This window comes from Glycine max, chromosome 18 (genome assembly GCF_000004515.6).
Source record: "Glycine max cultivar Williams 82 chromosome 18, Glycine_max_v4.0, whole genome shotgun sequence".
Lineage (NCBI taxonomy): Eukaryota > Viridiplantae > Streptophyta > Magnoliopsida > Fabales > Fabaceae > Glycine > Glycine max.
The window spans coordinates 56,887,108-56,957,157 of NC_038254.2; the positions used below are offsets into that span (position 1 = coordinate 56,887,108).

The window sequence follows — 70,050 nt, forward strand, 5'->3', positions numbered from 1 at the left end:
TTTATTTTTAACAAGATAATAATAATTATTTTTATAATAAAAAAGTTTAAGAATGATTAAATTTATTTTTTTTATGTCAAAATTTTAAATTTTGTTATTTTTACTTCAATCTAAATTATTTGTAATGTGTAAAAAGAATACTCACACAGATAATAATATTTATAAATATTTCATTATAATTTTTCATCCATAAATTAAGTTAAATTTTAAAAAATAATTTAACAAAATAATAGGTTGTAAAATATTTTTTCATAAATTTTAAATTACACTATACATTGGTGTGATTGTTATTCTCGAATGCTATAAAGACTACTAGTTATATATATATATATATATATATATATATATATATATATATATATATATATATATATATATGGGCCTGGCCTCTATGAATGTAGACCCAAAACTATGGCGCAACGTGGCGCGAATCGAAATTATGGCGCGAAGAGCTTCTTCTTCTTTATTATTATTATTATAATTATAATAGTTGAAAGATTCTGACACTACACACATTTCTGCATCCATGGCTTCTTCACTGGGTCGAAGAAGAACCCACGCTCCCAAATCTTCCTCCACCCTAAACGACGACGTTTCCTGCGAGGAATGCGGCGGAGGCCACTCTCCTTCGAAGCTTCTTCTCTGCGACAAATGCGACCGTGGCTACCACCTCTTCTGCCTCCGTCCCATTCTTCCCTCTGTCCCCAAAGGCTCTTGGTTCTGCCCCTCTTGCTCCAATCACAAACCTAAGTGTATGTTTTCTTTGCATGCTTCACTTTCATTTTCATTCAGATCCCAAATCGTTCAAAGTAATGTGTTCAATATTCATGAGCTAGCTTTTAGGGTTTAATTAGGGTTCTCTATACAATTTATTAATTAAGCTCTGGTGCTTTTGCAAATTGCAGGTTTCCCTCTTGTGCAGACCAAAATCATTGACTTCTTTCGAATCCAACGCTCGCCCGAGGCATTGGCGAACCAAGGTAAGGCGAAACCATTTTCAAGATTATTATTGTTGTTATTATTATTTGGATTAAAGGTTGGAACTTGAATCTGGTGTGTGGTTTTTAGACACGCGGAAGAAGCGAAAGAGGGGTGGGGGCTTGGTGGTTTCGAAGAAGAAGAGGAAGCTGTTGGCGTTCGTGCCGAGCGAGGATCCGAAGAGGAGATTGGAGCAAATGGCGTCGCTGGCGACGGCGTTGATCGCAACTGAAACGGAGTTCAGCAATGAGCTTACTTACATGCCTGCAATGGCGCCAAGGTCCGCTAATCGCCCTGCTCTTGAGCGCGGTGGAATGCAGGTACCTAATTATTTACTCTAATTATTCTGTGCTTAAATGAAATGATATGTGATGCTATTGGTACCAACAAGTCGTTGGTCCAAGCGGTCCTGGGTTCGGTGTCCTTAAGTTCAAGCTTTTTTAATGGAAAAAACGTGGTTGAGATAGGAAACTCCACTAAAGGTGGCTAGCCAGGTTTTCGGGCAAAAATCAGTTATCAACAAAACTGGTGAATACTTTGCACCAACATCACGGTGATAGAAAAAATGTGATGCTATTAGTTGAGAAGGTTTTTGATTTACACGTTGATTGATTGGTTTAGTGAAGCATTCTGTGCAGAGATCAGTGTATTATCATATAACCTTTTAAACTTTAGATTTTTGCATATGTTGAGAAGCTAGAGTTGGTCAAGTAAAGAATTTGTGTTTAGAGTTTGTGTGCTTGCTTACATGTGGTAAAATTTTGTTTCTCCCCTTTGTCAATCCAAGGGGTAATATGCTAGTATATATTTTTACTTCTCACTGCCTACTTTTTTTAATTATCGAAGAAATGAGCATTTTATGTTTCCGGTTGTTACAAAACGCATCTTTTATTCACTATTGCATAAAAGGGATCATGAACATTTGTTTATGTAGAAAAAGCAGGAGCAAAAGATGAATTTAAATAAGAAAAAAAGATGTTACTTTGAGCTATTGGTGTTTTGCTCCCAAACCTATCCTTATTGATATAGGATTGTGTTCCTTGGTGCAGTTGCTATAACAGAAGTAGAGTACTAATTGGTGATGTCTAAGGAGCACAGACAATTCAAAGTTTGCAAACTGTGCAATATAAATGGAGTGACTCCAATCTAATGTGAAATTATCATTGTTTCTTAGTAAATAAAGTAATTAGCTTTATTTTAAATTGCAATCCCCTCAAGATACGTTGGGGTTTTTTTCTGCACTTGTCCATTTGGTTTTGCAATGTACGATGTTTTGTCTAGTTATCTGTACGCACATGTTTGTAAGAATAATGTATTTCATAATAGTCAAGCTTTTTCTAAAATGGGGCAAAATTAAAATAAGAATAAGTATGTGCATTTAGAACCAGTGGTAGTTTCCTGATCCTTCTCCATTTTTCTGCATTTGATTTGGCCACTCACTCATGTTTGTTTATCTTTTGACTCAGGTCTTGTCAAAAGAAGACACCGAGACCTTAAACCTGTGCAAAAGTATGATGGAAAGAGGAGAATGGCCGCCTCTCATGGTTGTTTTTGATCCTCTAGAAGGGTATGTATATGCAGCATAAACTGGCATTGTCCTTGTCTCCTTAATATTTGGCTGAGAAACGCAGCGAATACATAGTAGTAGTACTCAATAGCTCAACAATTGACACATAATATGTTATGTGCCACCAAATATATAAGCATTCAACAGCAATCCCAATTTTCATGTCACAATGGAAAAACACTTGACTTTTAAATTTCTTTGTGCAGCTTCACTGTAGAAGCAGATAGATCCATCAAAGATTTAACCATAATAACAGAATATGTTGGAGATGTAGACTTTTTAAAGAATAGGGAAAATGATGATGGAGATAGTATAATGACACTTCTCTCAGCTTCTGATCCTTCACGGACGCTTGTCATCTGTCCAGACAAACGAAGCAACATAGCTCGTTTCATTAACGGCATCAATAATCACACACCGTAAGTTTCTTATTCTCAGATTTTATTCTCTGCTATCTTGAGTCTTTTTTTGAAAGAAGCAAGTCTGAAATTAAGAATAGGCTAATTATAATATAGAAAGAGTGTACCCATTTGACAGGATTCCTGTCACTTAAAGATTATTATTCTCAGTTGATGTAATGTGATTGTTTGATGGAAACAACTATTAATGAAGGCTCTTGCCTCTAGTGTAGGGAAGGGAAAAAGAAGCAGAACTTGAAATGCGTGAGGTTTGATGTTGGAGGTGAATGTCGGGTTCTTTTAATTGCCAATAGAGATATTACAAAGGGGGAAAGGTTGTACTACGACTACAACGGAGATGAACATGAATATCCAACTGAACATTTTGTCTGATTGCGTTCAAATATAAATTATAAGCAAATCACCGTAACAGGGAGGGATTGTAAGCTCGTGATTTTTTCATTTCTTAGTTGATTTGGTCACCCCTTAATATGGTTGCCTTGTCACTACCCCACATGTATCATGTTGGATACTCAATATATTTCACAGTAGACTTGTGGTTTATATTATATTGTTCAATTATATTTGGAATTGTTTATTGATTAGATTAATTTTATTATATATGCAATGGCCAATGCATATTTTTAGCAAACGTTGATATATTTTCCATAATAATAAAAAAATAGTACTAAATAGATGAGGAAAAAGATAAGAAAAGAAAAATTAAAAGATGCATTCGGTATTGTTACTGAATAAATTACCATGGTACTTTTCTTGTTATCGTTAGTGTTTCAAGTAAAGGATGTAAGTTGGATAATGTAGATTATTTGTATATGTAATAGACACCAATTTTGTAACTAAATTATATTAGTAAGGGTGTCGAAGAATTAGCCTTTTATGTTGTTTTTTTATGACATTAATGGACTTGATGGATCAATGAGATGATTTATGTTGAATTGGAATAGGATTGAATAGGTCAGAAACCTTTCATAATTTATTCTAAGAACTGCAAATCAATCCCGTAACTAACTCTGAAATGAACTTAAAACTTAACAAGATTTTCGTATTAGGGATACACAGCTAACAGGAGATTTACATAATAAAACCATTCTTAAAAATTCATTTAATTTTACAACAACCGGCCAATCAAATATTACACAAGCTATTTTTTAACGTTGGCTTGATTACACCCGGTTAAACTTTAACCTATTCATTTTATTTTTTCTGAAAGAATGGCTAAATACACTTTTTACCTTATGATACAAAGTAGACTTCAATGATCTTTAGACAACAATGGCTCCAATTTGGAATCTCTCTCCTCGGGGAGTGGAGGCCTGCCATTACCAGACTCCAAGTCGGTAATTGAAAGCTTCTCCACTCTCTCTTTTGATAATCGTGCAAACAAACTTGGTTTGTTCTCTACTGAAGAGAATGGTGCTTGTGGACTGTTAGATGCTCCTTTCAAGCTTTGAACATGTTGCAAGCAAACTTGAACAGCATCATGTACTCTCACAAAGTACCATTCTTTGCCTATCAACTCCACCAGACCCGATCTAGACAAGGTAAGCAGAACTTCTGGACTTGGATTGGATATTGCAATCTGCAAGAAGAATAAGCTCAAGTTGGTTGGTGGGGACATTGTAAACCTGTAGCGATTATTTCAAGGATTCTAACGGTAGTTGAAACTTCACAATCTTATTCTACCTGAATGTCCCGTAATTTGTACTCCTGATACAAGTCTTTCAAAGCCTGAACAGCACTAGAATCTATGTATGTCACAGCTGCAGTCATCAGAAGTCAGAATTATTATCATTACCCCTTTCATAGTTTAGTTATGAACAATTGTAGTGGAAAACAGCATTCACAAACTTCAGTACAATGTGGTTCATGTAATTCAGCATCTGAGGTAACTTAAAAGTAATGAAAATGATAAACACCTGCTGAAAATGTCTCACACAGCATCCACACGATCCAGTTATGACACAGTTAACCACCATTAGAAATTAGGCATTTTGATAGTCTCATGAATCAATTGAGTCATATTGACCATTAGTGCCACTAGTACACATCGATAATTATACATTCACATTCATTTACTCTTTAAATAAAATTTCAACATGTTAAGAAATATGTTAGCTTAAATAGTTAAACACATGAACAATACAGCATATGCCTCTTTGTGCACAGGGCAAGCAAGACTTACGTGCCATCTCTAGAATCACGAAATAAATTCTTTCAACCTCAGGTCCACGTCTTTTAGAACGATCAACATCAACTTCATATTCACGCAACCTGATAAGAGAACTCTAAATGAATTAAGGCACGCTCTTGATTGGGAAAATGTCAATTACAACTCACTTCTCATTACCTGTCCTTGATGTAACTTGTGTTTGCAAAATAAATTGGAGCATCAACACGAACGATTACAATTCCATTGTATGTATATGCTTCAGGATACTGTTTAACATTCCTATAAACAGTTGTCCCTGGCAAACGACCCAAAACAGCTGCAGTGCAGATCAGACCAAACAATGATGTCAGCATACTAACATATTTACACAATATATACAGAGACATTCCAGTCTAGAAAAATAGAAAAGGACTAATCTTGTATTAGATGCAAGATTGAATTATTGCTTTTTATTAGTTATATTGATCTTGAAAGGTATACAATTTATATCTTAAAAAAACTATAGGCATGCACAGATGCTTATTTAAAAATCAGATGTCAAATAACTTTGGGAATTCTGTACTTTGAAATACACTCTTTATGGCATTTGATTAAAATATTAACCGCTGAATTAACGTAACAAGTAATTCAGACACACTACCAAATGTAGATGCCTTAACTCGGGATTAATCCATTGAAACCTAAAACATGGTCCTATCATATTTTCTAATTTATTTTTCTGTATTGAGCTGTTAGCATTCCTTCATTTGTTGTAGATTATTGCAGTCTTCCTATACTAATGCTGATTATTTTAGTGTGGTTTCTTTCAGGTAGACTGATAGTCTGGTAGACTTTAATAATCCTTAAGCACAAGTATTGAATCATAATGGTTGCTTTCTTACTTTTAGGGGACATGACTTGACCATGACTATTCAATATTAACGAAAGTTAGCATCTACAATATGATCCAACTCTATATACATGATGTAAGTGTGGAACAAACAAAAGCATACATAATTTCTGAACCCAGACAAATCAACTTACCAATATGTGGATTTGCTGACTCATGAATGACAAACGCAAGTGAAACCCCAACCTACAATTTCAAAAACCTTATAAAGTGAGAAAAGTGATTATCTTAGCATATGGAAAATGCCACAACTTTTGCATGTTGAATACAAGAAAATCATTTTTTAATTTATATTAGTTTATAGTTGAATGAAATCAATGAATCCAATATCTTAAGAAATGATTTTATACCCATTTCTTCTTCTCTAAATGAAAACAAAGACAATGAAGCACTAAAGTTTTAGCCAACAAACATGGTTCCACAATGAATATGCATAGCCAGATAAAGATTTCAGCCTCACTAAGTTGATGCATCAAATTATGAACAGATTCTAAAAGTGAAAAAGAAAGTTTTTGCAATTATAATGCACCCATTACTTACTAACAGAAAAAAAAAAATCACCTTGTACTCACCCCAACAAGGACCCCAATCTCAATACCAAGGAACAATGTTGTAGTGCTAGTAATGGTCCAAAGAAGAAAATCTTTCTTATCTACACGCCACAAAAAAATGGCCTCATCATAATCTACCTGAAAAATCAAGCAAAAGAATTAAGAATGAATGCTCAGTTAACAAATAAGATAACCATCCAAAAGGATATAGCAGCTAAACAGAAATTTTCTACAATGATAGAGACAAGCTCTATTTTAACATTACATATTTCCATTTCAACGGCATAAAACTAGTAATGCTATCTCTTCCTCTCTTTTCTATATTGAACAAAAAATCACTTCCAACGACCCATGGATGCAGAACAAGAAATTAATCCTTCAGCATAAAAGAGGAATTCTTACCAGACCTATCACAGCAGAGATCACAATGGCAGCAAGGGTACACTGGATTGTTGTAGCCAAAAAATTCATAATCAGCATTCCAGAAAAGAAAATGCATCTCTTACATTTGAGTGATAGAGAGAAATAAAGAAAAAAAAATCAAAAGTTAAAAATGACAGAAAGAAAAGATAAAAAGGGCCTTTTTTTATAAGCAAAGTGTTTTTTCAATTAAAAGATATGCTTAAAATTTTTATAGTAATTATGTTATGTATGTTTAAAACCAAAATGCTAAAAAAACTCTGTTTTAGAGCTTTCCTCATGAGCAAAAAAAAAGTAGATTTTGAAGAAAAATACTAAAAATAAGCTGTATCCTTGCATCAACTTTTTTAAAACTTAAGCAAATGAACCCAAATTTTAAATCATTTTTGTAAGTCTTAATGCCATATCCATTTCATTCTTGATGTTATGAATTGAATACCAGCAGAAGTCATTTGTAAATTGTATAATGTTTCAGATGGAAGTAGAACTTCCATTGAATACAAGGAAAAGCATTTTCAAACATGGCCTATGACCTATAAAGACTTGAAAACAAACCTGAGGTATGTACTCAAATAATGGTGTTAGAAACAAAAGTGCACAGGTCATTATAATTCCTGAAACAATCCCAGATACACCAGATTTTGCACCACTTTCATGATTTACAGCTGACCTTGAAAAGGATCCTGCATACATTCAAAAGAAATATCTATTAATATAAAAAAAAATTCAAGTAAAATCATAATCTTGAAATTAATTGAGGCTTTGGAACCAAAACCTAAGTAACCAACTACAAATAATGACTCCTTATTTTTCAGAGTCCAATTGAATACTTACCTGTTGTGGGGTATGCTGAAAAAAATGAACCAAGAACATTGGAAACACCAAGACCGAACAACTGTAAAGAAATATCAGGAAAAATAGTTGTCAAATAATATGTTGGAGCATTTGGGAGGGGAGTCCAGACATGTCCAATAATATGTTGGAGCAGTAAATATATTTTGGAAGAAATATACCTCTTGATTTGAATCCAACTCGTACCCATTCTTTGCTGCTAATGCCTTCGCAATTCCCACTGATTCCTGTAGGTTGAAAATTAATTTAATTGGAAAAATAATTCCCAAATCCCAATATACTATTTTCTTTAAATTCAAAGAGGAGAAAAGGAGATCTTACCAATATAGCCACACCAGTTATGAGAAGAGCAGTTGGAATTAAGGACTGTGCATACTCAAAAGATTTTGGAACAGAAAATTTTGGTAGGCCTTGAGGTATATCTCCCACCTAATTAAAAACCAGTATTATTTGTTAATTCTATCAGCTTCATGTTAGTAAATTACTGACCTTAGTCATACATAGTTCTCATTTACAAAAGAGCATTCATATATTACAATAACAAGGGAAGTAAACCAAAAACACTAACATGAGTGCAAGACATTCAAATGAGAGAAGACATTCTCCAATAATATAAACAAAAAACAAATTAACATGATTATTATGTATCATGATTACATTCATAACCAAGAGTGTTTAATTAAGCCAACATTATCAACTACTTTTTTGGTTCATGTTTCTCCTAGAACACAAATGTCAGAAATTCAGAATATCCTTTTTACCAGTTTTCTCAAAGTTTTATGCATGACAATTTTAGGGGTATAAGAACAAAAATGTTTTAATAATAGTACATAATAGTTAAATCTAGTTAATGATGGTATCCACATGGAACTTCATTCCTTGTTTATTACTTTAGTAGCTTTACCCAGATTCATATTACTATTACCATGCTATATATATTTGATACTCACCAAAGAAATTGATGATGGATGAAATATTTTTGCAAAAGTTGTTCCCAGAACTACTGCTGTAAGAGGACCTGCAGCTCTCAAGAATCGCAAGTACTTCCTCGATTTTCCCTGGTTGTATAACATCAATACAATGAGTAGGATGTTGATACCTAAGATAGGTATTTTGCCAAACATCAGAGATAGATTCATACCAGGTGTTTCATGACAAGCAGTATTGCAAGCATAATGGATCCCATCACAAAAGGAGGCCATGAAAACTATAAAAAGGAAAACTCTGTTAAAGATGGGATTTGACAAGTGAAAACACCATAATGACTTTGAAAAAAAAAACAACAATAGAGACAATTGAACAAATATGGTAATTCTGAAGTATTAATAAATAACAGGTTCATTGCAGCTGAAGTTCAAAATGGAATCTTGATTCCAAATAACATATTATGGACATAAAAGGGCAGTCTAATTTGATGAATTGAAATTAAACATATAATAATGACACACATTACTTTAAACAATGGGTTCTTCATAACTGGGTCCTTATAATAAGGACACCTATTAGAAAATTATTTTAAACAATGAGGTCCCAATAAAAAAAATTAAACTATAAGAACCTATTTGAAAACTCTAGAAAATTAAAGGGACATACAAATTAATTTAATATAGTTTATATTGTTTAGATATTACTGGCAATTGTTTTAGCATCCATGTTTTTTTGTGTTTAATGATTAATGGTAGCAAAGTCTCAATCCTAATCCTCATGGGATGAGTTACATACATGATACATGAGATCTTTTTGAATGTTCATAATGCATTCATTCAGATTCAATGTTCAATTTTGGATTTTTCATAAAATTGCTATCTTCTCAGTTGTATGCTGCAGCCAAATTCTTGGTGTGACCTTGATGCTAAAGGAACCTCAAATGTTAAGCTAAAGTTATTTTTCCTCTTCTCAAATTTGTTTTCAATTATTTAATTTTTTTACCTTCCCAGACCTAATTTACTTGGAAAGAATTGAACATCCAGTCCTTAAAAACCATCATCCTTCCTTGTGCAGGCTGGCCCAAGAACCCATCAAACCCAGAATTTCAATTCAGCAGGTACCATTCAGTTCACCATACCCAAGCAGATGCTAAGTTTTCCCTAAAACTACATGTTTTCATTTATAATCTATCCATTTTACACCTACAAAACCTAACTATCATCAGTCTCGATCCTAATTTCTTAGGTTTCCTACATGATTTAGTTATCAGTAGCATCTATAATTATATGTAGTTATGTAGTAAAGGTTAAAAATTAAAGAGATGAAAAAGGATCAATTCTGTGACAGTAATATGACACGTGACTTAAATTTTACCATAAAAATTGCTAGATAACAATACCACCAAGGTAAAAAAATTCCATTGAATAATCCAAATTTCAAATGAAATGCATACCTTATCTGCTCCAGCTATTATACTCTTAACTACTGGAATGATCTTGCTACTCCCATCTATATCATACCCCAAGAAGTATTTCGCTTGAGATAAACCAATGACAATAGCTGAAGCAGTTGTAAAGCCAGAAATCACTGAATGGCTAATGAAACGAATCAGCCATCCAAGCCTGAAAGAACCAAAAGACAAGTGTACATAGGTTATCGTTAAAATCCCTTTCATAAAAAATTCAGGCTTGAAACTGAGTGCTGAGCCTGCAGAATCATATAACTACTACAGGAGTCCAATGATCCAATCTCTCCTCTTGCTATAAAGCAGTCATTTTGCAACTTAAGCCATTACAATTATCATGGCATTACTGCAACCATGTCTATTGGTATATCAAAATAATCATGTAATATAGATGCATGAATACAGAAGAGAAAGTAGAATTATAAATTTAGTTAGAGTATTAGATATGAAAGAGAAAGAACAAAGAAAGAAAACTTCATGCATGGATTCCTTATTGATAAAAATGAGGAATGACGAAAATACCTCAAGAGTCCCATTATACACTCCATTATCCCAACCATAAGGGACAGTAATATTGCCAGCTCTGTGTATAATTCAGTGGATGAATCAGCTATGCTACCCAGCACATTAGAGACCAAGAGAGAAACCAATGCCACTGGACCTACTGCAAGCTGGCGAGAAGACCCAAATATGGCATATACAAATAGGGGCACAAAACCAGAGTCTTCCTTGCAAAGAGAAATAACATCAATAAGCAGGCATTATACAAAATTTCAGGACGTAAAACATTGATGATGCATATAAATAACATGAAAATGTAGAAAAACACAATTTGAAACTAACAGACATCTGGCGAGAACAAAAGGGTAGAATTCCATCAATACTCATCATGGCAAGAGCAGCACTGTTGCTTAGAACAATGAGAGATAAGACTCTCAATAAGAAAGAAAAAACTGCTAGAATTTTCCAGCTGTTACTCAAAAAAATGTTACACCAAACCTTGCTCTTAAAATTTTTTAGCACTACACTATGGAAATTTGCTTTTATCAGAAAAATCAAAAGCTAATTCAAATCATATCAGGAAAAAAGGACAGAACTATAACACTATATTCTGAAGACAATTAAACACGGAACTGAGCTTAACTACATAAACACAATCCAGAAAATTCTTGAAGAGCACGGTATTTCAGCAATCTTACAGAGTCCATATATCGGTTGAAGTCCAGCCAATTTCGCATACGACATCGACTGCATCAACAATTAACAGAAAACAAGCATCGATTATATCAAAACTAAACACAATAACTAGCAATTCAAGACCTCAGAATTCGAAAATTCATTCAACAGAAAACGAGCATCATCATCGATTACCTGAGGAACGAGCATGACGCCGACGGTGATTCCGGCCATGAGATCGACCTGGAAATACTCGCGCCAGTTGTAGATGCGAATCCAGCGGAGGCAAGGGAGGAAGAATTCAATCCACTCCAGCCACGTCATTCGCCGGAGCTTCGCCGTCCAGCGCGAGAAGGCGGCGTTCGGCTGCGGCGACGACGTCGTGGCGGTCGGGTGCTGCAGGGGAATGATCCTGACGGGACGCGCGGCGGTCGCCGTCGACGGCATGGCGCGGAGGTCGGAGAAGCTAGGGGATGCGTAGGTTATCTCCATGCGCACCGCCGGCGCATTATATATATATGGTGAGAGTTCAGAGTATGCGCTAGCAGTGGCGCATCGTTTAAAAATCAAATGCGATGCAATGCTGTCTAGAATTCACGAAGCTAAGGAAAATAGCAAATGGGACCCACAAAGAAATCTACATTTAATAATTTCAAGGAATAAGGAATGCATGTTAGCCTAAGTAGAGACGTGCGGAAAACTTAAACTTGATTAAGATTGCATAAAATTAGTTCTGACGTAAAGTGGTTACTGTTTTTTTGAAAAAAAATATTCTATAAATAAATTAATAATAAAATTCAATACAAAAACTCACCTAAACACAAATTTTATGTAAATTATTATTGGACGCATGCTTGAATGAATTGACATAATTTTTTCTAATTTAACTATAATTGTGTTAACTACTAAAGAAAAAGAGTTTTACTAATATATATTTTTTAAGAAAAATAATTATGTTTCATGTAAAAAAATTTACAAAATCATTTAATCATAACACTTATATAAATTTATTGATTTTTTAAATAATTATCATAAAATAATTCAAACAATAATTTATTATTAGACCTAATATAAAATGCATAATCATTCAACTTTTTGTTTTACAAAAGTTTTACTAACATATATACTTTTACTTGCATGAGTACAAACAATGTTACAATTTAAAAAAAAAAAAAACTGATGGTAGATCAAGTTACACACGTCACTGTGCTGGGCGCAAGGCTGGGTCCGATTGATTTATTTAGAATTAATAATAAAAAACAATGAGTGTTCCAATTATTTAATATGCATGTAGTTAGTTTATTCTCGTCATCGCGGATGGATGTAATATCAATGTAACCGGAAAAAACATATGATGTAATGTGTACTATATAAATTAAGCATTTGTGGCGGAAATTGCTAATAAAAGTTGTTTGAAAAAACGTTTGAATTATTGACATGAACCTAGACTTTTCTTGGGGCAGATTCAATTTCCAGACTGAAGACCAGTATGTATTTTCTAGAGATTTTATATTATAGGAGTATCTTATCTTATGTATAAGATATTTCTAAATGTTTTATCATAATTAAATGTAATTAATTCAATTTTTTTGAAAAGTAATTAATTTGATTAGTAATACTTCGGCCCTGTAAAAAAAAAAACTTTTGTCTTAATTATAGAAAAATATGATACAACTTTTGAATATACTAATTGTTAAATTTTTTATACTTTTAATTTATTACGAAGCCTTTTGATGAGATATTAATTAATTTCTCATAAAAGTATATGCCTTTATTGGACAATTGACCATATGAGTAATGTCATTCAATATAAGTATCACATAAATGGTTTAATTTTATGAGTATTTTTAAAATAAAATTTAATTTATAATATTATTAATTAAAATTAAAGTTTAAAGATTTATTATTAATAGTATAAAAATGTTACTATACATTATCATTTATTTAAATATCACATTTTGTATTATTTTAAGATACTTTTGGAATGTCTTTAAATACAAATTGTCATATATTTAATATAAAAAATTGTTAAATTTTTATAATAATTATATTAAAAGTCATACTAAGAATATTTTTTAATTAATAACAGTATACTTTTTTTATTAGTTCACCTATATAGCGATGGGAAGTTTAAGTAATTTGTAGAAAGCAGTATTAAGTTCTAACCTTGTTATCCTCGTCATAAAAAAATACTAACAATGTATTAAGCTCGTTAAATAATGTTCTCAAGAGTATAAAGGATTGGGTGAATTGAAACGGTAAACACTTGTGGAAAAATTTCATTTTTGTAGCCCACAAAGACTAAATTATTATAGCAGTATTAAACAGATTTGCATTTTTTGTTTTATTATTTTATAAAATCATAAAGATAATTATATTTCAGCCAGACTATTATAAGTCACATAAAAAATAAGACTATTATAAGTGATTGAATTTTACCTCTAATATTTAATACTCTTCCATATTCATGACTTAAATTCAAATATATTTTTTTATTTTGCTTTAGTTAAAGCACCATATATTAAAGCAAATTGAAAAGTCTATTTGAGTTATTGATATATATATATATATATATATATATATATATATATATATATATATATATATATATATATATATATATATATATATATATATATATATAGATAAATAAAATAACAGGTAATGTTTACATTACACTATTAAAAAATGGTGAAATGTTGCATCACTCAAATTAATGAGATGTTGCATTAATATCCATAGTCTCTAAAAGTACACATGAACATTTGACTTCGTCAAGGTCAATTCGGATGGTAGTTTTGCAAGTAATCCAAGAGCATCTGGCTTTGGTAGCATTGTTTGTGATTCTTCAGGTCAATAGCTGCTTGGTTATTCGGGAAAATGTCTGTTATGTAATCCTTACATTTTAATAAGAAATCTACTCCATTGTACATAATTATATTATATATACTTGCACATGTTAGAAATTAACCAACACCAACACACAACACCTTACATCATGAATTAAGGCCGAAAGAGTGCACTGTACAAAAAGGGGGAATGGAAAAGAAAGTAGTAAGATTCTATTTACCCTAAATGGAACCTGAAAGGGTCTTGCCTGATAAACCTATCGTGATATACATTTGGGATATTATCAGGGCTGCCAGAAATTTGGGATTGATAGCCAACTTCTCAGTGACTTGCCCTTAAGTTCAGATTCCGAACAACCAGAAATGGTTCGCATATACAACTAACGGGAGATGAAAGGGAAAAGGAAATGAACAACAAAGGCATTGCTTTTCCTGATTGCTGCTAAGAGTGTGCTTGAGCATGCTCAGGTTTGTGACTATACTCATAATCAAGATGAACAAAAGCACGCTCAATCTCAGGCAAAAGCTCAAGCTTCTCTTGCAATGATTCCCCAATATCATGAGCCTCTTGCAAGGGCATATCCGATGGCAGGACAATATCAACCTCAACAAAGTAGTGAGATCCAAATGTGTATGCCCGAACCGTATCAATGTGCCTTACAGCCTTATGGTGGTTCCAGCATAGGTATGTAAGTTTCTGAAGATACTCTGGTGCTGCTGATCTTCCAACCAGGGAGTTAACATTTTCCAACACTGTCATTGACCATGTGCGAATGGTGTACAAAGCCAGCTGCAGTAGATGAATTACACATAAGTAAAACAAGTAAAATTTATACAAGTGACCAGGTATAAAATGATGGCCACTTGCAAGTTAGATATGCATATACATAAAGTAAAAGTAAACTGTTTCCAGTAAAAACTTGTGCTCAAAAGAACCAACAGTGGTTCACTAAAATCTTATTAGTCCAGCATAGGGCATAAAGATGTGTATTAAACCATCACAATATGCACAACATTCGCCGAGAGGTTTCAGATATTTTGATAAGCTAATTAGATGATAATAATAATAATCAGATGACACTGCCCTTCTGCAATGAAAGACTTCATCTGAGGAATGTGAGTTCTTGATATTTTAAATAATAGGAGCATATAGGATATAGCATAGGCAGAGACACGCAAACGGCTACAGTTGTTGATCAATCAGATTACTGGATGTGGTTCTTTACCTTCTATCCCCAGGAATGAATCATTATAGCCTTATTATAGGTATCTCTCCCAATCTGACATATATCTCCTTTCCTAGGGATATAAACAGCAAATCAAAACCTTTAACAAAAGGAAAGTATTCACTTACAATGATAGCACCAACAGGGTCCATCCAATCATCAACATAATTTGCCAAAAGTGCAGCAATAAGGCCAATGATATTAGTGATCACATCAAAAAAGTGATCCTGGGCATAGGCTTTAATTATCTCATTGGTAAAAGAACGACAGTAAATCATCAGCAGGAATTTCACCAAAGTCACTGAAAGCATAATGCCCACAACCCAGCGCTCTTGTTCCTTGGTCAAGTTGAATGCATTTTCCTGGAAATGTCATTACGAGACACATTAGAAATACCTAGAAAAAAAAGAGATCCTAAATGCAACTAAATGAAAATTTAATGTTTTAGCAGTTTGGGTGTCAGATTTGCCTAAAAAAATAGAGCAAGAATCAACTTACAGAAGATATTAATGTGCGGGTAGACTCCAAGATTATCTGCAGTCCAAGTGTCGCCATAACAGAGGCAAAAACAAGAATTCCCTGTACCAAATTTTGAATTCAAAATCTCAGCACCAAGGCACAGTCATAATAACTCGTTAAGCCATTAACAATTTAATAATGAACTTTCACTTTATAGTTTATACTTTATCTATAGAACACATGTATACAAAAAAATGTATGCTAGGTAGTTTTCTTGATATTTAATTTGATTATTAAGATTTAAGTAACTCCTAAGAGTCACTGAAATCCTATCAATAGGCAAGAACAGAAGACGATGATTCAGATAGTTTCAAACAGAATATTAATTAGAAGAACTGACCAATGGTTGCATCCGTTTCTTTCCTATAGGGTACTGATATGGGTTTGGTGTTTGCATGGAAAATGCAGTGAACCAGAGGATGAATCCAGAAAGGAGGTCAAGAAGTGAGTCTAACGTGGATGCAATGATGGCCAGGGAACCACTCCTGATTGATGCATAAACTTTGGCAACAAAAAGAACCATGTTTGCTGCATTTGACACTCTGATGGCAAATGTCTCACTTCTTGCTAACTTGTCTCGCTCTTCCTGCCCACATCAGTGGATATTCAGCAAAAGCATTTGACTACATATCAATCTTAAATCTAGAGACCATAAAAGAGAAAAAGAAACCTTTGACATTCCAGGAATAAAACCACGCTCTGCTAAAGCATCCATTTCAGTAAAGCCCTCAAGCACTTCAACCTGCTGCTGATAGTACTCTGCAATATTATCTTCTTGACCTGAAGAAATATATAACAGAAAAAGAACAAAAAAAATTAAGACAAGATCCATGAAATCCCATTTCAATTTAGTAGAAAGGATGCCATACTCAAAGCATACAGTTCAGAAACATAGCTAACCTCCATGGTGAAAAAAAAAGATAGAGATTAACAGATGAAGAAAATTATATGATATTTAAAGTCATAGTTATGCTTTGAACTTCCATGATCACCAATATAGGACAAATGAACTTCATTTCAGGGACCACAAAAATTTTACAAAAAGCTTCCTAAACCAGAAAACATCATACAAATGAAGTCACAGCACAACAGGAGGCTAATACAGCAATATGAAAACTTGGAAACAATAAACTTCAGCAAGAGCAGGCTCCAAAAAACTCATTTGTAGAAATAAGGCAGAAATCCAAACGCACTCAGTTCAAATGTAAAACCTAAGCATCAATTCTATGAAACCTCTTCCTCTAAAAACACAGAACCCAAAAACGGGGAAAAAAAATGTTAATTCAGTGTGGAAAAAAAGTTTTGCCTCTGGTCTCTAGAGCTTGCAAATGCGAAACCCTATAGTCCATCTTCCAACAGCTGCCCTCAAAAAGCAAGCAATACCCAATACACCAAAAAACCCACCTCAACTATATATATATATATATATATTACCGCATCATCAGTCCAAATCTCAAAAAAGAGAGCCACAAGATACACCTAGCTTACTTCCAAATTCTAACAAACATTACTAAACCTGGCAGAAAAGGAAAAAAAAAACATAAAATACTACTACGCACACTGAATGAAATTGAGTAATAGCATCTTTAGAGCAAAGGGGACACAATACACATACGAAGAATATAAAAAAAATGGAACAAAACATCACAGCAAAGCAGAAACCACAATTAACCACAACCACTAATGTAAAAGCAAAATGCAGGTTCCTATTCCATGATGAAAAAAAAATAGTGAAAATCTATGTCAATAGATTCCAAAAATTACCTAGAACCCCGTAACAGTCGTGGAGTCCGCGAGGGGGTTTCACTTGCTTCTCCGCGTGCTCCGAAGATAGCTGAAACCCGTCGAAGTTCAACCGCCACGACCGATCACCATTGCTCGAATCTGACAGAAGCGAGAGCTGCTCCTCGCAGCGAAGCTCCACCGGCTCCACCATTTCCCGGTCGCCGGGTCAAAACGGCGTCGTCTTTTGTTAGCCCGAGAAAAGCAAAGAAGGCAAAGTAGAGACCAACGAGATTCGTTCTGGTAGGTACTTGTTATAACGTCAGCCATAGCAGATCTGAGAGCGCGTGGTACACGCGGATTGTGTTTTGGCAGAGGATGGCGCGTGTTGCAGTTTCATTGGGTAGTTTCGGAGCGTGATGGGTCGCCACTGGGTTCAGAATATTTACGATTTACACGTGTACGGATGAGATTGCGTGACTGGAACACTGTTTTGATGTGGCCGCTTTACAGGAGCCGCATGAATCTGAACCGCTGGGCCCGGGTTGCGTAGTGCCCATTTCAGGTGTGTTTGTAAAAAAAACAAAAAAAAACTAAACAATAAAATAAAGTGGAATTTCTACTTTTATATTCAATTTTAATTTAAAAATTTATTTTATTTTTATTTTTATTTTTCTTTCCTTTCTTTCTCCTACACGGATTCTTAGGGTACATTTGTAATGAGTGAAACTAAAAGAAAAAAAAAATCAACAGAAAAACATACATGTAACAATATCTTTTTCTTTTGTTTGGTTGAAAGAAAATTTTTAAAAATAATTGATTTTAAAAACAAAAATTAAAATTTTCTTTTCCACTCTTCCTTTAATTTAAATTTCAAAATTTTCTTTTCTTTTAATCAAATACAGAATTAGGCGTTGGTATATGTTTGGGAAATGCTAGGGTGTGGTCACGTCCATGGAATTGGAAGTGTTTGGCTAGTTGTTGTTTGGCTCATTTGACACTTCGTTTGGGTGAGAATATGCAAAATATACGTACCGATATGGGTATGTGATATGTGATGGATAATAATGGAGAGGAGTTATTATGTATATTATGTGGTGAGTGGATTCTAGGGCACATTGTGACTCATGATGGAATTGCTGAGCTGATATACATGACATCTCCATCCCATCATAAATGTTTTTGATACTATTGGAATCGGATTATTCAAAGTTCAAATCTATTCTATATTTGTGAAATAAATTAACAAAGCATTTTCTATCACTATCATTTTTTTCAATATTTTATAATTGAATATGTTATAAAATTCCTCATTAATGAATGTAAAATGTTGGTATGTTGACTCAAGTAACAATTTTATATTGTAAGTGAAATTCTTATCAAATGTAAAATTTATTTGAGTCAATAATAATTATATATCGTGGATAAAATTAATTTTTAATCAAATAAATTGAAAGATACTCATTATCTTATCTTTGACTCATGATAAAAAAAATCATTAATATCTATGCATAATACTTAGAGGATTATGGATCATCTTGTTTGGAAGAGAACAAGCAATTAAGAAAATGTTTGTTAATATGACAAATTGATTATTAGATAAACCCTTGATAAGATATTTGGACGAGAATAATCATGATCGCCTTTATTATATATTAACTTAAAAAAAACCTAATAATAAGTTAAAGAAACAAAATAAATAACCACCAAAAAGATCTACTTACTCAAAGAAATTTCAAGACTTATTTAAATAATAGGTGACACATGACAAAACAAGCAAACACTAAAACACAAAAATATGGTAATACAATAAGAGGTACATCGTCTCCTCACATGTCAAAAAGGTATAACTGACACAAAATCGACCAGTGTCACTCTTAACATGTGACAAAGAATAAAAGTAAAAATTGTTATAAAACACCCATCTAAATAGAATGAGGGACACCCTTACTCACACAAAGATAATATTTTTTTATATTAATAAATAAATAAATAAAATTGTGTATGTAATAACAACAATAACAATAAAGAATGTAGTTTTTGTTAAATTAATTAAAAACATTATTTTTAAAAAAAATTTAGGGATACATATTTGCAATCCATATGAATCATATGAATTGTGAATCCGTTATGATTCATACGGATTATGAATCTTTATGTTTATTAGTAGACTTTTGGAATTTTAAAAAATTTATTGGGTACACGAACCAGTTGTTAATGTATATTTGCTCCATGTTTGATGAGATGATTTGGGACAATTGATTTATGCATTTTTTTTTTTACTTATCTACCCCCAAAATTGCTAATATTCCTATTTTATCATGTCTCTCTCCCAAGTAAAAACCCTAACCGTCTCTCCCCAAATATCCGTAACCACAGCGTCCCACCTCTACCCGACACCACCACCACACCCAAACATCATCCAACACTATGGTTTTTGTTTGGGAACAACAAAGTAAGATGGGAATATTTGTAATTTTTGGAGTGCACTGAGCAAAAAATGGAGTGAATAAAGCAATTATCGTGATTTAGGCACTCAGGGAGTTGGGATCCTAGGCTAAGGCTTTTTTTTTCTCGTTCCTGGGCTAAGAATAGACATTACTTTCTTTTTGTCACAATTATTTGACCACTCAATTGAAGACTTTGTTTATAGTGTCCTTTACTTTTTGGAATGTTACTTCCTGCACTCCTATCATTTTTCCTTGTTAGCAACATGAGATAATAGTGAGTGTGTAAAATGTTTTAGTCTTACTATTGTTTGCATAAAGATGATTTTGACTAGGCATAAGAATGGGACCTAACTAGCGGGGCCCGTCCCAGATCTACCTTAGTTTGGTCGGGAAAATACTCAAGTTAACTAGGGTCGGAGTTGAGTTTGGGTTTGGGTGGATATTATTATGTACAATATAAAAATATGGTTACTATTTAAAATTATATTTTTCGTTTTATGAAAAATTATATTTTTTATAGAATTTTATAAGCATGTTAAGAGTGGAACGAGAAGTAAATCTACATTTTTATTGGATTTCAGGAACGAGGATGGGATAAGTAAATAAGTCTCAATCGGCCTCGTTTTCATGCCTAATTTTGACACTATTTTATGATAAAAAGATTGACGAATAGGTGTGTTTATAAAAACGAAGTGAGTTGTAACAAAAGAAAATAAAGAGTATTGTTTAAAAAATAAAAATCAGCGGTCCCTACATTTTATTCTTGCATTCAGAGGAACATGATGGGAAATAAATTGTAAAGTACGTAGTTCAATGTCGTAACTTGAAAAGCTGTTGCTTCATCATATTCCTCCAAATCTCTTTACCTTGACTACTGATCAATTAGTTTCAATCGTTAAGCACTTAAACTCTTCAAAACACAGATTCGATCTCTAAATTATTAGTTTGATTAATACAGAAGAAAAGGTGTTTTAAACAACAAAAGCTTAATTATATTTTTTATCTTTAACTTTTCAATTTTTAACAAATTTTATTCCTAACAAATTAATTTAACATATTTTATTTCTAACTTTTAAAAAATTTGTGGATTTTATCTGTCATTTTACACATAACATAATTATATTTTTTATTTCCAATTTTTTGTTTTTTAACAAATTTTACACCCAATTTTTTTTGTTTTTTTTTTTTACAGATTTGACCCTTTTATTTTTATGATTATTAATGGATAAATGTTTAAGGGTAAATTTTGCAGATTTCTTAAAAACTGAGAGTAAAATATGTTAAATTAAAAATTGAGAGATAAAATTCATCAAAAAATTAAAAGTTAGGTATAAAAAAATGCAATGAAGTCAATAATAGAAGAAAGAAAGAAAGAAAAACTATGTACTGATAATAAAATATTCAATATCAAGTGAACACCAGTTTCCATCATGTTACATATTTGTTATGAGAAGAAATAAAATGCTAACCACTTGGATTGGTTACTTTTAACTTCTGTATGTATATTCTGTTGGTGGCAACAGATTCAGAAGAAGCAGTAGAATTGGAAATCTATTTGCAACAAATTAAGAAAGAATTTAGCCCGCGTTTAGATGCAGAGAAATAAAAGAAAAATTAAGGGAAATGTTTAAAAAATTAGTATGGATTTTACACTTTTCACATATTACTTTAATTTTTTTTTAAAAATCATTCCTTTTCATTCTATACAACCAAACCACCCTTAGAGAAATGAAAAACGTGTGAACTTTTGAAAAGAGAAATGATAAGTTAAAAGTTAGATAACGTGTGAAGTAGTCATTTTAATGTTTTTAACAATTTAATATCTCAATATAGGCATATAGTCTTAATCCTTACATGTTGAAAATGCTAATATTTTTTTTTTCATATTCTCCTTCATCTTTACACAATGTAATTTTTTTTGAAATAATCTTCATAATTACTTATAGTAGAAATTAATATATATATATATATATATATATATATATGTAAATTAATTTAAAATACACTAATAATGTAATTTGTTAATACACTCTAAATAAAAATAAGTGTGTATTTGTTAGTAAATACTTATGAAAATTCTTAACATAAACACGCTTATTTTTTTACTATAGTATGTTAGGTTGGTTTAAGAAAAAAGATTAATTCTTCACGATTTGACGAATCAATATTTGAATTCTTATTAGAAAATATATGCACAAACAAGTAAAAGTAGGTGGCATAGAAAATAAAAAAACAATCCAAATGAATTAATGAAAATATAAATTATCAAAACAAACTAATGAGTAAATATTTTCTTAAAAATATGATAGAAGATACATTAAAAATTATAAAATGAATCATTTGACATCAACAAAGTTAGTTTAATTGATAAGAATAGTTTAATGAGTTTGAATCTTGTTGTTAATGAAAAACCTTGTTCTTTGCTTTGAAGGAGGAGGGAATAAATAATAAGACATTTATTACCTTACATAATAATAATAAATGAAACATTTAAATGCATTTAAAAATGAATTAATAAAATGTAATATAAATATTAAGATGTATTGATTATTAGGGCAAATCATTAATGATAAGAAGCTTGTACATATAGGAACTTGAAGTGTTGGACCATCTATTAACTATTCCCATAAAGATATTCTTGGCAGCTTTGAATGAAGAAGATGGTAAAAACCCGTCGTAAAAGGAAAAAAAAAGAAGGAAAATTGTAGAGTTGCTAAAGTAAAAAGTTTGTAACGGTGCACAACGTTGTTCCTTTCACGACACAGATTCCTCCAAATAAAAATAAATCCTTTGTCTTCCCTCACTAAGCTACTTTGTATTCTGCCACCATGTTTGTCTTCAAACCCACCTCTTCTCTTCTCTTTCTCCTCCTCAGTATTTCATACTCTGCTTCTTCAGTTACCTCACTCACCGTACCGCCGCGAGGGGGGGCCCCACTCGACCTCACCACTACTCCGCAACAACAAACCGATGGCGATGATGATTCCCTCACCTACCTCTGGCCCCTCCCCGCAGAGTTCACTTCCGGCGGCGACACTCTCTCCGTTGACCCCGCGCTCACCCTCTCCGTCGCCGGAAACGGCGGTGGCTCCGCCATTCTCAGAGAGGCCTTCGGCCGATACAGAGGGATCGTGTTCAAGAACACCGCTGGTGTCGGGTTTAGTTTCATCAGAAAGCTGAGGGAACGATTGGTGTCTTCTGTTTCGGCATTCGACGTTGACACTTTGAAGATCACAGTCCATTCAGACAACGAGGAGGTGAGGGTTTGGGCTCTCAATTTTTTCTTGGGATTGTAATTTTGGGTTTGAGCTTGCTTATATACCTTGTTTTAGTCTTGTCATTAGTCAATGTGGGATCTCCAACCGAGTGAGATTTTTTTTTTGTTTTCTCTTTGCAGCTTCAATTTGGAGTGGATGAAAGCTATACCTTGCTGGTTCCCAAAGCCAAGGAATCTTCCCAAGTCACGATTGAGGTGAGGTGCATTGTTGATTTACGATTTCTGGGTTTTGGTTTTAGTTTTTTCTTAATTACTAATGAATTTGGATATTCAATGTTACTTTTCTTTTTTGTGATTTGGAAATTGGAATTGAAGTTGCTTGTTACAATACGACCTCTTGAGTCTTGATCATTAATGGGCTATGCAAGTTACGATTGACTTGAGTTTTGATCATTCACGGGATGCGCAAATTACAATTGACAAGCACTTTTCTGAGTGCCAAAAGCTGAATTGAAGCTGGTTTCGGCTTTATTTATTTATTTCCTTTTTGAGGAATCTTCCTACTTCGCCGTACTAGAAACAATTCAATCATGTACTTTCCTTTTCTTTCTAAGATTATAGTACTACGCATATCTTAACTTGTATTTTACATATTGCCCTTGTAATTTACTCAAACAATTGTTGCAGAAAAGGAAAACAAAAATATTATTATTATTTTTAAAAAATTAGAGAATGAGGTAAAGTAGTGCTTGGCTGGTTAGTTTTGGACTTAGAACAAATAAAGTAAATTACGCGATTCATTTCTTAGTCATTCTGCATGGTTGTAAGTCATCCTATTCTGTGATTTTGTTTTTTATTGTAGGCAAATACAGTTTATGGTGCATTGCGCGGATTAGAGGTATGTATATATTTGCAACTCAGTCAGCTCAAACTGTTTTTTTTTTCTTCTTTTTATTTTTTTACTTTATTTGGTGGTTTGAAGTGGAGGAGCAGTGATGGGCAGATGGTGAGGAGGTAAAGACTACAGATTGATGAATGCGAAGCTTTTAGTTATTGTGTAGTGCTTAAACTTGTGATGCTTGATGGCTTTATTTCATATCTGATAGTTGGAATTGTAGATACCCGATATCTCTGGATGAGTTGTGACATATACTCTTTAAGATAATTTCTAACATGTATCTCCATTCTCCATTTTTCATATTTTAGGTTTGTTTTTCTCCATATGATTGCTAAATCTATTATTTGTCGTGTCCTTGCATTTGGGATAGGATTTCAGCAATTTACTAGAATGTATTTCCTTCTTATACCTTTACATTATTGATCTTGATACTGTGAAAGTATAAGCCCTCCCCTAACATGTATATGTAGTCATAGTGCACACATATAGTAAATTGCTCAAAGTGTTAGTTTATCTGCTTCTTTACCTTGAAAAATGAAAACTGAACTGTTGTTGTCTTTGCATGATGCCCCAGACATTCAGCCAGTTGTGTTCTTTCGATTATACAACTAAAACAGTAAAAATATACAAGGCACCTTGGTCCATCCAAGATAAACCTAGATTTGCATATCGTGGGCTTATGCTGGGTGAGGCACAATGTTTTCAAAGAGAAAATATTTTATTCTGCTAGCGGTTTTATACTATGATCAGAGGATGTTGAAACATGATTTTTTTTATTTGTCTATTTTTGCAGATACATCAAGGCACTATTTACCTATTGATGTAATTAAGCAGATTATTGAATCTATGTCCTATGCTAAACTTGTAAGATATATAAGTTATAAGTTTCTTTCATTTTTCTTCCATGCTTTTTTTTTTCATGTAATGCTGAATATGAAAAATTTATGCTTCATAGAATGTTCTACATTGGCACATCATAGATGAGCAGTCATTTCCTCTTGAGATACCCACATATCCAAACTTGTGGAAAGGTTCATATACAAAATGGGAACGTTACACAGTAGAAGATGCATATGAAATTGTCAAGTAAGACTCACTTATCCAAATTAATTTGTGTACTTCTTGTTTTAACAATCTTCCTTACGAAAGAAATTTTACCAAAGGACAACAAGTTGAAATAAATTATCCGTTAAGTCTTTGATAAAATCATCTTTGCCTCGAACTGTCCAGTTATAAATAATTTTGTGACCACAATTATTCCATTTAAACATGTCACTTATTTTTCTATGATGAGCAATTTTTAATTGGAAATAGTTAGTCGTAAAATTTCATTTGAAATTGTGTAGAGGGGACAAGAAAAGCTACCAGTGGGGGTGCAGAATTATGTGATTAAAATCTTAAAATATTGATACATGGAATGCCTTTTCCTTTTATTGAATTGTTAGTTTCAAATTTCTTTGAGTTGGATTTCTTAATCTATCATTGACAAATATTGTGTTTTCTTTTCTTGCTTCATGGTATGTTGATATAAAGCTTCGCCAAAATGAGAGGTGAGGTATCTTCAAATTCCTTTTCCAAAGTTTCTGCTACATAATATCCTCAGCATTTTGTGTTGATCATGATTTCAGATTTTTGGGTTTTCTTTTCCTATTTTCCTTTTTCATCTTCTTGGTATCATGCAAAATACGTTTATAAAAATAAAAGTGAATCTGCATGCCTTTATGAGGCTAATGATTGTATATTTATTGAGTATTTGCATGATTTATTGCAGGCATAAATGTGATGGCAGAAGTGGATGTCCCTGGTCATGCAGAATCATGGTAAAGCACATGCCTTGGCCATTTTTTTGTATTAAGTATGGCCTGATAGTGTGATAATAATTGGCTTCATTATTGTGATGCATGGAGACCCAGGAAATTTATTTTACTTTAAAAAAATTATCATAGATGTTTCATTTTAGAAAGGGTTGGCCATAGAAAGGTTCATTCTAGCTTGCAACCTGTAACTTCATTGAGTTGAGTGCTTCCGTTAAAGGAAGTTTGATGTTAAACATGGGTATGTGCTAACCTCATTCCTCCAATGATTGGTACTTGCTAGAATTGACATTGAATAAAAAAATTGTTTATTTTAGCAAGCAGTTGATTTTTTTTCCTTCCATATTTGCTTGGTCTGATTATTACCTGGATTTTTGTTCAATTAGTTTTTTTTATCAATTTGAACTTTAATCAATTAATTTTGTTAATCTGGACTTTGATTGCTACTCCAACAATTTAATATTTCTATTTTCTACTGACAAGTAGCATTCATAGCAAATTTTTAAGCTTTTTTTTTTTGTTAGGGGTGCTGGATATCCTGATCTTTGGCCATCACCTTACTGTAGGGAGCCACTTGATGTTTCAAAGAACTTTACTTTTGATGTCATTTCTGGTATTTTGGCAGGTTAAGTTCTTATAAAACCTTAAGCCCCACATTTGTTCTGTTCTTTTCAGATTTATGCATTACATTTATTAACTTTCTCCTCTATTGAATATCAATATGACTTCAATTCTTGAATTCTTGCTATACAATATATTGGGAAGATTATATCATAAACAAGTTGAATATGTCAGTAATGTTAGTTATATAACATGTTTAGAGTCTATTAGAGACACCATTTAATATTCAGTTGCAAATCACTTATCTTTTTTCTCATTTATTTAACAGTCTTTGATAATTTTCATCTTCTATTTTAACATGGCAGTGGTGGTATTTCCTTGTTTATTAAATTGTTACCTTACCCGAATATGCACATGTAAAAATGCATGCATTATTTCAAACAACTGCCAGGTATCGTTGTTTAATTTGAGAATGAAGGACATTAAAATTGTTATTTCTTAAATTGATAATTTTTAAGGGTTGAAATAATGGATTTCTGATACTGAATTACCAATCATGGCTAAAAAGTAGTTTGCCTTGTTTTATGATACATGAAATGCAATAACAATAATACATTATTTGCAATATTATATAATTTATGATATTTTCTGGATACAATATTAGTCATCTATATTTAATAATAATAATATTCTTTTGTTTTTACTTTTATAGATAGCGCTTGACTGTGGAGTAAATAACTAATAATAGTTATTATTTTACTGATATCACACCTATATGTTTTCTCAAAATTTAGCTCTATTTACTTTGTTGTCTATCTTTTACTAGTAAAAGAAATTGTTTGCTATGACCTGCTTAAGTATCTGGACAATAGATTAGGAATCCAGATGTTTGCTAACCATATTGAAACACCAAAGAAAATCAAGTATTTCAATTCAAGTTTTTAACTATTTTGGCCGTGGTTATGATTGCATATGTCTACTGTACCTCCAGGAATGTAATCAATAACCTTTTCCATTTCTCTGTTTTACCTAACACCCCCTTTATTAATTTCAAAATTTTAATCTAGTCTTGTTGAAGTGGTAGATTATATGAGGTAAATATACTTCCTTATGCTTTCTTCATTTTTCTTTTATTGTTTGTTTCTGCATTAATAAAACATTCATCCATCCACTCATATGCATTTTTATTCTTGTTTCTTCAGCCACTTAATCTTGTCCTTGATATATCTTGTTATATTATTAATATTATGTGGATTGTTAAACCAGCTTATCCCAACATCTTCTGATTGTGTATTTGCTCCTCTCTCTCAACACACATAAATTGAGATCTTTCTCCTTTTATAAATTTTGTAGATATGAGAAAGCTTTTCCCATTTGAGCTATTTCACTTGGGTGGTGATGAAGTTAATACAGGTCAGTCTAAGTGGTTTCTTTCTTGCAACTTGCCAAAGAACCACTTGAGCTAAAAGCTGAATTCATTTAAATGAGGGGAAATGGTTTTTATCATTGTTATGTCTTTCTTTAAGTTAATTTCTGAAGTGATAAATGCTATATGAGAATGGAAAGTGATAATTGCCACATATTCCCACATTTATGTTTTTGGGGCAATTTTGTGGTATCCTTTATATTTTTGAGCTTTGTTTGTGTTCCTCATAATATCTGAACTTAAATTACTTTATTCAATTGATAACGAACTATCAATTCAGAGAGATGTAAATGTATGGTGTATCTGCTCTTGCAACCATCGTAATATCTGAACTTAAATTACTTTATTCAATTGATAACTTTAGTAAAGATCAACCTACAATAGCAGTTTTTAACTTAATATCGAAGATAGCAATGCAGGACCATTAGAATATAGCGTTCAAACAAGGAAGAAAGTTGGTGGTAGGCAAATCCAACAGTATCAATGATTTATCTGTTGCTCTCTGATAATTGCCACATATTCCAACAGCAACACGCCTACCACCAACTTTCTTCCTTGTTTGAACTCTATATTCTAATGGTCCTGCATTGCAATCTTCGATATTAACTTAAAAACTGCTATTGTAGGTTGATGCTTTTGTGCAAACTTGTGATTGTTATGAGTTGATCTTTACTAAAGTTATCAATTGAATAAAGTGATTTAAGTTCAGATATTATGAGGGTTGCAAGAGCAGATTCATCATACATGTACATCTCTCTGAATTGATAGTTCTTTATCTTAAAAACCCATGGAACTGAAGTTTCCTCAGAATTGTTTTTCATGTACTTGTTTCTTTCCAATAAACCTTGAAGAGGATTCTCATTGCAAGGGGGCCTCTGGTGGTCCACACACTTAGTTTCCATGAGTTTATTTATCATTGAAGTTTGAAAAGCCCTCAGTTTCGTTAATATGGGTATTTTGTCTATTTAGAAGTGGTTTCATAGTAGTGACCATGTGTGTGACTTCGTAAATTTATAATACATCAAGTATAATAAAGTAGACTTTGCATAATTGTTGAAGATATTTGTATCAATGCTAATTGATGTGAAATTATGTTTTGTTTGACAGATTGCTGGAGTAGTACTTCTCATGTAAAGGAATGGTACTAACATTAACTTGTTAAACTCATATATTACATTCTATGATGACTTTTTGTTTAGCCATTTATGTACAATTTTTGGAAATTCAACTAAAACTTTTTGTGTAAAGGACTTGGCATATGGTGTGCCTTGCCAAAATAATTTCGTATCCAACCTTGTAATTTTGTTGCCAATGAAAGCTTTTAACTGACAACAATCTCAATGTAGACAGAATTATTGGCTCTGATTTTGTTGTTAATCTTATTCTTGTCTCGGTTTCCAGCATGTGAAGGGCAAGAAAAGTAATGGGGAGGGATTTCTGTCGCCATCTTTGAGTAACTTAATTTGTCATCTTTTGGAATCAACTGAAATTTTTGGGATTATTTGCTTTGAAGTTGTCATGAACCAATAATCTGAATTCCCCAAAGCTTAAGTTGTTAGTTGGAGATACATGAATGGTTTTAAGTTGTATCTTTAACACACCCTCATGAAACAGCCATCTGGGCTTGGAGGATGGACAAATGCATAAGCCCATTTACCTAGTGTTGAAATTTGATTTTTTATTGGAAGGATCAAGAATGGGGCCAGCAATGATTGACCTCTAGAACACTTGATCATAGAGGGTCTATTACCATGTCATGACATGAGCCAACAATTGACACATGAACACAGTTTTATATTACTTTTTTTAATAATTCATAGGAAGAATTAGCTGCTCAATTTTTTGTTCTTTACCCCCCCCCCCCCTCCCCCCCTCTTTCTCACACCATTTTTGGTACTGAGCATTAAGGTGGTTGTCAATTTCCAGATAATTAACTACCATTGTAAATCTGATTGTTTGTGAGTGTAAAGGTACTATTTTTAGATGTGACATATATTCTGTATTCTGACCATTACTCGAATGCAGGCTTCAGAGTCACAACATGACCACTAGAGATGCTTATCAATATTTTGTACTGAAGGCCCAAGAGATGGCTGTTTCGAAAAATTGGAGTCCAGTGAACTGGTATGATCTGAATATATATGGTATTATAACTAAAATAAACTTATTTGTACCCTTAATTTATCCTTAGTGTCTGTTTCACCTGAGTATCTTTCCATCCTAATCCTTTCTTTCTGTTGAAAACATCAATATTTCAAAATTCAAATGCCACCACTAGTTTATGTGCAAATCAATAAGTAATTGTTCTGTTTACTGCATGTTCTTAAAATGAAGACACATTTTTTAGATTTGATTTTTTATTCAATTTCTCAGGGAGGAAACCTTCAATACGTTTCCATCAAAGCTCCATCCAAAAACCATAGTGCACAACTGGTGAGTTTCCATCTCTGGAAGTAGTTTTATTGCAGGACCAAACTCAGATGTCATAGTTTCAGAATAAATCATTTCAAGTAAATACTGTAGGTTGGGCCCTGGTGTTTGTCCAAAGGTTGTCGCAAAAGGTTTCAGGTGCATTTACAGTAACCAGGGTGTCTGGTATCTTGACCATCTGGATGTACCTTGGGATGAGGTATATACAGCTGAGCCACTACAGGGAATACATACAGCTTCCGAACAAGAGCTTGTAATTGGAGGAGAAGTTTGCATGTGGGGTGAGACGGCTGATACATCCAATGTTCAGCAAACAATATGGCCTCGAGCTGCTGCAGCTGCAGGTAGGCATATCTTGCTGATGCTAAGTTGTTCAACATTCTTATAGGGTACTTAAAGTGTTATTGCTACAGAATTCTCCATAACTCTTAGATATGTCTTCCTACCTGCTAGTGGTAATTCTAAGGAAAATGTATCAGGCAATGAGCAACCTACTCACTTTTCCTCGTGGCCTGTGGGATAGCTAGCACATAGGACTTAAGCTGTCATTTCCTGATACTATAACTGATTTTGTTGCAGAAAGTAGGTAGTAGAAATTTCAGTGTCCCTCTTCTATAAAATGAAAAATAGGTCCTCTCTTTATATATAAAAAAGGACAACTATCTAAAAGGTAAAATACACAAGCCATATGAAGGGCTCGTTTATGGTCTCTGATGCTTGTTTCTTGATTTATACCTTTTCCCTTGAGGATCCACAATAGATATAGCCGGTGTACATTTATAAATCCATCATTCGTTTTTCTTCCCTTTATCAAATTTCCTTTGATTATAGCATATATTTTTTGGGGAAGGGGGAAGAAGGGGTGTGATTGAAAATTGCAGACTGCTGATTTCGATTATGCAAAATTAATTACTCCTTGTGTCCTACAGAACGCTTATGGAGTCAGAGAGATTCTACCTCACAAAATATTACCTTAATAGCATTGCCCCGGTTGCAAAACTTCAGATGTCTATTGAATAGACGAGGGGTTCCAGCTGCTCCTGTCACAAATTATTATGCTAGAAGGGCACCTGTTGGTCCAGGGTCATGTTATGAACAATAATCCTTAATGATTTATATGTTCATGTGTAACCTGGTATGCAAGTAATTGATGTTTCATCTACTTTACCTGGTTGATGAGCTAGAATCATTATTTGAGCTCAACTCCTGGGCAGATATGGTTACTGATGTCAGAACTCTTTAATGAACTGGCAACAGCCATGTTGAATTGTAATTTATTGTTGAGTTAAATAAATCATATCCAGTTTACATATTTTGATGTGTTTCTAAAAGCAAATTATATAGAATTGAGAATGATGATTTGGCAATAGTAGCACACGACTATACAAACTATATAAATCAATCAATCATAATAACCCTTCTAGTAACACTGCACATTGTAAAGAAGAAAGATTAACATTAGTATCGAGGGTTCAAACAGTTTAACTTTACAATATTTATGTAACTATTTTTGTCTTTACGGTTCTCAAATATAGCCAACTAGTAATGTTCCCTAGTGTACTATGATAAACGTATTATTTTCTGGGATCGGTGATCTAGTTTCCCCCACCCTCTACAAAATATTTTCATAGCCATGTCAAAATTGTTTTTTTTTTTTTTTAATAAGGTGGGCCTTGCGCACTGTTTGCATGGATAATTTTGTCAACTATGAACTTATTAATCAATTATTTTATACAAATGATCAACCATTCAACCGTGTTACTTTTACTCAAATTTTGTTGTGTTTTCCATTTTATTCAATCCAGGTAATATTCTTGCTTCAAGAGATTGAAAGTAAATGAATATTTTCCGTATGTAAAAGACAGAGAATCGGATATTTTTTTTGCCACAGCGAAAAAGGCTGAACCTGTTTAATCTATTTATGTCGCAAATAATTTCAGTCCATAATGTCATTTTGGAGATTGTGCTGCACTTCCTGATCTGTGATACAAACAGATCCTAAATCATTAAGGATGAAATTGTGTGTGGAAAAATATTTTGATAGTTTCTAATTTCAAATTTCCTCACTCCAGCACAAAATCTATATAAATAGAATAATATTACTAATCGGTAATGCGTATGAATACAAAACTCTTTGGTACGCAAGATTTCGAATTTATAGCTTTAGCCTTTAGCAATTAGGTTCTACCTACGTAACTATATATGGATGAGTAGGAATAAATGCCAAATTTTTAACAAAACCATAACACATCAAATTGGCACCACATTCATAAACCAACTTTCGTATTATTTATTTATTTATCATTTTATTCCATAAAAACTTTCGAACTCATTCATTTTTTTTTTCACTCTCCATTTTAGGGACAACAAAACATGAGGAAACCAGTAATAGCCAAGCAAAACCTTATGTTAATCCGGGTATTAATTAGCACCTAAGCCCTAAGATCATAACAACATAGTAAATGATTGACAAAATTATTGTAAGGGGATTCAATTCCTTCCATTGTTCTATACTTGCTTATTGCGTGATGCAGCAGATTTCAATTCTTCTGATAGTTCTTTTTAATGTACGATTTGGCAGATTTTTCTCTAGACAACCTAGTTAGGAAGCTTCTTGTTGCAATATAGTATTGACTAACCACCATCCACCACTCGTGAATAATGAATCGGAGGACATGCAGTAAAACTGAGTGAATCGACATTAAAGGGGTGTTCCACCGAATTGCCGGGGCTTCAAGGCAAAGTGCACTTCTGACTCCAACAGAAAGCACGTGTTAAGATTTATACTCCTCTTACGTAGTAGCTTGTTTTTGACAACCAAGTTGTGATCATAAAGCCTTCACGTAAGTAAAAACCTCAACTCTTTTGTACTACTCTAGCTACTAGGTTTAAATTTTAAATTCATAACCGATATAAATGAAATAAAGTCATTCATCAGCTCATACTTAATAGCTTAAATTTAAGCTATTAAGTATGAGCTGATGAATGACTTTATTTAAGAATTGGTTTTATTTTCGAAAGTGATTCAAAAAATGTTTTTTTAAAAATGTATTAAAATTAAGACAAAACTAACATTTAGTCTTTTAAGTTTTTATGTGATTTTCTAATTAAAATTAGAGTTTCACCTTGATAATATTTATGGTAATTTTTAGTGTAAACTTTTGTTACACAAGTCAAATTCAAATTTTGATCGAGAAATAATCACTACACATGTTTATTTTGCTTTCAAAGAAATGGAACGTGCGTCAAGGTTGAAGTTACTAATTTGATGTAAGTTTAACTAAATTATGAGTAAAAAGTAGATCCAAACAAAACCAAAAACATTTGAATAATTATATCTAAGCTTTATCCATAAAATTATCCACGTGCAAGCCTCATGATAACTGATTATAACAAACGGGGAGTGACCATTAATGTTTGATTGGTTGACCATAGTCTGATCCCTATATAATTAATTAATTATGTGTGGAGGCATAAAATGTGGCAATTAACCATTATATATACTACACCTAATTGCGATAATAGGCTTCTAGGTCTAGTTTATCTACTTAATTTAGGTGACATCCTTGTTGCCCGTGCGTACAAGCTTTTCAAAAAATGTTGGCTCCATGCATGTTTTTAAAGTATTCCAGGCTTTGATTGGAGGTTGGTATCCTTTTTATGGCGTTATCATGTCTTGTCAACAAGAAATGCATGCACGTATATATAGTCATTCAGTTTTGTATTAACATAGCAATGAATTCGTCATCTGACTTGTTCCAAATGTTAGAAATCGGAGCATCGCTTTAACAACTTTAGTTAAAGCTGTAAATTGGTGATATCACCAATTATCTTCTTCTTCTTCTTTTTTTTTTTACTGAAATATCACCAATTATCCTAGGACTGGCTGTTCAGGAGAAACATTATATCTTAGAAATTCGTCCTTTTTTGTCAAAAAAAAAAAGTAATGGTTCTCTCCCCAATTAGAAGAAGTACTTATTACTAGTCAAACTTGTTGAAACAGCGTGATACTTCTGAGAAAAAAAATAAAGAACAAAACATAAAACTCCTACTATAATTAATCAATTAATTATCCTTAATTCCTCTATCTTTCTCTTGATCAAAACATTGATGACTACCCAATTATTAAATAGGTGTACTCTTTATTATAGTTTTGATGTCAGCATTGCGGTGGTCATATCAAACATCGATTAGAAGAATAGAAGCTGGGCTGGCTTGGTGCTTGTTGGCACTTGGTAAACCCTTAATTGTATTTTCTGAAAACATATGTTTTCACGTAAAATTTATGATTATTAAGGTTAATTTAAATATACATTTCAATTATATTGAACGATTTAAAATTAGTATTATCATAATTAATTTTACTTGACTACTTCAAAACAAGATTGACATGGTAGTATTAGTAGTCTAGCTACCTCATTTGTCGTTTATTCCTCCTGTAATGATGATAGTTGATGGTGACTAATTGGCCTCAAAGTCAAAATCCCATCAATATTTTCTTTGCAGTCGTTAATTAACTTCTGGTTGAGCATCCAATATATGATCCTCAAGTTAATTAACTAAACCTAGAATTAAGAATCTTCCCTATAACTATAGGCTTAATTAGGAAGTTAGACCATGATAGCTAGAGGTATAAAATAGAAGTGAAAAAACAGAAAATGTGTCATGGTAGATGGGAAAATGAGGGTAATAAACAGGGACGTGTATCATTGCGATGGATAAAATCATAGTACATACAAATAATAGCAATGATGGTTTGACGAGGAGACGCGCGGGTCATTTCACATAACATAATAATGCAATAAGAAATGTTAATGGATAACATTCTCCAAAGACTTAAATAAATAATGTAACCAATTATTAAATTGTAAATAAAGTTATATAAAAAAATTACTATATTAACACTCTTCTTTAGTATTTAGTTTATGTTTGATTCAGTTTATTTTAAAAATAATACTTTTTTTATATATTTTTTTAGTTTTTTAAACAAATAATTATCCTTTTGAAATAAACTCATCCAAACATGCTATAATTTAGGTTTATTTGAACTGTAAAAGTTTTTTTTTTTAGTTTACACCTTTTTTTTATACATTTTTTAATTTACACCTAATCATGCATGTCTGCTTGCTAAAAAAAAACTGGAACATTTTTCTAAAAGGTCAGATCTTTACCAAAAAAAATTAAATATTAAACTGAAATTTCTTAATTTCTAGATGTATGTCTATTTTGATTTCTTGTATGCACTTGCTGACTATAGCTAGTCATATGTGTGGGCCATTCCATCCCCTTGACGTAAAACTAAGAAAAATTTACAGGGTAAGAGACTAAGAGTTGCTTTGGGATAACACCTTAATGGCTGAGAATGGAGATACTCGTGACAAATGGTACAAAAGTTGTATTATTGGTCAAAGTAATCCCTTTGAGGTTCAGTCTCTATCATTTTCCATGTACACTATTTGTCTTATTGAACGTTTGGTAATGGAAGACTTTTGAAGCCATGTGTGAATTGAAAGTGTAACTTAATGTCAATTGGGTCCCTAATATTTAATGATATCCAAAGCTCCTACCCATTCGATGAAAGTTTATGAGTGCTTCTTTGCTACAATATCATGCAGGGTTTTTGTCATCATCACCTGTACTATAGCGTCAAAGTACTCCATGACGTTAATTTTCCAATGGCTAAAACAATCATAACATCTCCTTGTGAACGGGAAAATTAATATATTTTGACAACAAAATGAGATAATACAATGCTGCCTCCTTTCATATTATGGTGTATTTTTCAGATGCGTGTATATAAAAAATGAAAAATATTTATATAATTGTATGTAATATAATACTACGTACTTCCGAGAGGTTTTATACCACAAACAAAATAAGACAATGCATGACAATAGCTAAGTGGATTGTTTTTAATCAATAACATCATTAATTTAATTAAAAATATCATTAAAATTAAATAGCACTTAAGTAGTGATTATATTTAATGAGGCTGCTCATGATTTAAGAATTTTTTAATCAATGAGTGTGACTTATACTATTTTTAAATAGACCAATAAATATATCTACTTGCATGAAAAGTGAGTGAGTGTCTAATGAATAAATCTTTTAAATAAATTTAAAAAAAATTACAATTAGTATATATAAAAATAGGTTTATGCTTCTTGCATTCAGGAAAAAAAAATGATCTTTCTTACCATTACAATTAAGACGAAAAAATTACTTCCATTTTTTTTTAATAATTTTAAGTCCTTCTATGTACTAATTAATCATCTTTTTTTGTGTGTCATAAGTATTAAATGCGTTTTATATTTCAAGACATTAGATGCTTTATTTTTATTTAATATTTTTCTTTATAAAGTAAAAGGAAGATTTATATCAAAAAAATAATTTGAAATACTTCTACGCACTAATCATCTTATTTCTTTTTTATGATAAGTATTAAATGCGTTTCATATTTTAAGAAATTAAATGTCTTATTTTTATTTAATACTTTCTTTATAAATAATAAGAAGATTTATCAGATAATTAATGGAAAGATATAATATTACTCTTTGGTTTTTATACATATAAAGGACCCAGGGCCATATATATATATATATGGTAAGGTATTAATTCTATAATGGATTTATTGTGAATGCAGAACTGAAAGTGTACTTGTCCATGCATAACCACACCCCTTGTCATGATAAAAAATAAATTAAGATTTCTTTAATCTTAAGATGAAGGTTCGAATCAATTCAAACTATAGAAACACGTGACGAATTGATAAACTGACTAGTTAAAAGCATCCATTTTCTTAAGGATTGACTACCATGCTAACCGCCAAGAATTGAAAAAATCATTCTATGTTTTGGGTAAACACGTGAATCAAATTAGTCCCAAAAACAGATAGAAACTTCTAATTTAATCACCAAACTCAAATTTACAATTTTATTGTTTTCTTCGGTCCCAAATCCATGCTATCATTTCTTTAGTTGTAAATTAGTCCCAACTCAAATTCAAATTTTATTATTAAATTATAATGTTTAAAGATAAATTTAAAAATAAATTTTATTTTTTGAAAATTAATTTAACATTAAGTTATAAATTTTAGAAATCAATTTATTATTAAATTATTCACATGATTAATTTATCACATTTTTTTATATATTTATAAATTAAATTTAAATTATTCATCTTTCATAAATCAATTTTACCATTTCACACTTACATGCATAAACCAAAATGAATATTTATCCCTATGTTTTCTGTGCAAGAGATTTGTCAAGTGCCATGTTTGGTCACCTCAAAGTTCAAAACTCGATCAGTTTTGAACATTCTATTTGACTTGACCAGTTGATCCTGAATAGCAAACAGATTCCTTAAAAATTGATGCTTCAGTAATGGCTTGTGTGTAATGTACATCAAGCAAGCCTAAAAGCGTGCATGCAAATATGCATGCAATGCGCTTAATAATGGATATAGAGAATCCCATTAATATTATGAATCTCTTTATTTATTGGCATGGAGGCATCCAGCTATAATATAAAGAGTATTAGTAATATCAAGTAATAGATTAATTCTCCATATATGAAAAACAATATATTTGATTTTTCTTTATCGACTCCATTTCTCCTCTTAGTTATATATGCAGAAATAATTAATACAGTAGAATTATGTCTTATGGTCGGTTTGGGTACTTCCTTGAATTGAAAAAGAGAAGCACGCGAATATCAATTTTAGTTCCACACGTGTAAATATAAAGTTAACATTCATGTAAACGTTATAAAATTGTCTTGCTGATTTATATATTCATTATGGAAATGTGTGAAATTTTGTTGGGAGTGTTAAGATTAATTTTGAAGTTTCTTTGATTATAGTAGTTAAGAAGTTATCAATTTTTTTTACTGATGAAAATGTAATATTATAGAATGTTTGAATTTCACATTCTACATATTGAACACATATTTCTATTTGTAGCTTGTGGTATAGTACTAGTTTTTTAACTGTGTGATGAAGCACGAAATTTCTTTGTTGGACGTAAATTGTAATAATTAGGAATGACAATATAAGATATCATATAAGCCATCCTCATACTTGCACATTAAAAAAAAATCGTTTCTCACACCCCCAACTCACCTAGATAGGTGATAACTTTAATACAAGTCACATTTCCGGTTGGGTACCAAATTACTCATATATGTTTCCATTATTCACACTTTAATTAATATGAAAATTTTAAAAAAATATTGATTAAAAATATGATGATAATTAAATTAAAACTTCATTAGAAGATCTTTCATAAAATATTGTCATAAATATCATAAAAAACAAAATCCTATACAAAACATGACCTTCAAGCAAATAAAGAATGTGATTTTTTATGCTAAAAGATAATGTTTGTAAATGGTTTTTGGATGTGTTTCTTTTTATTATTATTTTGTGAATAAGGAAGGTGATTTTTCTATATAATAAACATGATTTTTCATGTGAATTAAAAAAATGCTATGTACCTCTTAACAAATAAGAAATAAAAAATGTGATATTTTTGGTGAATTAAAAAACATGATCTATCTCTTAATTTATTTATTTATTGTTATTACGTGTGAGTATGAATAAGATTCCAGACTAAGATATCCTTACCCACAAAAATTTATGAGTAATTACCCGTATCCAACTTTCACCTATTAAGTGGTAATTACACTATTTATCATGGATAATTTTTGCGGATACCGATGAGATCCTGGATCAATTGTTATCAATAAATATAATTTATATCTTTATTTTTAAAATAACATTTACAATTATACATCACTCGTGAAAGTTAAACGAATAATTCTTTAAATTTCTATGTTACTATAAATATTTGGTTTCCGTCAGAAAAAATACTTGGTTATTTAAACTCAATACCATTAATTGTGTAAAGTGTATATTTGATTTTTATAGTTTTAAAATATAACTTATTAATTATTTTATTTTATGATATATGTATATATAATATGACTTTTATTTTCTTTAAAAATATTAGACTGAATAAATTTCAACTGATTATATAAAAAATTTATTTTATATAACATAAAAAGTAAAAGGAAAAACAATTAAATTGTCATTTAAGCTCCTTTGAATTTATAGTAACAATATATATATTTATCAATTGTTTATATATGATTACCACTTTACATATAAAAAAATTAATCATTTGAACAAATTCAACACTAATCAAATTTACTTTTTTATTAGTTTTTATCACAATTAAACTTATTCAGATTATAATAAATTAAATTTATAAATATAATAAATTACAAGGATAAAAAATATTGTTTTCACTTCATAATAATTATCATCCTAAGTTGATTTACATATATATAAAAAATCTAATAAATGATAATTTTATAAAATTAATCATATCATTAATATTATAATGATATAAAAGAAAAAAAAATTAATATTATATTAATTAAGAACTACAATAATAATTATTTTAAAATATTTTTTTTTCTAATACGATAATTATTATGGAGTGGGGGAGTACTGAATGAATGCACAAATTCAATACTCATTAATGACATTGTAAAAATCTATTTTCCTTCTCCGGTTATTTAATAATAAATGTGAATTTAAAATGCGTATTTAATTACATGTTTGCGTAATTAATATGATTCATTAAATAAATAAATAAAATAGTTAAAATTTAATTGTCTAAAGTGTTTTTTTATATAAAAAAACTGCCAAAATTTATTTACTTTATTACTCCCTTCAATTCCAAGATACTAGTCTTTTTAACTTCTTTTTTTTCAAAATAATGGCCCTTTTAGATTTTTTTTAAGATGTTTATTTAACAATACTTCTATATATAATTAAGATGATAAATTCATGTTTTCATTGAAAACAAACACCAACCATAAAAATAAGTTGGTAGTTAATACAATGCATTTGTTATTCATGGATATAAGTCATGATAATTTTATGGCAATTTTATGGCAGAAAATGTTAGAAACACCCTTTCAAACAAATTTTTTATTGGTTAAAATTTATTAAAAATAATAAAAAAATGATTTTATTATTTACAATAAAAATTTAAGCAATTAGGAAAAAGTATATTTCAAAAAATGTGTTCCTATCATTCTTATTTTATGACAAGAGTAGTTGAAAAGCTAAGAATATTTTTGACTAAATTTATATCAATTAAATATTTCTTAACATAACCTTAAAAGATTGTTAGTTAGTAATGAAGGCATTGTAAAAGAGAATAAATGAATGTATAATAACTAATAATTGAATGTAAAAATTTAAATATTCATTAACGTCATCATTAAAATTCTGGATTCTTCCCTTAATACCATTCAAAACTATCTCCTATTAAATGTTCCATTGATTAGGATAATTCATTAGATAAATAAAAGATAAACTAATTAAGGCTCTTATTAACAAACGTCTTAAGATATCCACTAAGGAATTAAAATTAGAAGTTTTTATTAAAAATTATATGAAGTACATTTATTAGCATGCCAATAAAAAAACTTTTTTCCTTTTACTCTCTTAACCAATGATCTTAGCATTTGCTAATAACTAAAAATGAATTGTCTAAAATATCTTTATTATGGGTGGAAAGAAGCATGTAAAAACCTTCTTATTTTATTAGATAGTAAAGGTAAATGTTAACAAATGTTATTATGATACTTATTAAGAAAGAAAAATAACAAAATGTTAATTGGAACACACAAAAATATACTTCCTTATGATTTTAAAACATGCTCTCATATAATTTTTAATAATTTTTTTAATTCCTTAAACAATGTCATTAAAACATTGGATAGCAAAACCTTATAGTAAAAGACAAATGAACTTATAATAATAATTAATGAAAGAATGCACAAATTCAAATGTTTATTAATGACAACATTAAAACTTATTATCATTTTCACAATACATAATAATAAAATAAATGCACACATTGAAAAGTCACTCTCTATTAAATGTCCATAATTCATTAGATAAAATAAATTAAATTACAATTTTAGTCACTTATTTTGTTTAATTCACAATTTGGTCTCTTTTTTTAATAAGGAAACCAACTTATCATTGTATTTGTTAGATGAAAAATTAATATTTTGATTTCATATTAATATTTCAAATGAAAATTTAGTTCCATTATACAAAAAATAATAATTACATGCATGCATACTTCACGCCTCATATATTGAAACTTGAAAGCATTAAAAATGTGAAAAGCAAATTGTTGACTGATAAGTATTTTTCTTTCCTTAAATGGCAATAGTCATTATTCAATTAAAGACTTATGTTTAATTTCTTCCATATATACCTATCCAACTCTTGCTGGTCTCCTCTCCTTGGGTTGGCAATGCAAGACAAATCATATTCCTGATTTATGTGCCATTTTTTACAGTAAAATAAAAATAAAAATAAAAATAACTGAGAAAACCCCAAACACAGAAAAACTGAGGTGGCATAAATATAGAAAGGACTCTCCCCACTCAATACAAAAATACTACTCTATGCATATGTTCTTCCCCTCCTCTTCCCTCCTATGAACCACTTTTCTTCCTGCTCTCAGCAACAACTCAAATACCTTTCTCCCTCACTCAATTCCTAAATCCTAATCCCCCCTTTTCAAATCAAATCCCAATTCCCCTCCCAAACCCCAAAAACATTCACCTCTTCGTAAAAATCCCACCTTTCCTTCGATTTTCCCCTACCCACCCACCCTCTCAGTTTTTCACTTCAAGATTCAGATGCGCTTTCTTTCCGCTACTCTTCTTTTCTTCGTGGGTTCCTTTCCCCTTTATGAAATGCTTAATCCTACGCGGCCACGATTTCTTCAATAGCCTTCAACGCGCACCGTCTCTGCGTTGCCCAGAAAACCTAGGTGCTTAGGGCTCTTCAAATCCTTCGTGGGTTTTGCTCAAAATTCGAATTTTCCGATTCTTTTGCAAGTGGGTATGGTGGGGAACGATGACGCGGGCCACCTCTCCGCCTCCCGGAAGATGTTCTGGCGGTCGGCGTCGTGGTCCTCCTCGCGAACCGCCGCCGGAAACGCCTCTTCCGGCGAGACGGAGAAGGGTTTCGCCGATTCCGGTGCCGCTGACGGTACTCACGGCCAGAACCGGCGGTTTGGTCCGCCGCCGCTGACGCCTCGGTCGCAGCAGAATTGCAAGGCGCGGTCGTGCCTGCCACCGCTGCAGCCGCTCTCCATCGCCCGGCGGAGCCTCGACGAGTGGCCGAAGGCGGGCTCCGACGACATCGGTGAGTGGCCGCAGCCGCCTACCACCCCCGGCGGGAGAGGTAATGGTAGCAATGGTGAAAGGTTGAAACTTGATTTGTCTTCCATTCAGCATAACAACCCTGATCATAGTAGGAGTAACAATGGGAATGGGCTTGTGAAGAGGGATAAGATTGCATTTTTTGATAAAGAGTGTTCAAAAGTTGCTGATCATGTGTACCTTGGTGGTGATGCTGTTGCCAGGGATAGGGACATCTTGAAGCATAATGGGATAACTCATGTCTTGAATTGTGTGGGGTTTGTGTGTCCTGAGTACTTTAAGGCTGATTTTGTTTATAGGACTTTGTGGCTGCAGGATAGTCCATCTGAGGATATTACTAGTATTTTGTATGATGTGTTTGACTATTTTGAGGATGTCAGGGAGCAAGGTGGGAGGGTGTTTGTGCACTGTTGTCAAGGGGTGTCTAGGTCTACCTCCTTGGTCATTGCTTACCTTATGTGGAGGGAAGGGCAGAGTTTTGATGATGCTTTTCAGTTTGTGAAGGCGGCGAGAGGGATTGCTGATCCAAATATGGGGTTTGCTTGCCAGCTGTTGCAGTGCCAGAAGAGGGTTCATGCTGTCCCTCTTAGCCCTAGCTCTTTGCTGAGGATGTATAGAATTGCTCCCCATTCGCCGTATGATCCTTTGCATCTTGTTCCAAAAATGTTGGTGGATCCTTCATTAGCTGCATTGGACTCCAGAGGTGCGTTTATCGTGCACATTCCTTCAGCAATATATGTTTGGGTGGGTAAGAACTGTGAGGCCACCATGGAGAGGGACGCCAGAGGGGCTGTTGGCCAGATTGTCCGGTATGAGAAGGTACAAGGGCCTATTGTGATGATTAAGGAAGGTGAGGAGCCTGTTTACTTTTGGGATGCTTTTTCAGATTTTCTGCCCTTAATGGACAAATCTGGCAAATCTGGCAGTAGGATAGAAGATGGAAAACTATTTGTTTTGCCTGGTAAGAGGAGAGTAGATGCATACAATGTTGATTACGAAGTTTTCACAAAAGCAATCACGGGAGGCTTCGTGCCTCCATTTGGTTCATCTGGTGAACATGAAACCCATTTGCCTGCAAGGGAGAGTAGTTGGAGTGTAAGGCGTAAAGTTTCCCATGGTAACATGAAAGAGGTTGTTTCGGTCCCTCATGGTAACATGAAAGAGGTTGTTTCGGTCCCTCGGCTATCGTTTCCAAGGGTTTATTCGGATTCCATGTTGTGTCTTCGTACATCAGCAAATGCAATTTTGTCTCCATCCTCATCCCTGTCGTCATCTTCATCATCTATATCATCATCATCCTCACCGTCTTTTGTTTCTCCAGATTCCATTACTTCTGATTCTAGCATTCATTCAAAGTTTTTGTTAGAAGTGTCCCCAGACTCTTCATCTCTGTCTAATTTTTCTAGTTTGTCAATCACATCAAATTCTACTTCTCATAATTTTTCTAGTTTGTCCATCACATCAAATTCTACTTCTCAACCAGTGTCTCACAGTACAGATATCCTTGGTGTCAAGTTATCACATCCCTTGTTTCAGTCAGCCTCTTTACCATTGAAGAAACCATCAACTTCCCTTGCTGAACGCAGAGGTAGCTTGTCAAAAATTCTGATGTTGCCGCTAATGAATGATAAGACACAAGTAACAGATAAATCGACAACGTCTCATGCTAGTCAAGAATCTGACATTCTTGTTAATGACAATGTTAGCTATCAACAACAATCAGATAGTAAAGATTATTTTTGCGGGTCTAACAACCATGCCAAGGATGGAGGTGTGAATTCCATTCAAAAGTGTGAGCCAAGCATTGCTGATAGCATGCACCTCAAGGAATCATCACTTAGTCAGTCTACCACATTGAAGGGAACTAATGACAGTGGCTTACTGCAGTATAATGTCGCACAGACTTCGGTATATCACTGGCCCAGTATAGAAAAGATTGAGACATTTGGTGCAAGTCATTTGGATTCTAAATCTGCTTTTGTCATATTCTCTCCCAGTATGCATGTACATGCAGGGAACATTTTATATATTTGGGTAGGGAGGTCTTTCAGTTGTGACGCTTCACAGGTTCACTTAGATATTGATAAACAATCAGATGTAGGAGCTGTCGACTGGAATCAAATTGGATGTGATCTCCTTGCTCGGTTTAGTTTGCCAAAGAACTCAGTCATCAAGGTATGACCTTTTCCTTCTTTTGTCGCGTCATTCTTACAACTATATGCAATAAATAAGTTGCTGCAGTCGTGACATGCCTGTTTAATACTATCTCTAGTCCTACATAAAAATTAATTTCATACTTTTTCTTTTTTTGGGTATTCTAGATTAAAACATAGTAACCACAAGCAATATTTATGGTAGGTGAGCTTGTGCTTGCTTAGTCGGTCTCTTTACTATCATTATCTTTTTTTGGTTGGAAACATTCTTAATGATATGCTGAAAACAAAATGTATAGCATCTATATTATAAATGTTAAATACCTTGTTAGCAGCTTATTAGAGAGTGAACAGAAGCAGAATAATCGATTGCAAGAAAGGAAACAGTGTGGCAATTGCAGTGTTGCTTGGTGTGAGCGGATGGTGGTATTTTCTTCATTCCATGGGCCCCCGAAAGTAAACCTAAGTCATATGGGTCTTTCTCTATCTGATTTTTGGGTAATTGAGTGTCACAAGCTCATTATATGGCATCACAAGTTCCATGAACTAAGAGACTTGCTAGTAAATAATTTCTGAGTATGCAGTTTCTGGTCACATATACTTCCACTTAGATTTTTAATACATTTTACAAGATTAGCAGTTGGGAGTATAAAGAAAACCGGAAGTATCTTGTTAGAATATCTAGGCTAGGAAGAATAGGAGGATTAGAACCTGATTCTTGTAGTCAATGATGAGAGAGGATTGGAGGAGTTGGCTACATTTAGTTTTGGAGAATTTTTTAGAACTGAGATCAGGAGAGTCCAGGTCTTTTACATACCTAGGAACCAGAGAGGTTTGTTGTAGAGAACTCTTTGCCCTGGATTCTGTATCGATCAACATTGACTAGGGCAATTTATGCAAGAAAATCTAACATTTCTTGCTATTTTCTCGTCCACCATTATCTATTTTTTCCCGCATTCAGTGGAATTGATAGCGCAAGAGGTGATGGAATCTCTAACTGAATCTAGTGTTTTGTTAGGTTGGGTTGCTTTTTAAGATTTTAGGTGGGCCAGCTGTTGCAACGTGTTTTTCCACAAACCACATAAATGATTTCTTTCTTTCTTATTGGAATACTATACAAAAAAGTGGTGAAATTAACTTTAATGGTTTGAAAGGTGACATTTCATCACTTCAGTTCACAAAAATAAAGATGCAGAAACTGCGAGAATGAAGGACAACACTCTTGCTAGGATCTGCGGATACAATAAAACCTATTTCATTTCTTGGGAAAGAGATTTTCTGTGAAGCCCATCTCCATTTGTCCGTTTCCCTTGATGTTACATGTTTTATCCTTTAATTCTTCTCTTCTCTTGTTTGCGTCCATAGCATTGTATTGTTAAATTGTGATCAAAGTAATGACTTTGAACTTCAAACCATTTCTTTTTTGTTTCCTATAATGTCAAATTTATGGTCAAGAAATCACTCCAACCTTGCCTTGCTAACATTTGTTGATTTGTGATATATCTTCTATTATTTTCAATTTTCCTATTCTAAAAAAAAAAAAAGATTGAGTTGAGCATTACACTGTGCATTGTCCCAATATTTTGAATTCTCATGTTGATCTTCTCTTCTGTGATAGGTTGTTAAAGAGAATGAGGAACCCTCAGAGTTCCTTGCTTTGCTGAGTTCATTGTAGTTAAAACTACACTAGGAGAATCCTTGGTTCAAGTAGCTTCTTTAACCTTTTCCAGCACCAGCAGTTATCCCTTTGTATGGCAAATTTTCAGGCTCTAATTTGATCTTCCCTGTGACAAGAAATCCAGTGAGGTAATGAATGGCATCCTAGTTGTTACAATTACTTGTTGTGCATGTCCCTCTAACTTTCCTATGCATATTACCTAAAACTACCTAAAACTGAGTTTTGTTAATGTTACTTGCAGGAGGTTGCCCCATGCCAAAAGTCTAAGTGTAGCTCGGCTGAATGTATAGCGCTTTAACACCCTCAACCTAGAAATTTATGTTCAATATACTCAAATTTCTTTCACATTCTCATGTTATTTATAAAAAAACAATTCCTTTTTAGCTCTCTTTCTCTCTCTTTCATATTCTCCCTAAAATGGTGTAGTTTATTTGCTTGTATGTGAACAATTTCTTGAATTTCAATAGCTGGGTGATATAGATTTCTTAATAGAAAAAAAATACTAGTATTAGATTGGTAAAAATGCGTATGATAGACCACTAAGGTAAATGTTTTTACATAATCCCGTGCAATATTATTAGTATGTTCACAAGTAATCAAACGTGGTTAACAAACTAAATTCAATGAATGATTGCGGATACGAAACTGACGATTGTAAATTGGGATGTAAAATAATGCAATTTGAAGATTGGATTATGCAATGTTCTTTAGATATGGTTTACCATCGTTTAAAGTTCGGGTGCATTTTTTAATTAACTGAAGTAAATCGATTCGCTTGTTAATGTTGATATTCTCTTAAATATGAATGAAAATTGTTAGTGAAGTCGATTATTCCCCCCTATGCTACCACCTTTCTAATAGGAAAATGGTAAGAAAATAATCGTTTTTGTCAGGCACTCCTAGTTATCATTTGATGTTTTTTGTACATTGTAAAATCGTGGAGAATGCTAAATTAACTGTTTTCAGTATGAATCACGTTAAATGGTTGAAAAATGGACGGATTCTATGGTGCCCCATTGTTAATAACCTTTAGATTAGTGTTGGTGGGGAGAGAGAATTAGAGTAAGGAGCGGAGAAGAGGAAGGAGACGGAAAGAAGCAGAAAAGAGGAAAGAAATGGTGTTGTTATAGAAAATCATTTCTAGCAACGACATACAATAGTTAATGATGTTGGCGAGGGAGAAGTTCAAATCAAATGTCTTACATAAGAAGGTGCACTATAGAGGCAAATTGACCTAGATAAGATAATTTTAGAAACTAGGTCCCGTTTAAAACATATTACAAATGTGTTGTTTTTTACGTGAATCCAAGTTGTATGCAAATAAAATCGTCATGCACGCTGATGAGATGACGAGGGAAGGGCACGTGGCATATCACTATTGCCACTAGTGACACAGCCAATGGTTGTCGCCATTCCCATTGGCGATCCCAGCTTAGACTGAAGCCGCTGGTTTGATTGGCTAGTTCAAAGGCAGCTAGGTGCAGGCTAGGCTGGGGGGTGCAGAGAGGGGTGAGAGCGCATGAGAGAGAAGAAAAGTGACTTACGGAAGTGTAGCCCTCCCTTCGTTCAGTTCTTCTCCTTGCTAACGTCATTTCTTTTTCTTCATTGAAATATTTTTTTATGTAGTACGATATTTTCTTGTTTTTTCTTGTCATTCACGGGAAAAAATAAATTTTGATTCCTTTGAAGTTTGATAGATAAATAAGTAAAATTTGATATATATATATATATATATATATATATATATATATATATATATATATATATATATATATATATATATATATATTAGTTAAAGTAGTAAGTGTAGTTATAGGAAAAAACTCAAAAAAATATAAATAAAGGAAGATGTTTATTGTTTATAATATTTTAAAAATAAAATACTGCACTTGAGATTAAAACTTTCTCCAAATAATTACTTCAGGATATATTTTGTTATTACAGACCAACTTACAAAAGTGAAGCTACGAAATTTTAATACTGAAGAAGACACACACAGAAAAATTTTTAAACCTCAATAACAAACTGAAATAAATGTACTTAAAAAAATAAAATATTATACTGCACTTTAGATTAAAACTTTCTCCAAATAATTACTTCACATAAATAATTTTATTCACACAAACTTACATAATTGAAGCTAACAAATTTTAATGGTGAAGAACAGAGAAAGAAAAACAGCTCAGTAACAAAGCACGAAGCACTGAACTGGCTCATGCAATTTAAAGGAAAGCTAGATATATGAGGAACCTATCCCGCCAACTTCAATGGCGATTTTCGAACCTGTCCTGCCAGCTGCAATGACGACTCCCTCCCTCAAAGGCTGCAACCCCTGTGCCCCCTGCACCTTGCTGCCTCCGAACTCGTCAATCAAACCAGCGGCTTCAGTCCAAGCTGGAGTCGTCAATGGGAATGGCGACAACCATTGGCTGTGTCGCCAGTGGCAGTGGCGATATGCCACGTGCCCTTCCCTCGTCATTTCGCCAGCGTGCATGACGGTTTCATTTGCATGCAGCTTGGATTCACGTAAAAAAACAACACCTGTTTGTAATATGTTTCAAAAGGGACCTAGTTTGGGAAATAGTTTCTAAAACTACCCCATCTAGGTCAATTTGCCACACTATAGATCATAAACCACAAAGAGTAATGGTATCCCATAAAATTTGTTTGAAAATGACACATTTACAACAGTTTTTTAGATTTGTATCTTGTGTAATTATCTTTCACTTCTAATCTAGTCCTTTGACTTGAAGACACTAATTGTTACTTGCCATAATTTTTAGACACGCTACATAAAATAAACATTTCAATTGATATATAAAAACCATGAATTAAATACTATCTTTTTATTTTTATATTATCAAATCAAATACTAATAAAAATAGTTAAGTTAGTTATCTTTAATTAATATATAATATCATTTTTTTTAAAAAAATATCCATGGAATTAAGTGATCGTTTGGGATGTTTGCAATTTTCTTATTTATTTTTATTTTCAAGAATAAAATGCTTTTGACAAAAATGAAGATAAAAGAGTTTTTAACTTAATTTTAAAACACTTTTATATTCATTTTTAAAACAAAAATACATGTGAATTTTGTTTCTTGTTTAGAAGAAGCACTATTTGTATATTTGATAATGACCATTTCTTATTATCATTATTATTGATACTATCGTCATTATTATTATCATCGACATTGATATTGGTATCATCATCATCACTATCATCGACACTATCACCGCTATCACCACCATTATCACCAACAAGACATGTAAATTAAATTCTATGGTATTTTAAATAAAAATAATATTTTTTAAACCAAATTATTTTTACATTTAAAAAATAAAATAAAAATTCCCATACTTTTTTATCATTCATTAGTTTTTTTTATTACTATTAAAATAATTTATAAATTTAATTAATATTTTCTCAATTTTTAATTTATATTTATTTAAAAAAATTCATACCATAAAAATACTTAAATAAACTTTAAAAAATAAATAATTTATGGTGGGCTAATTTATGTTCTGTGTCTCGGACCAAATCATTGATATCAACCCATTTTGAAAACTATAGGCACAAGTTCTTTGGATTTCAGATCTTGGGCCCGACAAGTTTGTTACCGTAATTTCGTGTTCTATATAAATCACCTCCCTCCTTCAGCTGTTCAACCCTAAACCCTAGTTCTGCAGCAGCCATCCGTTTTGTAAGGTTTCGTAATTTTTGATTCATGCATTTCCACTAAGCCATTTTATTTTGAATCTGAATGCTGAAGCTTGTTTTCGTGTAGCTTTCGTTTTATTTTAAAAAAACTTGCTTATGCTTTAATTGGCTGATGCAGTTTAGTGTTATTAATGTATATGCAGGAGGTTGTAAGAATTGCCGGTGAGTGATTACAATGGCTCCTGCTAAGGGTGGGTCTTGCATTATTCTTTTTATGGTCATTTCTTCAATATTATCAATCTATTTATCTAGAGGCTCATGTATGTAATGTTGATATTTATGTTTTGTTGCTGAAAAAGTTGGATGCTAGTAATGGTCTGTTTTGTGCTAAAACATATCCTGTTTTCTGATGTTGGATACTCGGTGCATATGGTACTTATTATCTATGAAGCACTGACATCCAGCCCCTTGCCGTGTCACGCGTCCGTGTCAGTGTCCGACACCGACACGACACCTGTATTACGTTTTATATTTTGGATATTACAGGTGTCCATGTGTCCGTGTCCGTGTCGTGTCCGGTGTTGGTGTTGGTGTCGGTGTCGGTGCTTCATAGCTTATTATGGTGAATGCACTACTTTTTTTTTTGGTTCTTTTGGTTACGGGGCTCTTGAATTCCAGTGTGTGCTTGTGAACTGACTGAATGTATTCCTAATTTAAAGAAAATGGATGTGCCACTGGTCATTTTCTTTAATATTACCTGAATGAAGAATATTTTGTTTTTCATTTATACCAGCGAGTTTGGAGTGTTTGTCGAGATATTGACAAATAATACATAAGTATTTGGCTTTCCTTTAGTTTGCATTTCCTTTTAACTCTCCAGTCATAAGTCATGTCCTGCTCTTCCTTGTAATGCATCTTTTTGTCAGTTTTTGCTAGTTTGATTTTCTGTTTCCAAATTGTCTTTTAGGTTGATGCATTGTTTTATAGACATTGGTGGCAAATGCTCAAAGCAGTACTGGTTTCCTGGTAATTATCTAATTACTTTTTTTTTCCTTGTGCAGCGGACAATGCCAAAAAGGCTGATCCCAAAGCTCAGGCTTTGAAGACAGCAAAGGCTGTCAAATCAGGTGGCCAAGTGTTTAAGAAGAAAGCTAAAAAGATCAGGACATCTGTTACATTTCACAGGCCAAGGACATTGAAGAAAGAAAGGAACCCTAAGTACCCTCGTATTAGTGCTCCACCCAGAAACAAGTTGGACCATTACCAGATACTTAAATTTCCTCTAACTACTGAGTCTGCAATGAAGAAAATTGAGGATAACAACACACTGGTTTTTATTGTTGACCTCCGTGCTGACAAAAAGAAGATTAAAGATGCTGTGAAGAAGATGTATGACATTCAGGCGAAGAAAGTGAATACTTTAATCAGGTAATGGAAATGAAAAATGTATTTAGATCTGCTACATGTAATTTTGAATTGTTGATAAACAACCAAATGTAGAGAAAGAGGACCAATTGCTTAGCTTACAGTGGTTTCTGTTAACTTGTGTCCTTAGAAGTAGATTCACATTCACAATACTGACATACAGATGAATCAACTTATAACTATTTAAAGAAGTTATGTAGTTTTTTTTTTTTACATTGCACTTTGTACTTGGAGTGCTTCATTAATGAGTATCACATAATATATTATATTAAGCAGTATATTTCTTTGTTTTTTATTACCAACTTGGTTTTTTTTTTTTTTTTGCAGGCCTGATGGAACAAAGAAAGCCTATGTTAGGTTGACTCCAGACTATGATGCCTTGGATGTAGCTAACAAGATTGGTATCATCTAAGTTGTACTCTTGATTTTTGCAAAGCCAATCCTTCATTGTTAAGATAGTTGTTCTACATGTCCTGAGTTAGGACTCTTTGTTTTCCATATGTATTAACTATTGTTTATTCAATTTTGAGTTCAGAACATTTTTATGAATTCAGTTTTATACTAGTATAATTAATAATTAATCTGTGACTGATTGCTTTATCATTATCACCACTTAAATATGCTATATATCTCACCAGAAATAAATTTCCACCTTGATTGTTCAGTTTCTGTGGTTTAAGTCAGTATTATGAGTAATTTATTCAACTCATTTTCTGTGTTAAATTATGCACATGGTGCAGAGTCTGCTTATGGTGCTCTCATAGGATTTGAAGTTCAAGACATGCTACTGTTTGGGCCAACTCATTTTATTGGATGAACAAGAATTTGAATCCAAACCAATGAAACCCTGTTTTAAACTCTAGTTTTATTAAAAATAGATTTAGTTGTCTTTCTTATAATTTATGAATGTTTCTGTGCAAGGTTTTGGCTGTTTCCAATGCTCTGGATTGTGTAGTGCTTTGCCATAACTGTTTGAAGCCATCACAACATTCCAAGAAAGTAACTTACAAAACTCATTAACTGCATTAGTGTAGGTTATGGGTCAATTCACAAATTAAATATTACTAATGAATACTAATTTTTACTAAAGAAATCATCTGTAAACCTAGCTAGCATCCTAATCCTAAATTGGTTAACACTAATCCCGCTTATTTATTTTCATCTTCATTAATGCTTAGTCACAAACCATTCCATTGTTTCCCCTGTGAGTCATCATTGTCATCTGCTACCATCTTCCAACAAGCAGTCTCAGATTGCATGCAGAGCAGAGTAGTGGAAGGAAAAAGTAGTTTACTGACTCCATTGTTTCCAAGGTTTGATCAGTCTCCATTTCCTTGTATTCCAAGGTAAAATTTTTTGTCCTGAACACCAGCATAATTTAGTTTTCTTCACTTGGAATGTGTTGTCATGTTGGTAGTGGATAATTTAAAGATATGTTCACGGTTTTACCCATATGTAATTGACTACAGAAAGTTCAATTCATTTTTGCTTGCCTGTAATTAGTTGTCTTGTTTCTTGATCCACACAAATGAAACTGGAGATAAATTTAATCTAAGGGTTTGCATTTGTGACCATTTGGTTGTGGGTTTGAATCTGGAAACAGTCTCTTTGCATATGTAAGGGTAAGGCTGTGTACAATGACCCTCCCTTATACCTTTGCACATCGAGAAGCCTTTTGGCACTGAGCTATGTTAGTTTTAAAGGTTTTGTGTTTTTAGTATATTATAGTGTATATTGATACATTGTAGTGACAAAAATAAAAGTGCTGTTATAGTTAGCAATCAATGAATGTATTAGTTGATATATTATTTGAGTTACATCTGGACTCTACATCACAATCTCTGCCCCCTCACTAACCTTTGTTCCTTTCAACCAAATCTTGTCTGCAATAGTCATGCTATTAGAATTTAGAATCTATTGATATACAAATAATGATGGCGAGTTCCTATTATGATGGTAGAATACCTGTAATAGTTTTCTTTTGAATACCAGACATAGTCAGGTGTCTACCGTGTTTTGGAAATTTGGTAGAGACTGTTACATGTCTGGGACATAATATACTGAGAGTGAGTCTGATAAATATGGGTTTCCCATGTTGTCTGATGACATATCTTGGAAAGGTGTCCATCGTTGCCCAATAATACACTTTGTTATTTGAGCTACATCTGGACTCCACATCACAATTTCTGCCCCTTTACTCAACTTTGTTCCTTTCAAGCAAAACTTTTTTTGCATTAGTCAGGCTTTTAGAATTTAAGAACTTATTGATATACACACACAAACAAGATTTAATTATTTGTAGTTCCTATTATGGTGGTTGAATACTGGTGTTAAGTTTTTTTTCCCTTTGTTGCTGAGGAAAACAATTCATGATTTTTTTCTTTTGAATACCAGACATAGTCAGGTGTCTTCCGTGTTTGGAAATTTGGTAGAGACTGTTACATGTCTGGAACAAAATATCCTTAGAGTGTGTCTGATAAATATGGGTTTCCCATGTTGTCCTATAACTCTTGGAAAGGTGTTCATCGTTGCCCAATAATATATGTTATTATTTGAGCTACATCTGGACTCCACATCGCAAAACCACTGCCCCTCACTCAGCTTTGTTCTTTTGAACCAAAGCTTTTCTGCATTAGTCATGAAATTAGAATTTATGAATGTACTGATATACACACAATATTTAATTATTGCTTGTTCCTATTATGGTGGTTGAGTTTTGTTAAGAGAAAAACAATTGCTGACTTTTTTCTTAAAAATCCCAGAGATAGTCAGGTGGCCACCTCGATTGGAAATTTGGTAGAGACTGTTACTTGTCTGGTACATAATATATTGAGAGTGAGTTTGATAATTATGGTTTTCCCATGTTGTCTTGTGACATCTCTTGGGTAGGTGTCCATCGTTGCCCAATAATATATTTTTGTTATTATTTGAGCTACATCTGGACTCCACAACGCAAAACCTCAGCCCTTTGCCTTTGTTCCTTCAACAAAATTTTTCTTTATTACTTGTGCTATTAAAATTTAGAATTCCTATTATCGTGGTAGAATACCTGTTATTTTTCTTACCAGACATAGTCAGGTGTCTGCTTTGTTTGGAGTTTGGTAGAGACCGTTACATGTCTGGGACATAAAATACCAAGAGTGAGTCTGATAAATATGGGTTTCCCATGTTTTATGATAAAATCTCTTGAAAGGTGTCCATCGTTGCCCAATAATATGCTGTTATTATTTGAGCTACATCTGGACTCCACACGTAAAACTTCTGCTCCTCCGTCTCTCTTGTGCCCTTTTTTTACCTTAGAAATTGTAAAAGGAGAGTCATATATTAGTCTCAAGTAGGACCTGTTCTGCATATAGGCATTTGAATGTGCTAATATTAATATTAAATATTATTATTAATACATTACATACACAAACATACTATTTTGAAGATAACATACTATCGTAGAAGAAAAAGGATTGGTTGGCCCTTCTTGTTGAAGTTAGAGTATATATGCATCTGGAGAATGGTTAGATGTTGGAATGCTTGTGTACCCACTTCGTGTGCACTAGTCTTTTGTGCAATAGGGGGTGGAGACGCACCCAGTCTTGTAACCATTTCTGACGCATGCCTTGGCGTGCAGTTGTGCGAATGCAAGGATGAGCCCTAGATTTTGCGTGGTGACTGATTGGATGTTCCAAGTTTCAGGAAAGGAGTGCAAAACACAAATCATTTCCATTTAGATTTATTGATCAGAATTTCCATTTAAACACCAACTTTCGTTGAATAGATTAATTAGGGTAATATGTTTTAGTCTCTATATTGTGTAATTTAGATTTGTTGAATTTTGATTTTAGTCCCAAAGTTTTATATTCTGTAATTTAGTCCTTGAACTATAAAAAAGTTTTTTAATCCTTGTACAGTTGTACTTACTCTTCAATTTGTACACATTTTTTAACTTCGGGTTGAAAGGGACTATTATAAATGTGTTTATTTATAAAGTGTAGGAATTAAATTGTACACTATGAAAATATGAAGACTTAAAATATATTTCTCTAATAAAAATGATTTGAGGCACATAAAAGAGATCCCGTGTTTTATGTTTTTAAATTGATTATGTTTAGGAATGTAATTCGGATCATTTGTCTGTAATTCCTGAATTTTGAAAAGCATGAATTGTCTTTAACATCACGTCATCCTTCGCACTATCGTCCTTAGCCTTCCCACCAATGAAATTATCCAAATAAACAGTTTTTTAAAGTCAAATCCAAATTAACATCAGTCATGGAATCCTGGGAATGAATTGTACTTAAGAATATTTTTTGAAGCCTTCTAACAAACATGCCATATTTTCTGGAATTCAATAAGATTTTGTAAAATAAATGCCTCTTAAATGATTATTTCCCTGGAATCATATTTTCCGAGTTTGGAAACTATTTTTATATAAAGTCTCTCACAATTTTTTGTTTTATCTATTAAATAAACTTTATACATGGTGTTGTAAACTCTTTAATTCAATATCAGGCTCGCATAAAAATGTGTGTGAAAAAATATTTATTAAGAGATGTTGACCTCTTGTAAATGATCCCAATACCACAATTGATTAATCCGTGACTTCTGGTCGAGAAATACTTTGGTTAAAAAAAATTAATAAACTCTTTGATCCGAGAGGTTTTAGGCTTAAAATTAAAATATGTTGAGTTGACTCTTTTAATAGGTTATATTATCGAGTTATCGTTGCTAGAAATTTTGCTGTATGCATAAGAATTTCCCCCCTTTTTTATACAATGCATTACTCATTTATTGTACATATATTTGGATAAAGTTATAAGCAAACAGATTAAACTTGGGACTATAAAGCTCAAATGAACATTCTCGCTGAAGAGTTTAATATCTCTAATATGGTAAATGGTAATAGTAAGGATCATTATCAAACATCGAAAATTTTGAAGGATTCTATGACTGTCTGCAGCCTGTCTTTCATCTTGTCCCATCTTCTCTCGTTTGCTCCTGTTGTTAAGGTGTAAAACTTACCTACAATTTATAATTACAACATAAGCAAAAACATCAATAAAAATCTTGGAATTGACTTCTGAAATTTTTTTCATAAGAATGTAATTCCGATCTCGTTAGACCTTAGTTATTTAATATTTATTTATCTAAAGCTCAAATATTTTGGTTTTAATATGAAAATCAACACATTTGAGTTTTAGACACTAGAGCATGTTTGCTATTTTTATGTAATTTTAAAGGTTCAAGGCACTTTGCTACTTTTATGTAAGTTTTAATTTTTAAATATGAAAGAATAAAAGGTCAATTTACAGACTTTATCACCAACTTAAAATATTTAAAAGGATCAAATCATACCATTGCCAATGGAGACTGTGCTGAGAGCATGACGAGTATAGTTTGGAGCCTTAGCAATGAACTCAAATTGATAGTACTTTTTTCCTTCAACATCTTGCTGAAGCATTACATAGATGGAGCAAGTCATGATCAGTGTCTTTGCAGTTATACAAACATATATATACTCACACATAAGAACCAGAGATCAGAACATTGGAGGTACTTGATGCAGGTGGCACACGTTTTGCATAAAAGAAATGATAATCACAGAACACATATTCATCAACATGATTAGATACCTTCAGAAAACAAGAAACAAGGAAAACAAATTCAAGAGTAGCATTTAGTTGCTTAAATATTTCCTATTTGACAACAGTAAGTCAGTAGCCAAATTCAGAGTTGTTTATGATGTGCTAAACACATCAATTTAACACTCTCTCCATTAATATTTGAAATCTTCACAAGTTTTTAAATTGTGATTCTTCCTTATGTCCGGAAGATCAAATCAAATAACAGAATATGATGATGACTTAACTGTTCTCAGGCCAAACACACTCAAAAACATAAAAGATTTCTGTTCTTTTTATCCAAAAGAGAAAAATGAACATTCTTCTTTGTAATCCTATTTCTAACTATTATCTAATCTTCTCTTCTCAATTTGTTGGCAATGGTTTCTGTATGAATACTACAAACCTCTAAAACTGGAATTCATCTAGTTTGCTGATGTTTTGTTAGGGAAGATGTTAAAAATTCAATAACTTACATTGTTAAGCTATAGAAGTTTTTGAAGACAAGATTTGTTTTTCTCTTAATACATTGTAAGATAGAACAGAACTTCCCAATTTAAAACTACATATGCTATTTGAAGGCAAATTCCCTTTAGCTAAGATGTCCAAATTGAAGACAGTCTCTGTAAAATAAGATTGGGATGTGAGAGTGAGACTACAATGCTACTATTGTGATTGGTGAAATCCCATCATTAGTAAAATTTCCTCATCTTCCCAGAGGACAAAGCTATCTGTGAATTGAGTCACCACGAAAGTCACCTTAGACAGAGATTTTTTTTCCCCATGATAAAGTAAAAGGGACATAGATAAATGATATCAACATTTTCAATGGTGGCATAGGAAGAATAACATTTTACTTCTTCAAGTAACTATATCCTGTGTAAAGCTTGAGATCAAAATCAAATAAGATTAGCAGAATAGAATTGCATGGGGGTCACAAAACACACATGCACTTATGTCTGCAGAACAAATATCAATGCATTAAATGTGCAGAGTCCAAATAACAAAAAAAATTACTACAAACAAGAAAAATAAATGTAAGACATCAAACCTCTTTTGCTTCTACTATCTTGGTTTTCTGGTTTGGAGGTGCCAAAACCTTTTTTATTAGAGTTTCAGCAACCTCTTGAGGGGACCCAAATTCTGTAATATCCTGTTTGCCAGTTGGTATCACATTTACACTGACGTTCTCCAGTGGTTCAATGACATCTTTGAACACCTTATCTTGACCTTCAATTACTACTTCCTGCTCACTCCCCATGATAAAAAAGAGATGAAGGAGCTAACCTTAACTTCCATTTTAGTTTTGTATCAATAAATCAACTTGATATAGATAAAAAAAGTCACACTGGTGCAGAGTGCAGACAGTATTATAACAATGCTCACCTGCCACCCGAAAGGGTAGAGAAATGAATATCCATCTTTCTTGTCCAAAACAGGCAAAAATCCCTTCTTATTTTCTGCAGCAACTGAGCCATATCAAGGGTATATCCTCAGGATGTCAGGCATCAGTATTTAGGAAAGTCTCATAAACAGCATTTGTTCCTTCCTGATCAAGCACAATTCAGTAACATATGGAAAATTTAACTGCTTATAATGCAATCTTACAAGAGTTCGAGTGTTGGTTGAACAGAAAAACTAATGGGGCAGTGGTTCCAAAGGCAATCACTTGGCGCCTTCTTTGTCTATCTGCCAAGGTATGGCAAAGGATTAAAAACAAAAATTGATATAGTCCCAGTTAATGATAACAATGCAATGTCAGCTAAGAGTAGTGTTATATCTCTAACAAGTTTTCCTAATACTTTATAAAGAAAGTATTAAATGAAAAAACAAATGCATTTAGTGTCTAGTAAACAAATAAAAATTCAATACTTACTACCATACAAAGCAAGTAGGAGGACTAGTAAAAGAATGTTGTAGGAGGATCTAAAGTTGTTTACAACAGGTATAGGGATTGGTAATCAAAACTGTTCAGATTTCATTGCGAATAACGTGTAATTCGTATTCGGATTTTTTGTGCTCCACATGACACCCCAACTACAACAGCTGCTTACAATTTCCACTCCCCATTCCCAAGAACTATTGTTTCTTCAAAAACACAAACAAGGTCAATGGCCTAAATGATTCATATGTGGGTGGGTTACATTATACTTGTGAGGGATAATTCTTGATTTAAACAACAAGATTAACATTGCACAGTGCATCTTCATCAGAAAGCTAATTTGCCTACATTGATATATAGAGGCACGCTCAAGGAGATATTGAAAGATACTTATTTATCCATTGGATTCTGAAGTATCAAAGAGCAGCAAACAAGGCATCCTAGAATGCCAAATAAACAGATATCGTGTACAAATTCTACAACCAACCAACACAAGCAACTCTAATAACACATATTACATATAACTTGTTGTAAGATAATGGCAGCTGTGAATTCAGCTTCAAGAGACCCAAATGAAAAAAGAACAAACCTTGAGAAGCTAAAGAAGCAGAGGGTTCTTGGGCAGCTTTGACAATGAAGGAAATGGCATCTCTTCGAGATGAACGAGTGGCATGCTTCTGTAACATAACCAGAGAAGAATGAATCAAATTAGCAGGAGTTAAAAGCATGAATGTGTGTGTGCGTGTGTGATTGTGAACCTGAGGGAAAGAGTTGTGGAGCATAGTTCGGTGAAGCGTTGGTGAATTCTGCAGGGACGTCATTGTTGTTGTGTGAGAATGCAAAGAACAAAGTGACTTGTATTGGTTTGTTCTGTGTGGTGGAGGACTCAGTTTTTGGAACTTTCACTTATCCATATAACAATCTACTCTCCCTCCTTACTATTTGTCCTCGTCACATCTTTTTTATTCTTTTTAGTTTAAGGAATCTCACATGCAATGGTTCACACCAGTCAATCCTTAAGTGATTCACATTTTAATTTTAATTATTTTTAATATAAAATAAATTATATTAAAAGTGATATATCTATTTATATAACTATTTGATTTAAGTACACATTTTATTATAAAATATTCTATATGATAACATTGTTAGATTTTGTAAATTTTTTTTATAAAATATATATTATAATGATTTTTAATTAATTGATCATACATAATAAATAAATAAATATATACGATATTATATCAACCTATTTTATCATACAAATTTAATTTATATACATTACTATTATAATTTTTTTGTGCATAAGATTTAACAATTTTATCATATTCTGTTTATTAATATTACGCGGTGATAAAATAAATTATTATTAAGTGTCTATGTATTTTTTACTTATAATATATATAAATTAATTTTTTACTATAAAATAATAGAATAATAAAGGTTTGTGACTTTAATGAATACATATTTACATTGTTTTTCTAATACTTATTTTTTTAATAATCAAAATTTGAGTTGATACTTAATTTAATGATCTTGTGATTCAAAATATTTAGTGCTTCGTATTTAAGTGGGAAAAGTTCGAAAAGTATTTTGCTATCAAAACAATTATTCATCCCTTCTTAATTTTATGAATTAAAATTCATAAATATGAATTGAAATCTACAAAACAAAACTAATTTTCCAACCTTTATCCATCACAACCTTGGTGCCTATCATTTTTTCTTTCCTATCCTTGCTCTCTCTCTCTTAAATTTAGGAATGCCATGTTATTTTAAATTGAGAAGTTTTAATAAATTTTTGAAATAATATTTTAAAATTAAATCCTCTCATACATATACATGATATATGACAAACACATAATTTGCTTTTTTATAATAAATTAAATTTCTCATTATTGAAAATTGGGATAATATTCATGTATTTAATAATATTTTTGAATATCAAATTTATGTTGGCTGCCAAGGAACCTAACATAATCCTATTCCTTAACTCGGCTTAAGATCGACTAAAACATAGGCGGAATTAAAGGATTGGGAAAAAGATGAAGGAAGATTGCTTAAAGAGTATGTTGCTAATTAAAAAGGAGGGAAGAAAGAACAAAAAGGATATTGTTGGAAGACACAAAGAAAGATCTCATGTAAATAATATTCTTAGAACTTTTAATTTTTAACAGTGTTGAATGGTATGGGGGAATCACGTAGTTTGTTTGACCGAGGAAGATAAAACTTTGACGTTGTTATTGTTGTCACCATATATTTTTTTTTATTCCATAACACGTGTCTATTTTAAGTTTTATAATAAATTCAATTAATATCTTCTTTGATTAATTATTCAATAAAAATATTTCAGTTTCCTAGTTTATTTTTGGGACACGTGATCTCACCATTATTTAATATTTTATTTTACATATATTTTAAACTTTCTCAAATCATTAACTTTTTTAAAAGCTTCTTCTTTCATGTTAAAATATAATATTTTGTTACCTCAATTTCTTAAAACAATTATTTTAAATTTATATTAATTTTTAATTTTAAATCTCAGCTATTTATATCATCAAACTAATCATTTCAATTATTTTAAACTTCCTCTCTTCTCTATAAATCTAATTTCTTTATATTTTTTACTTGTTTATTGAAATTTATTACTTTTATTGATTTTTTTAAAACTTATAAGTTTAAATTTTATTCAAAATAAAAATAGCATACAATGCACAAAATAACTTGCTAGTTTGAATTTGATACTTAATTCATTCACGTTACCTGGTTGAATGATGCACACCTCCTATGGAACTTGGGAAACATCTTTATTTTCTTTATTTTGGGATTTATTCTGCCATCCTCTGTAGAGTCAAATGGTGCAGACTTTACTCAGGTTTTATTTTGCTGACAAAAAAGAAAAATAACTCTGGCTTTATTTTATTTTTTAAGTGTAACAAATTGACCCGGTATGGTCAAATGATTTAGACTTCATTTTCTTTTCGAATTCTCCATCGTGCTTTTGAAAGCAACATTTGACCCGTTGTTACATTACAGAACCTTCCTCTATAATATATAAAAATACCTGTAATTGTTTTAAGTTTTAAATATTTGTTGGGAAAGAAGAATATTCATACTATTCAAAAACAAAAGAGGCATGATTTGATGTTGAAACTTTTGAATAAGCTATCCTTCACATAGTGTAACACAATAATCTTCTTCCACGCCCTCTCTTGTTAGTCTAACGATTTTTATTTTTTTTTGTTAGTCTAACTTTGAATAAGTTATTATCCTTAAAACGTTAAACCCTACCTGCGTGCCCTCTCTTGTTAGTCTAACATTCTTCTTAATTACTCATTTATTTATTATACACACATAATCTTTATATATATTTCAATCCTTATACTTAAAAACTTCTTTAGTTTCTACACATATACTTTTTAATTTGTAATTAAAAATATATGTATATAGACTCAAATGAGTTAAAATTGTATGTATAGAGAATAAAATATATAACTTTTAATTGTAGAGATAAAAACGTTAAGATTTTATATGAACTAAACAAGTAATTAAACATTTTTTCCACTTGGTTAAGTTTAGTTGATATGGTCCTATGTACATTTCCATAAACTGATAAAAGTGAATGATAATGCACAAGAATCCTTTCCATAGTAGCTAGCTTTTGCCAGATAATGAATGTAACTTGAAGCCACTAAAGATAAGTAAAAAAAGACGAGTGACAGCATAGAGTATAATTAACTTTAATTCTTGCACTACTTCTGCCATCATTCATGCGTGTAGTCTCCCAAATTTCAGAAAACTCTAAGAAGAAAACGGGTGACATTTGAGAGTGGCTGATCTATCATCTATGAATTGGCCTAATAATTAGTAAGAAAAAGTAAAGAGGTCCCTTGAATGCCATCAAGCATGAACCAGAAACACAATTGAGCACTCTAGCACTATGAAAAATTGCACAAGTTCTCAATGTTTTTTTATTTATTTTTTCTTTCTCAATTTTATCCCCAGTGGTCCTTTCGTAACTCCCAATCCCTAAAAGGCAATAACTTTTCATGATTTCATCGACAAATAAGAAACCTTTTAAAAACTTTTAGAAACACAATGGAAACTTCAACAAACTACCTTTTGATTATTTTTATTACTAGTAAGTTTTTTTTTCTTTTTGACATTTTATCTGTTTATCTTTATTTTATACTTAAGTATTTTTTTTATATAATAAAAACATTAATGAAAACTGTTCTCTATTTGTGCCACAATTATAATTTACCGACGGTGAAACTGTTTTAAAATAAAATAGAAATATTTTAATTGATTAAAACTAAATAAAACTCGCAGTAAAACAATGGATTTCTAAGATTAATCCTCGAATAATTTTTTAAAATTAAATCTACCCACACTTGAATGTGTTTATTAGCTAATTTTAAGCGCAAACAACGATTTAAACAAGTTTTTATACCATTAATTATTTGTATAAAATATATTAAAGTAAATATCATAATCACAAAAACTTAAATCTTTTAGTTATCACTTGTAACAATTAATCTATAAGTAATTTTCAAAATACAATACAACAGAAAGGATAACTTATTTAATAGAGTTTAATGGTCATATAGTGTAAAATTGTTTTACACATTTATCTAATTATAAATTATCATTAATGTGATTTTAAAATTATTATTATAAAAGTTAACAATATTATCATATATGATGATTTGTGATTAAATAAATATATAAAAAAACATATTTTTTATTTATTTAATATGAATATTAAACATTTTTTCTCATTTAAGATTTTAAAAGTGATATGAGGTGGGTCAATATTTAGATCATGTAATTTTTTAAGTAAATTATTGGTGCTTTTTGGTAATAGTAGAGTGCGATGGGACTTGGAAGGGATGGTAGATCCTATAAAAATTCTGATGCTTAAGTTAAGGAAGGATTTTGGTCTCAGTATAGTGTGTTGGTAATTATTTGCATGTGCATAACAATGTGAAACACAAAGAAGTGAAATGTAGAGAGTTTAAAGATGTTCATATCTTGTAGTCCTAAATGTCCTTGGCAACCTAAGAAGTGTTTAACAAGATGACACATTTATCATGTCAACTTGGGTGTATGTCAAATTATAAATTTCATCACTCTTCCAGTCAAGTATAATTCAAAGACCTAATTCGGGACAAAAATATTAATGCATGATTGGATTCATGTTGGATGATCCAAAATTACATTGAAATATCATCTAATACAATTTTAGGTGTTTGGGTGAGTGCTAAATATTAAACTAAATTAATAAATCATTATAGTTGTTTTGGTAAAATAAAAGGAGCAAAAGCTCCCAAAAGAAACTAATAATCCCCATGAAAACATACACTAGAAGTGTTAGCCAAAAGTCATTCATCCAAAAAATGGGAGAAAAAACATGAAATTCTTTTTGTAAGGACAAACCATCATCGACTAGGAAATCAACTTCATGCAACACATAAGAAACAATAACTTGAGTTCTAGTAAGTATTAGGACTTTGATCTCCTTCATCGTGTTAAAACAGGAACGAGAAATATTACAACCATCTACAATCAAACTAAGAATAATCGACACATTTGACTTGATTAAATTGTGCATGTAATCCTTGATTATATACTTAAGTACTTAACATATGCATACTAAAAGGATTGAAATTTGAATCATTCTCAGATTACTAATTATTATTCAAGGCAGTTTATCTAATAAATAAATAAAAAAGTGAACTAAAAAAGTATGAATAGCCATTATTAATGTTATATGTACTTACACTATTAGTTTTACATGTATAATATATGAGATAACTAATATGAGATTGTATTGACTTAATTAATAATTTTAGCTTTTGAGTATACATTTAATATTAAAAAAAGAATTTTATTTGTACATAACAAAACCGTCTAACTTAAACAATAATAAATGTTTATAACATTCCACATAAGCAATTGAGTTTAAACACTTTAAAGACTTACAATAGCTTAACCCAACCTAAGTTATATTTATAAATAATTTAATGTTATTTAAACATTCAACAAAACAAATTTTTACATTTCATCCATGTATTACACAGATTAAGTTAACAAAACTAAATTATAGATGTACACATGTATATAAAAGCATTAAATCTAACCTTGAGAATAAAATCAAACAAAATGAAAATGTAAACACATTAAATCAATCAATTCAATTTAAAACATCTAAATTACATATCTCTCACTGCGCCCCTTCACTTGGCACACCAGCACGTAACACGTGTCATCTCTAACGACTCTCGCTAAAGGACCCTAACGTAATTTCCCACCAACACAAAACCATGATCCATCATCATTGACCGTGACTTTACCAAAACACCCTTCTCCGTTGTTCCAGCTTTGCATGCATGCCTTTGTCGTCACAGCGCACACTCACTGTATCTCTGTCCCTAAAAAGCATAAACCCATAAACAAATCAATTAATATTTAACCAAATATTAATAAATACTCATAATTTAGGAAAATACCTTAAAGCACATCGACGCCGGCGTTTGACCGTTAAACCTATCAAAAAAAAAAAAGAAGAAGAAACAACAACTCTCCCAAACCCGAAGAAGGAGAAGAAGAAAACGGGAGAGGGTTCACAATTTTCGCGTGCTGCCTCGGGTGACGATAGTTTCCTCTCTCCGTGCTCCGTTTCCGACCTGAGAAGGCGTAAAAGGAGACGGTGACGGCGTGCCGGCGAAGGCCAGGACGACGTCGTTCGCCGGGAGAGAAAAACGAAGAGGCGCAGTAATAATTATCCAAGGATTTTCAGTTTTTGACTGGATCTGCTGAATTAAGAATTTTCGTTTCGGAGATAAAGAAGAGATGATGGTATCGAGAGGGTTGTTCGGGTGGTCCCCGCCGCACGTGCAACCGCTCACGCCGGTATCGGAGGTTTCGGAGCCACCGGAGTCACCGTCGCCATACCTGGACCCCGGCGCAGAGACCTCCGCGTCGCAGCAGGTGGAGGCGGAGGAGGAGATGGAGGAGCCGGAGGAGATCGAGCCGCCGCCCGCCGCGGTTCCGTTTTCGCAGCTCTTCGCATGCGCCGACCGCTTCGATTGGTTCCTCATGGCCATTGGTTCCGTCGCCGCCGCGGCGCACGGCACCGCGCTCGTCGTTTACTTGCACTACTTCGCGAAGATCATCCACGTGCTGCGGTTGGATCCTCCTAACGGCACGTCGCAGGAGCAGTTTGACAGGTTCACCGAGGTTAGATTGTTGTTTTCATGCGTAAACCCTAGGTTTTTTTGCTTTAATTTGTTTTCCCCTTTGTTTAAGGCTCAGGTGATGTTTTGCCGTTGAGATGTAATTGAAAGCTTTAATTATTGAATTCATGGACAAGCTTTGTTGTTATTAGACTGGGTTGGGGTAATGATGATGCGTATGTGGATATAGCTTGTACATGTAGGTTTTCGTTTCTGAGAGTTTGATTTGGTTCGCTTGGCTAGCTGGTGATTGACGAAGGTATTGTTAGGGTTTAAGCTATGTATATCAAAATGTGTCTTCTAAGCTGCATGTACTGTTCTATTAGTTTTTTGGTTTCGTGTCTGGAACTAAATTGGTCAATATGTGGGAACTTCCGAGTGGAGAAAATTAGAAAGTTTGTCGAATTACATTTTCTAAATCATTAACTCCTGCTGTTTCTGTAATTGATTGGACAATGAGGAGTTCAAGAAAATTGTTTAGTTCTGCTAATTTTGTCGTTGCCTTGTCTGCTTTTTAATATTGATTATTTTCATTGGCTGTGGCAGTGCACTTTTTGTTTTCATAATTTCTCCTCTAGCATTGAATTGGTGCAATGTTTCTTTAGGTATTTGTGCAATTAATTTTTCATGGAATGTCTAAGCCTTGTCTAGTCTGTATGCAATTGTAAGGGTAGATTGTTTAGTACTTTTAAGATATTTGGTCGTATCATTTTATAGTAATAAATGAAATCATCTTTGACTATCGGCCCTGTCCATAATGGTTTGTCAGTTGTCATAAATAATTTCATTACTTTAGTAATCGGTCTGTAGTTTGTTTCAACTCATTGAGTTGATTCATACAAGAGTGAGTCTCCCATGATTAGTTGAGTCATGGAGCTAATATTTAAACCTATTTATCAGCCTGAGCTTTTGGAAGTGAGCCCTCTTCTTAAACTATTTGCCTGAAGTGCACTGCTAGCTTACAATTTTTCTTATCTCATAAACATACACGGATGAAAGTGGGTTAGGGTTCCGGTTAGGATTTAATCGGTTAGCTTTTTCTAGGGTGAATTTAAGTTTAGAAACATATTGAAGTTTCATTGAGGTTAAAGGACTTGCAATTTTCAGAAAATAGGAAGGGATTTTAAAGAAAGTTTCTTTTGTACTTGATTGCTGTGGAAAGTACCTGTGGAAAGAGGGCTTTCTATTTGATATTTTTAGGGTCTTGATGGGATTGCTTTGTGTTGCTGTCTGCCAAGGAAAATAAATCTGGAAAGAATACAAAATTAAAGAAAGCAGGATCAAGTACTGGAGAAACCTAAGCACCACACTTCACATCTAAGGTTTGATTGCATTAGGAGGGTACACTTGGTCGCAATTCGCTGCCATAATTCATGAAAATGATCATTTTATTAAGAAAGCAAAGATGCTACAACTTTTTTAATAGGCCTCTTATACTATAACTTATCCTCCAATGGTATGGAATAAAGTACTCTGTAAGGATTTAGACCTCCAGCTATTATGTAGAAAACAAGACCAGATTTCAGCTAAGTAACATAAGCCCAATCTCAAATTCAACCCAAGACCATGAAACGAAAATTACGATATCCCGTTGGGTTGTAAATACTTGAAGTTGTATTCCCAGATAGGGTGGTTAGAATCTTCTACAATTCTACTTGTATTTGTCTTGTGAGTGGTTGCCTGATTCTTTCTTTTTGATTTTTGCCAAGGATGGCTATTATTATGGTGGTTACAATTTTGTTTCTCCTTGTCAAGAACTTAGAGAGTAAAAACAGGAAGCAAAGGTAAGGTAGCGGTTAATATATTGAATAAAAGGCGTTGATTGTACTGATCCTACTCCTGTATTTGTATTGAGAATATTGTTATTGGTTTCACAATGGCACATATCCTTTCCCTTAGACTGCAGTACAAGCAATAACTTCCTTAAATCCATAACACTTCCCTAAATTACCAAACTGTATGAAGACTTCATATACATTTATTGTGGCTAGTAGTTTCCTTTTTTACTATCAGATTCAGATACATTCTATTTATAGCACATTATACATTCCTTGTAAATTGCCATATTCTTTCTGGGTCTGTTGGCCTTCAGACAATAGTACAATTTGAGGAGGTACTAGCTATTGGGTGTTTTATGAACTTGTAACATTTACCAGGCTATTGTGGATAACTATCCTTAAAAGCTACATATTTGTGACTTGTTAATTGTTGTCTGGTTATTCTTTCGTTGTAAGTAAAGCTTCAAAATACATTCTGTTTGTGTTTGGCCTTTTGAGCTCTTGGAGGAGAGAGAGTAGAAGGTTTACAAGGCTTTTTTTTCTCTCCATGCAATTGATTTGGTTTTTCTACTATTTGGAGGACCTTTGAGATAGAAAGCATGAAATGCTTAAAGTCAGGGGAACATACTTTTCCTCTTCATTAATGAGCATGCTGAAGTTTTACTCCATTTTTTACTGTTGTCATGGTTTCTCTTAACTTTTTCATGATTGTGTCTCTCTTGTTCTTGTTGCTCTGCTTTTGGTATACCTTTTGTTATTTGAAATTTTGAAAAGAGGAAACTTCAGAGGTGAAATTATCTTCAGTTTTCTGCAAGAAATTGTTATTTGTGAATCAGTGGACCTTGGCTAACTTACCTTTTTTTTTCCTCTTCTGCAGCTTGCTTTAACCATTGTTTATATTGCTGCGGGAGTTTTTGTTGCTGGTTGGATTGGTAAGTTAAATGTTTATTGAAATTAATCATGAGAAGTGTGCTTTATGAGATGTTGCATTTAAGTCTTGTGCAATTCTAATGCTTTTCCCCTCCTGTTAAATAGAGGTTTCATGTTGGATTTTGACGGGAGAACGGCAGACTGCTGTCATCAGGTCAAATTATGTTCAAGTACTACTTAATCAAGACATGAGTTTTTTTGATACTTATGGGAATAATGGAGACATTGTGAGTCAAGTATTAAGTGATGTGCTGCTTATCCAGTCCGCCCTTAGTGAAAAAGTATGTCTTGTTTTAATCATGTGTATAAATTACTTCCTTTGAAAATGTTAATTTCTCTGCAGTTAATATCTTTGGATATATCTCTTGTATAATGTATTTATATGCTTTTGATGATACAGGTTGGGAATTATATTCATAATATGGCTACATTCTTCAGTGGTCTTGTCATTGGCCTTGTCAATTGTTGGCAGATTGCTTTGATAACGTTAGCCACGGGTCCGTTTATTGTTGCTGCTGGAGGAATATCAAACATATTCCTCCATAGGCTTGCAGAGAATATCCAAGATGCATATGCTGAAGCAGCTAGCATTGCTGAACAGGTTGTTTATTGTTTGAATTTTAATTGTGTTACAATGAACTAAATATTTTCCTCTTTTCTTGTGCTTATGCACAAGATAGACATATAGATGAATGCTTCAAGATTTTTGCTAGTTATTTTCTCTATAGCATGATGGAGTCACGGAGTCTCAGATTATACGTAGAGCTATTTATATTTTACATCTCAGATTATTGTATATGAAACAGTTTTGAATTAGGAAAAAATGAATATGATTGCTCTGTTTTGTTAATAAGATAAGAAATGCTTCAATTTTATCTTTAATATTTTAAATTTGAAGTGGTA

The 70,050-nt window shown here is 32.4% G+C and overlaps 8 protein-coding genes across 14 annotated transcripts in view; 5 read left to right on the forward strand and 3 right to left on the reverse strand.

Annotated features, from left to right (window-relative positions):
• The first annotated feature begins 449 nt into the window (after positions 1-449).
• Positions 450-3,507, forward strand: LOC100775247 (histone-lysine N-methyltransferase ATXR6). 2 transcript variants are annotated; one of them, XM_006602958.4, is made up of 6 exons: positions 450-752; positions 906-980; positions 1,069-1,298; positions 2,445-2,545; positions 2,752-2,964; positions 3,172-3,507. In XM_006602958.4, exons 1-6 carry the CDS (start codon positions 527-529, stop codon positions 3,200-3,202), a joined length of 876 nt encoding a protein of 291 aa, XP_006603021.1. In that variant the 5' UTR covers positions 450-526; the 3' UTR covers positions 3,203-3,507. The 2 variants fall into 2 exon arrangements, with proteins under 2 accessions (XP_006603021.1, XP_003552669.1); XM_003552621.5 differs by having other exon boundaries at positions 454-752; positions 3,177-3,507.
• A 527-nt stretch (positions 3,508-4,034) lies between these two features.
• On the reverse strand, positions 4,035-12,038 carry LOC100775789 (probable sulfate transporter 4.2). Its single transcript, XM_003552622.5, has 17 exons — positions 11,610-12,038; positions 11,438-11,486; positions 10,761-10,962; positions 10,227-10,395; positions 8,988-9,053; positions 8,797-8,904; positions 8,168-8,275; positions 8,008-8,073; positions 7,829-7,889; positions 7,550-7,677; positions 6,977-7,018; positions 6,596-6,712; positions 6,158-6,209; positions 5,312-5,450; positions 5,147-5,235; positions 4,648-4,724; positions 4,035-4,543 (listed from the first exon to the last, which is right to left on the reverse strand). Exons 1-17 carry the CDS (start codon positions 11,904-11,906, stop codon positions 4,217-4,219), a joined length of 2,097 nt encoding a protein of 698 aa, XP_003552670.1. The 5' UTR covers positions 11,907-12,038; the 3' UTR covers positions 4,035-4,216.
• Positions 12,039-14,380: 2,342 nt separating this feature from the next.
• LOC100776339 (metal tolerance protein 11) lies at positions 14,381-18,029 on the reverse strand. Of its 2 annotated transcripts, none has more exons than XM_003552623.5 (6): positions 17,773-18,029; positions 16,679-16,788; positions 16,349-16,594; positions 15,988-16,068; positions 15,618-15,851; positions 14,381-15,053 (listed from the first exon to the last, which is right to left on the reverse strand). In XM_003552623.5, the coding sequence occupies exons 1-6, from the start codon at positions 17,942-17,944 to the stop codon at positions 14,706-14,708; spliced, it is 1,191 nt and encodes a 396-aa protein (XP_003552671.1). In that variant the 5' UTR covers positions 17,945-18,029; the 3' UTR covers positions 14,381-14,705. The 2 variants fall into 2 exon arrangements, with proteins under 2 accessions (XP_003552671.1, XP_014626568.1); XM_014771082.2 differs by lacking the exon at positions 17,773-18,029 and adding an exon at positions 17,315-17,458.
• A 4,755-nt stretch (positions 18,030-22,784) lies between these two features.
• Positions 22,785-31,838, forward strand: LOC100776871 (beta-hexosaminidase 1). The gene is made up of 15 exons (XM_003552624.5): positions 22,785-23,437; positions 23,578-23,652; positions 24,260-24,295; positions 24,870-24,981; positions 25,089-25,159; positions 25,251-25,381; positions 25,829-25,845; positions 26,067-26,115; positions 26,634-26,734; positions 28,024-28,083; positions 29,204-29,237; positions 30,122-30,220; positions 30,470-30,529; positions 30,620-30,870; positions 31,456-31,838. Exons 1-15 carry the CDS (start codon positions 23,009-23,011, stop codon positions 31,626-31,628), a joined length of 1,698 nt encoding a protein of 565 aa, XP_003552672.1. The 5' UTR covers positions 22,785-23,008; the 3' UTR covers positions 31,629-31,838.
• Positions 31,839-41,881: 10,043 nt separating this feature from the next.
• On the forward strand, positions 41,882-47,003 carry LOC100777406 (protein-tyrosine-phosphatase MKP1). 3 transcript variants are annotated; one of them, XM_003552625.5, is made up of 4 exons: positions 41,889-43,920; positions 43,954-44,964; positions 46,561-46,748; positions 46,862-47,003. In XM_003552625.5, the coding sequence occupies exons 1-3, from the start codon at positions 42,469-42,471 to the stop codon at positions 46,615-46,617; spliced, it is 2,520 nt and encodes an 839-aa protein (XP_003552673.1). In that variant the 5' UTR covers positions 41,889-42,468; the 3' UTR covers positions 46,618-46,748; positions 46,862-47,003. The 3 variants fall into 3 exon arrangements, with proteins under 3 accessions (XP_040868160.1, XP_003552673.1, XP_006603022.1); XM_041012226.1 differs by lacking the exon at positions 46,862-47,003 and having other exon boundaries at positions 41,882-44,697; positions 44,787-44,964; positions 46,561-46,698; XM_006602959.4 differs by having other exon boundaries at positions 41,891-44,964.
• A 3,166-nt stretch (positions 47,004-50,169) lies between these two features.
• On the forward strand, positions 50,170-54,966 carry LOC100777933 (60S ribosomal protein L23a). 3 transcript variants are annotated; one of them, XR_005889764.1, is made up of 5 exons: positions 50,206-50,331; positions 50,487-50,534; positions 51,345-51,711; positions 52,036-52,707; positions 52,887-54,966. XR_005889764.1 is itself a non-coding variant. In XM_003552626.5 (4 exons), the coding sequence occupies exons 2-4, from the start codon at positions 50,519-50,521 to the stop codon at positions 52,118-52,120; spliced, it is 468 nt and encodes a 155-aa protein (XP_003552674.1). In that variant the 5' UTR covers positions 50,170-50,331; positions 50,487-50,518; the 3' UTR covers positions 52,121-54,966. The 3 variants fall into 3 exon arrangements, 2 of the variants coding, with proteins under 2 accessions (XP_003552674.1, XP_006603025.1); XM_003552626.5 differs by having other exon boundaries at positions 50,170-50,331; positions 52,036-54,966; XM_006602962.4 differs by having other exon boundaries at positions 50,170-50,326; positions 52,036-54,966.
• A 1,478-nt stretch (positions 54,967-56,444) lies between these two features.
• On the reverse strand, positions 56,445-60,190 carry LOC100305918 (psbP-like protein 1, chloroplastic). Its single transcript, XM_003552627.5, has 7 exons — positions 59,961-60,190; positions 59,792-59,879; positions 58,929-59,009; positions 58,707-58,789; positions 58,372-58,566; positions 57,055-57,151; positions 56,445-56,721 (listed from the first exon to the last, which is right to left on the reverse strand). The coding sequence occupies exons 1-7, from the start codon at positions 60,021-60,023 to the stop codon at positions 56,618-56,620; spliced, it is 711 nt and encodes a 236-aa protein (XP_003552675.1). The 5' UTR covers positions 60,024-60,190; the 3' UTR covers positions 56,445-56,617.
• Positions 60,191-65,675: 5,485 nt separating this feature from the next.
• LOC100779000 (ABC transporter B family member 6) overlaps positions 65,676-70,050 on the forward strand; it is a 9,350-nt gene continuing 4,975 nt past the window's right edge. The window contains exons 1-4 of the mRNA XM_003552628.5: positions 65,676-66,443; positions 69,095-69,149; positions 69,253-69,428; positions 69,548-69,748. Of these exons, the coding sequence (XP_003552676.1) occupies positions 66,057-66,443; positions 69,095-69,149; positions 69,253-69,428; positions 69,548-69,748 (819 nt within the window). The 5' untranslated portion in view covers positions 65,676-66,056. The remainder of the gene's footprint in view (positions 66,444-69,094; positions 69,150-69,252; positions 69,429-69,547; positions 69,749-70,050) is intronic.

Excerpts from the sequence above, each read along its gene's own strand:
- LOC100777406 (XM_006602959.4), top strand. The coding sequence starts at position 42,469 with ATGGTGGGGAACGATGACGCGGGCCACCTCTCCGCCTCCCGGAAGATG. Across the intron at positions 44,965-46,560 it reads CAAAGAACTCAGTCATCAAG|GTTGTTAAAGAGAATGAGGA; the intron begins GTATGACCTTTT and ends CTTCTGTGATAG.
- LOC100775247 (XM_003552621.5), top strand. The coding sequence starts at position 527 with ATGGCTTCTTCACTGGGTCGAAGAAGAACCCACGCTCCCAAATCTTCC. Across the intron at positions 2,546-2,751 it reads GTTTTTGATCCTCTAGAAGG|CTTCACTGTAGAAGCAGATA; the intron begins GTATGTATATGC and ends TTCTTTGTGCAG. Across the intron at positions 2,965-3,176 it reads GGCATCAATAATCACACACC|GGAAGGGAAAAAGAAGCAGA; the intron begins GTAAGTTTCTTA and ends CCTCTAGTGTAG.
- LOC100776339 (XM_003552623.5), bottom strand. The coding sequence starts at position 17,944 with ATGGTGGAGCCGGTGGAGCTTCGCTGCGAGGAGCAGCTCTCGCTTCTG. Across the intron at positions 16,595-16,678 it reads TTATTCCTGGAATGTCAAAG|GAAGAGCGAGACAAGTTAGC; the intron begins GTTTCTTTTTCT and ends TGATGTGGGCAG. Across the intron at positions 16,069-16,348 it reads AGAAACGGATGCAACCATTG|GGAATTCTTGTTTTTGCCTC; the intron begins GTCAGTTCTTCT and ends AATTTGGTACAG.
- LOC100776871 (XM_003552624.5), top strand. The coding sequence starts at position 23,009 with ATGTTTGTCTTCAAACCCACCTCTTCTCTTCTCTTTCTCCTCCTCAGT. Across the intron at positions 23,653-24,259 it reads CTTCCCAAGTCACGATTGAG|GCAAATACAGTTTATGGTGC; the intron begins GTGAGGTGCATT and ends TTTTTATTGTAG. Across the intron at positions 30,871-31,455 it reads TCGAGCTGCTGCAGCTGCAG|AACGCTTATGGAGTCAGAGA; the intron begins GTAGGCATATCT and ends TGTGTCCTACAG.
- LOC100777933 (XM_003552626.5), top strand. Across the intron at positions 51,712-52,035 it reads AAAGTGAATACTTTAATCAG|GCCTGATGGAACAAAGAAAG; the intron begins GTAATGGAAATG and ends TTTTTTTTGCAG.
- LOC100775789 (XM_003552622.5), bottom strand. The coding sequence starts at position 11,906 with ATGGAGATAACCTACGCATCCCCTAGCTTCTCCGACCTCCGCGCCATG. Across the intron at positions 7,890-8,007 it reads AGTTGGATTCAAATCAAGAG|TTGTTCGGTCTTGGTGTTTC; the intron begins GTATATTTCTTC and ends ATTTCTTTACAG. Across the intron at positions 7,678-7,828 it reads TTCAGCATACCCCACAACAG|GATCCTTTTCAAGGTCAGCT; the intron begins GTAAGTATTCAA and ends GAATGTATGCAG.
- LOC100305918 (XM_003552627.5), bottom strand. The coding sequence starts at position 60,023 with ATGACGTCCCTGCAGAATTCACCAACGCTTCACCGAACTATGCTCCAC. Across the intron at positions 59,010-59,791 it reads TGCTTCTTTAGCTTCTCAAG|ATAGACAAAGAAGGCGCCAA; the intron begins GTTTGTTCTTTT and ends ATACCTTGGCAG. Across the intron at positions 57,152-58,371 it reads AGATAGTAGAAGCAAAAGAG|CAAGATGTTGAAGGAAAAAA; the intron begins GTTTGATGTCTT and ends GTAATGCTTCAG.